We start from the raw sequence: 72,089 nt of genomic DNA on the forward strand, positions 1-72,089 counted from the left end.
ATATTTACATATGAATGTTTAATGTGAATGTAAAGCGACTCGTTCCACATTATTACAATTAATCATGGAGACAATCTGTAGAATATGAAACTAATTACTCATGGAATATGTAAGTATGATATTGTAATTATGAGGACAGGACAAGTGGCTGGTCATGGCCTTGTCAAAGGAACCATGCTGACATTTGCCTGGGATGATTAGGAAAACCTAAATCAGGATGGCCAGACAGAGCAAACTCCAACCTCCCAAATACGTCAGTGGCTTAACAGCTAAACTGCCTCATTTGATTGGTCCCTATTATACAATGTTCTTTTTGCTGTGCACAATTTACAGCAATTAACTCCCTCCAAACAGGACATGAAGGCCAAACGGTACTGACTGGCTGCCGTGTCATCCTCGGCTCATAGGCATCACTGGATGCAGATGTGGAGAGGCTTGTGGGCAGCACACCGCTCTCCCAACCATATACCAGTTTCTGATATCGGAGCCGCTACTTCTCAATCAAGTAGCTCCTAAGTTTGCTTCACAGGGGCTGAGTGCACCCCACTTGCCTACAGCGCTTGGCAGATCGGACGGTCACCCATCCAAGTGCTAGCCCAGCCCGACAGCGCTTAAATTCGGTGATCTGACAGGAACCGGTGGTATCGCTGTGGCAAGGCCATTGGCACAGAAAATATAATATAACACAGAATTTGCCACTGCACAACTATGGGGCCCACTGGTGACTTTTGGACCATGAACATTGTACCTCACCATATCATACTCACAATGTATATGTAAAAACAAAGATGAGGTGACTTACCGAACGAAAGCGCTGGCAGGTCGATAGACACACAAACAAACACAAACATACACACAAAATTCAAGCTTTCGCAACAAACTGTTGCCTCATCAGGAAAGAGGGAAGGAGAGGGGAAGACGAAAGGAAGTGGGTTTTAAGGGAGAGGGTAAGGAGTCATTCCAATCCCGGGAGCCGAAAGACTTACCTTAGGGGGAAAAAAGGACAGGTATACACTCGCACACATACACATATCCATCCACACATACAGACACAAGCAGACATCTGCTTGTGTGCGAGTGTATACCTGTCCTTTTTCCCCCCTAAGGTAAGTCTTTCCGCTCCCGGGATTGGAATGACTCCTTACCCTCTCCCTTAAAACCCACTTCCTTTCGTCTTCCCCTCTCCTTCCCTCTTTCCTGATGAGGCAACAGTTTGTTGCAAAAGCTTGAATTTTGTGTGTATGTTTGTGTTTGTTTGTGTGTCTATCGACCTGCCAGCGCTTTCATTCGGTAAGTCACCTCATCTTTGTTTTTATATATAATTTTTCCCACGTGGAATGTTTCCTTCTATTATATTGATATCACAATGTATATGTATGTACAAGGGCATGCTGAAGAGTAATGCTTCCAATTTTTTTTTATGTGAAAACTTTTACAGCTTCTTAAGTAAAACAAGCATTATTAACACTCTACTTCGTTATTCTTCCTGTCTACATATTTGTAGGGTTGTGCCACTGGAGGGCCCTCAATTGTAGCAAATAAAATATCAGACTATAATGTAACTATGTGAGAAACAGTGTGCTATAATCAAGTTTCAAGTTTGTACACACATGGAGCACCTCTTCTTCAGCCTGACAATGCCAAACCACACATAAGCACTGCAACAATTTGACACCTTGAGTTCACTATCATCAATCATCCTCGATGCAGTCTGACTTGGTCCATGTGATTTCCAACTGTTTTCAAAACTTCAAGACCATCTTTGAGGACTTCACTTTGATAGTGATGAAGCAGTGTAAGCAGAGGTAAGGCTGTGACTCTGTCAACAAAGTAAAACATTCTATAGTGGCAATAGCAACAAACTGGTTACTGAAGAAATGAAGGGCCCATGAAATGAAATAGTGAAGTTCACTTTTTCATTTTTTGAGTTTTCACCAGTACACGAATGTCTTTTCTACTAGGCTAAATGGGAAGCAGTTAGCTTAGTCATAGTGTAAATAACTTTCGAAACGAAACTATACAGGGAAAGAGCTCAGTCCATATGAAACAGGGAAACGAAAGGCTTAGCCCACTAAGTACTGAACTTAATGTAATCTGTAAATCTGCGGAGTGCTTGTTTATGTGGTCTCATTTCTGTACTTCCAACGCAGCAAAGAAGGCCTAGAAAAGATGAATTTGGGTCAAGGTTTAACAATGCATTCTAAAAGTACTGAGTTCAAGAAGTTGTAGTTTGTCATAAGGCATTTATGGCAGTGCACAGCATATCAAAATGTAAGATTCAATACTTAGTGCTAATCTTCAAACTACTGAGAGTGTCCCTAATGATAACAGAAGGAAACATGCTCTGGAAAACAACTGCTGAAATGCTTAATATCATTAGCGGCATATTGCCTCCTTTCTGGATACACATACTTATTATAGGTTGAAAGATACAACTACAGTATAATCTCTGAAGAACTAGATATAAGTAAAATGTTCATTTATTCAAAGAGGCTTACCCAACAATTAAGGCATCTTATGAAATGTAGTGACATATTTCATACAAACTTCAGTATTTTGTTTGGGTATCCTCACTCATATATGTGCAGTACCTATGAGGAATATACAGCGAAAGTGAAATGCCTGGAAATGGTGCACTGAACTAGTGGAAATAAGAGATATTCAGTCTCAATTAAAGAATTTGAGAACTTTAAATACTTTCTGCAAATAGCAAGCCATCACATTTTATAAGAGGAAGGAAAAAGTTAAAAAGGAAAGTTGAAAGAGCATGTGAAAGGAAGCCATATGTATGGATTTATGGATTTTAACAAGAATTTTTTTTCTGGCTAACATTATAACTAACACTATATATTATAAATGGCAGTTACCTATGTAAACTTTCAACAGGCACTGTTTATATAATGCAGAATGTACATTTTTCCTTTATCCTGAATGTGTTGTCAAAAAAGGTAGTGATGCTGTCTGTTCGATGATTCATACTCCTGTTATAGTTACTTGACATGGACATGAAAATCTTGACATATTTTGTGACTCATGTACAGCCAAAATGACAACTACACTCTTATATGATTTTTGCACAGTTTGGTTACAGTAGAGGAAAGATTTGACACTGTAAAAGTACAAGTTCCAATAAGAGGACATTCTTATTAGGAATGTGATAAAAACACGAGTCTTATAAACCGGAAAGATACACAGAAATCCCAGAAGATTGGATAGTGTTCACATCAGCATGGTCAAATGTTGCTGAAGCTCTACCTGAAACTTCTTGCCAATGAAGAGCATTTGTGAAGCCCTTCTACAAGCACAAGTGTCCCTGTTCTACACATTCAGTTAAAGAACTCAAGACAGACAGAACTCACCCAAGGGTTGTCAAATTGAGCGTGACTTATAATGGAGCATGACAGAGTCCTGCTTTGAAGTTGGCTCTTTCAGCTGTAGAATCCAATGAACTACAGTTTGATTTGGCTGAGTTATACTAGTAAGACTGTATGATAATCTCCAACTATGGTACAGTTTCAAATTGTAAATTGTTCTGCCTCATATTTTCAAACTTACTACCCATCTCTCATTAGAAATACCAGGATCTTCATATTTTGAAAATAAATTGTGGGTCAGAAGCCCAAGAATATAAACAGTGTTTTCCTATTGCTTGACGTTTTCAGAACAGGCAATCTTTTACTGCTTTTTAAATATGTTTTGATTCTTATAAAAGTAATAAAGGAAATGCTATGTTCATGTTACTTTGAATTCATGGCCTCAGCCCTTCTTTTATTGAATATGTTACTCTTACTCAACTCTTTAACATATAGTATCAAAAGTTTGAATAACTGTGCAATTATATATTGTCATGTGTTCACAGTATATTATGTAAGGTTTGTAATTTTTCAAAATAAGTTTAAATGTTGCACAATTCTAAGATCTAGAAAAGAACAAAAAATGGTTAAAATGGCTCTGAGCACTATGGGACTCAACTTCTGAGGTCATCAGTCCCCTAGAACTTAGAACTACTTAAACCTAACTAACCTAAGGACATCACACACATCCATGCCTAAGGCAGGATTCGAATCTGCGACTGGAGCAGTCGCGCGGTTCCAGACTGTAGCACCTAGAACTGCTCAGCCACTCCGGCCGGCATTTCAATGAACATATTAATGTTTTGTACACTATATAAAACTGGACTTAGATCATTCTCTTTCTTGGCCCTTCAATGTTTTCATTGCCAGGGTGACTATGTTGAGAAATAAATATCTAGACATGAATAATAAATATGTTGTTGTGGTCTTCAGTCCTGAGACTGGTTTGATGCAGCTCTCCATGCTACTCTATCCTGTGCAAGCTTCTTCATCTCCCAGTACCTATTGCAACCTACATCCTTCTGAATCTGCTTGGTGTATTCATCTCTTGGTCTCCCTCTACGATTTTTACCCTCCACGCTGCCCTCCAATACTAAATTGGTGATCCCTTGATGCCTCAGAACATGTCCTACCAACCGATCCCTTCTTCTAGTCAAGTTGCACCACAAACTTCTCTTCTCTCCAATTCTATTCAATACCTCCTCATTAGTTAAGTGATCTATCCATCTAATCTTCAGCATTCTTCTGTAGCACCACATTTCGAAAGCTTCTATTCTCTTCTTGTCTAAACTATTTATCGTCCATGTTTCGCTTCCATACATGGCTACACTCCATACAAATACTTTCAGAAACGACTTCCTGACACTTAAATCTATACTCGATGTTAACAAATTTCTCTTCTTCAGAAACGCTTTCCTTGCCATTGCCAGTCTACATTTTACATCCTCTCTACTTCGACCATCATCAGTTAGTTTGCTCCCCAAATAGCAAAACTCCTTTACTACTTTAAGTGTCTCATTTCCTAATCTAATACCCTCAGCATCACCTGACTTAATTCGACTACATTCCATTATCCTCGTTTTGCTTTTGTTGATGTTCATATTATATCCTCCTTTCAAGACACTATCCATTCTGTTCAACTGCTCTTCCAAGTCCTTTGCTGTCTCTGACAGAATTACAATGTCATCGGCGAACCTCAAAGTTTTTATTTCTTCTCCATGAATTTTAATACCTACTCCAAATTTTTCTTTTGTTTCCTTCACTGCTTGCTCAATATACATATTGAATAACATCGGGGAGAGGCTACAACCCTGTCTCACTCCCTTCCCAACCACTGCTTCCCTTTCATGCCTCTCAACTCTTATAACTGCCATTTGGTTTCTATATAAATTGTAAATAGCCTTTCGCTCCCTATATTTTACCTAAATATCTAGACATGAATAATAAATATGTAGAACGTTAATAGCATTTGTTTTATTTAAAAAGCTTTGAGAGTTTTAACAATGTAGGAAAAACATAGGTTGCTACTTACTATAAAGAAGACATGTTAAGATGTAGACCAGCATGATTAAAGGACACTTACATAAAGCCCGGAACTGAGCTGCTGAAGTTGGCGGTCATGTGTGGATGAGGTGGGCTTGCTTGTTTGTATGAATGGTGTGTGTTTCTCTTTTGCTTATGAAGGCTGTGGCCGAAAGCTTTATGTAGTGTCTTTTAATTGTGCCTGTCCACAAATTAAAGTGTCTTCCTTACAGTAACTAGCAATCTATTCTTAACTGCTGATGTTCCTAACTGGAGTTTTCATTGTTTGCTTTAAGTGTTTTCACACAAAAACTAAGATATATTACTTTTCAGCAAGCCTTCACATTTTTACAAGTCAGATGTAGACGCACAAAATGAGAAGGGTCAGCTGAACCTAGCAGTACTGCCATTTGGGCTTCATCCTATGATGTGGTCTGTGATGCAGCATATAGAATACTGACGATGTTTTTTTTTTCCTTATATATTACTATTTGGAATGTAGGTTGTGATGACAGACTGACCTCTAGCATAGTCCATGGTGTAGATTAAGTTCAAAAGGTGACAATTTGGTTGTGTTTTTAGTGAAATCAGTGAATGTGAATAAAACATCTTAATTGTGATGGCATACTGATCTGTAGTGTTCCACAAGGCCTGGGTTAGGTTGAAGGGTGGGAGTTTGGCTGTGTTTTGGTGAAGCAGTATGATAGGCTTCAGTTAATCAGCACCCATGCAACAACAACCTTACCAATATGTTTCAATAAGCTGCACATAAGAACAGGATTCTTTCTTGACTCATACCTCTGGTTCTATTGTTGATGGAAAAGTAGGGTCAAGTGTTTTGGACAGCCCTTAGGCTAGAGACTATTTGTATACCCAACAGAAGGATAGTTTTCACATTTGGTGTGTTATTGGGTGGCCTCAGGGGTTTTGTGAAGACACCGTCACGTCATGTGCAGTTCCTTAAAATATCTGGAAAAAGTGTTTTTTACCACAAGTGAGCCGCTGATTATAAGACAGCTATGCACAGCGAATGGGTGGATTTTTTAAAATATATTCCTTAAGACCCTGATCTTAAACAACCTTAAAATTCTTTTTTGATATCTTATCCACTTTGGAGATACATAAGTTCAAAGTTACCCTACCTCTATACATTAAATATGGACGTACAATCCAGCGTGAGGTGAAATCTTAATAATAAATAACAACAACAAGTTGTCCAAATTTTAATGATACATTCTAAAGGTATTTATCTAAACGTGCCATCTTCCTGTTTTGAAAAATCTTTATCTGTTATTGAGAAACACCCAAAAAAGAACTTGGTTCTTGGGTACCAAAACTGAGCCGCCGATTCCAAGGTGACTTTAGTACAAATCACTACAACATGATAGAGATATACCAGTAATGAGACAGGAACAACAACGTAGAAACACAGTACATTAACACGCACAATAATGTAAGCAAGTCCATTCACAGACACAGATCTGTATGCACTGTAGCCTTTGGTCCAAGCACAGATATTGCAGTCCTCACTTGCTAGTGGTGGGCATAGGTATTGACATCACCACATAGTCCTCCCCTTCTTGTATTGCAGAGCACTGAAGGGAGGACATTTGTGGAGATGGTGACTAATGAGATGGTTGGTGTGGTGGTTGGCAGAGAACAGGGTTTGGTGGCGCAGGTGCGCACGACTGACCATTCTGTGGCTGTCATGAGTGTGAGGCACAGTCGGACCGTTTTTTGGTGGTAATTGGCTTAATTGCAAGGGACTGACTGTGCCATGGTTGGAGCTGATGCAGAGCACTGTTGGACCATTTCTCCATAGTAGATGTTGTGGAGTTTGGCACAGTGCTTTTAGCACACAGCTGATATGGTTGTGGATAGTGAGGGGTTCTCGGATGGGCCCATATCTAGGTGCTGGCAGGTGTGCAAGAGGCAAAGGATGTGCTGGGGGTGCACTCTTCACTGCTGATGCATCTGATGGGTCGTGTGGTGTGGACAAAATGGTTCTTTGTGGACTAATAGTCCTTGGGCACATAACAGTGAGTACACTGTCCTTGGACACTTCAGATGAGATGGCAGTAAAACTGATGTCATCTCGAAGGGAATAAGTGTGTTCCAGTCATTGGATATGTGTAGTGTCATTTGGAGACAGGTCATTATTAAGTGCATTTATAGTTAAACCATTGTCTATGGGTTTGGTGAAAACATCGTTAGGGTTGAAGGCAGCGACATCGAGCTGGATGGTGTTGCTTGTCTAGAGTGTTGTCCTCTTGAGGTACTCACACTGGTGGTAACAGCAGTGACTTTACCATTGATAGCGATATCTAAAGTGTACGTATTTCATTCAATGACTTTGTGTGGACCTGGATAAGATGGTTGGAATGCAGGTCACACTGTATCATCACACAGCACAACATGCGTGCAGTCTGAAAGGGCTTTGTGAACAAATATCAAGGTGTGATGTGAGATTTGGTTGGTGGTACAGCAGAGCGTTGGATATATTCTTTGACATGTGGTGCAAATGCTGGTGACATCTGATAATTCTCCACTGGTAGGACCAGAGATTCACAGTAAAAAAAAAAAAAAAAAAAAAAAATCAGCCAATATGCTCTTCTTTGTGTGCTGTACACACTCCAAGAATGACCCGGGGCAGAGCCTCCATCCAAGATCTGCCATGGTACATGACAGCAACCTTAAGTGTCCTCTGCTACATCTTGTGCAGGCCGTTGCTCTCTGGATGGTAGGCAGTGGTTGGGGTTCGTTTAGTACTGCTCAGATTGCAAAGTACTGCAAAAAGTGCCAATTCAAATTGGCGGCCCTTGTCTGTGGTGATGGTTTCTGATGTGCTGAAGTGTGATATCCAAATGTCAACAGAAGCACATGCTGTCATGTCTTTAATATGTTATTGCTGCGATTCCCTGTTTATGATGGAGGGGAGAAACTTGTAACCTGACTCGGGAAGGGAGCCCATGAGATCAATGTGGAGGTTGTGGAAGCAAGTTTTGGGTATATCAAATTGGCTGATCTGTGGCTTGGTGTGTTATTTCTGCCTTGCTACATTGACAAGATACATACGTCTGTGTCTGGCTGCAGCAGTCTCTTTTAATGCTGGGCCACACAAAGCGTTCAGTGATTAGGCAGACTGTCGGGCAATTAGTGGAATGTGAATGACCGTGTAGATGGTCGAATATTTCATGTCGTATTGATAGTGGTACAAGCGGTCAAATTTTATTGAGAGAGATGATGCACGAGATTGATCTTTCACGAGATTGATCTTTCACTGACTGGAATGGTGCATCTTACAGTTTTTAGGCGTGTCATTGCTATGTAGTTCGACACTGACAGTGTCAGTTTGTTGGGTGGCAGTTAGTTGTTTGCACTCTAATCTGAGGGGGATAGTATGAACCCTTGATAGATACACGAACTGGAACAGTGATCTCTCATCAAAACAACTACTGTATTCTTTCTTGCCCATTTCGTATTACATTATTCAAATGCATCTGTAATAATTAATACATAAATTTGCTATTAAGTAATCATAGAAAATTAAATATCAGTATAAATTACTCACACAGAAGCTAACAGCTTTATGTATTTGTGGATAACTCCATTTTAGGTACACAGATTCATATCTTATATTACATACCCCCACTTCACGAAAACATTACCTCAGTAATGGCTGCATGAATTAGCACAAAGACTTCAGCACCAATATTACTACTATATATAAATAGTAAACAAATATGAATTCAAATAAAATTGTGCCAAAATGTGAATAGCAATTTGGCACTGAAATAAGAGATATGTAAATAATTATATATCTAAGCTGTAAGTGATGTCTACATTCAAAACATATTTATAAATTTCAATAATAATTGGTCTCTTGTGGGCATCAATCAAATCAATTTAAATGGAATTGATTCCCTATCTCTAATACTCCATCTCATTGCATATCACTTCACTTTCACTGGTTATGCCCTTACTGCAGTCTTCCAGTTGCTTTCATGGCATGGATCTCCTTCTTGAGTCCTAGCTTCCCTGTGCATCAGCAGACCACCTCTTTCGCATGAAAGTATAGCCACCAATGCATTGTACTCCTCATCAGCCACTCCATGTCCTGACAAATGTCATAGAAATGACCCAAATCAATACTTGCGTGTAACTTGTGACTCATGGCTTCCCAGTGATCAGGGTGATGACACCCTCCCTGGTTTATCATGTTGTAACGCCGGAAATGCATATCCTCCTATTTCCATCTATTGTACTATTATTTTTTTTTCCCTTGTTTTGTTACCTCAAGATATGACATTTCTGTCTATTTATATATTGTAATTGCTTTACTGTTTGGATATATATATATTTATGCACTTATGTCGATGTATAATTGGTTTGTTTCGTAAATAGTATTTGTATTTTTACGCTGGGTCTTGCCTAGGGAAAACTGCTATCGAACGATTACATCGATAGGTCGTGTGAAGACTCAAAGTGTGTAGGATCTTTGGTAGTGTTAACTCTGCCGCGTGGAGCGCGGGCAGAGCAGAAGGAGTGTGGCGGGAGTAGCGAGTGGAGGAGGTGTGTTGTGTGACGCTCCCGCGAGTTGCCGCGCTTTCGGGGTTTGGCAGCATGTAATTGCGCTCGACTCGCGATGATAGTTTCTGACATGGTGTCGCGGACGGGAAGCATTAGCTGGCGCACATCAAGAGCCCGTTTCGCCTGGTGACCGTGTCGAGAAGAAGGCGCGCCAACATCCAGCTTCTGCAGCAGCGACGGCCGACAATGAGTGACTGTCGCCACCTCCTCGATCGACGGCTTCAAACCTTCAATCAACCAACAAGGAAGACTAAAAGCACGTAAAGTTTCAGAACTGTATGGCAGACCTCAGCTTTTCAAATTGTTCCATTTGCCTCGCAAAATTACAGCAACTTAGCATGAACCTTTGTTGCTCATTGTCCCAATTGCATTGCCAAGCAGGGTCCCTTCCTTTTCCGAAATGAACCCGAGTGTCGTTGAAATTCAAACGCCAGCATTAAAATAATATGATTAGATTTCACTGCTTTAATTTCAAAGATCAGTAGCTGGCTACAATATTTAGGTTACACGAGCACAAATTTAGAGTGCGAGTTTTGTTAGCATAATTTAGCTTACCTGTGACTGCAGCTCAGCTTGGTACGTACTAAATTTTACTATTGTTAACAGTTCAGAATCATTTAATTCAAGTTCAAAGTTAATTCCCTTATTTCTAAATTGCGTAGATTCAAGTAGCTTTTGAAATGATTGTTGAGGTAGTCCAAGACTAACCTTATTTTACTTAATGTCGATGTGCTTCAGAAAGAAAGCTCACTATTAACTTCAGTCACTAAATTAACTTTCGATTTTCCGGTTTTATTAATTCTTTTGCTAAATTAAGTCAGAGTGTGGCGAAATTTATTACTTCTGACAAACTTTCAGTTTTCACACTACACGTGTCAACCTTCAGTTGCCACGCTTCTAGTGTTAATTATATGTGTAATAACCTTTCTTTTTCAGTTACTATAGTAATTGTCCTTAGGACTGGCGACCGTGATTTCCCCCAAATCTCAAATATCTAATTACTGCTAGTTAATTGTTAACGTAACGGCCGCACATTTACTTTCTTTATTAACTTTACCCCTTTTCAAAATTAATTTCCACCAGTTTCATTTGCATTTTTCCTTTCATTTAGATGTAACCCTTTCCTCCCTCTTTACCGACAGGTTAACTTCGGTGACGATTGCTTTTCCAAAACTCCCATTAGGTACACGCGGTTTCATTTTTCACTGTCATTAAGGTCGGTAAGTGAGGGGGAGGTTACAATGTGTCCACTGTATCAGCTCCGAAGTGAAATATATTAAAGTCAGAATAAGTGTACGAACAAACTTCAAACAAATGGAAAGCCCTGATGAATCAATTTCACAATCGAATTACATGCACAGACTTCATAATCCATTAACATTTTACTTAAATAGACAAAATATATGCTATTTCCACAGCATATATTTTCTTATTTCAGTCATCACTATTAAAAAAAAAAAATTACACACATATCCCCTTTCTAAAACAACCCCCAAAATAATTACATTTACCCAACATACACCATAATCTCACCAAAATTTCTTATAATTGCATACACAAACAATAAATAATACATATTTCAACATACGATTAAACAGCCAATCGGTTGCACATAAATGGTAGGTACATTGACCTGGCTTTCGACTGCTACTAGGGGTGTCATTACTGATATGGCTATTAATTTTAATAAGCATTGTGAAGAAAACAAACTTTTGCCAAGTTACATGAAATCCTATTTTAACATGACAGTGCACAAAGGATCCAAAAGCTTTCCAGTGCCTAGTTAAAAAAAAATATTTCCAGAAAAATCAGTGCTTTAATGTGTATTTGGTCATACCTCATTTCCTATATATTATTTTATAGGATTTTGCAACATTTATTCTGATCAAGACACAACCCGCCACGGTAGCTGAGAGCGTTAATGCGCTGCTTCCTGGACTCGGGTAGGTGTGCCGCCACCGGATCGAATCTGCCTGGCAGATTAACGATGAGGGCTGGTCTGATGGCCAACCTGGAAGTGGTTTTTAGGCAGTTTTCCACATCCCACCGCGTGAATACTGGGCTGGTGCCTGCATTCCATCTCAGTTACATGAGTCGTAGACATCTGAAAATGCTTGCACTATTTCATGGCTTACACTAGACGCAGGCAGCTGGGGTACACTACTTACATCCGGGGGGGTTCGGGGTGATGGCAGGAAGGGCATCTGGCCACCCTCTGCAACTAACATTGCCAAATCCGTAATAAGACGGCCAATCCAGCATTGAAGCGGGACAAAGGTCCAATGAAAGAAAGAAATTCTGATCAAGACACCCCTAGCAGGTGTCAAAACCTATGTCAATGCACAAGGGTGGTTTGAAAAGTTCTCGCAATCACCACGAGAGGTCAGCACTAGCACAGCAAGTTGTTCATGTGATACTCATTGGACTTTTGCCTGTAAACAAGTGCCACATCAGCGCTCTAGGAAGAGAGCTGGGGTGGTGACGTGGCTCTGTTGTTGTTCCCACGTAGTGATTTGCGAAGATGGAAAAAAATCAAGATTGGAGCAGTGATTAAGTACTTCGTACAGAAAGGTGTGAAAGCAAAGGACATTCATACCAATTTCCACAATACACTGGGGGACTCTGCTCCTTTATATTCAACTGTTGCGAAGTGCACAAATGAATTTTAATTTGGTCAGGAGAGCTTAGATGATGATCCACACAGTGGTCGGCCAAGATGTGTCACTACTCCAGAAATCATTGCAAAAGTGCACAAAAATTGAAAGTGCATGAAATTGCTCATGCCTGCCAGATGTCATCTGAAGGGGAATATCATATTTTACCTGAAGAATTAGAGATGAAAAAATTATCTGCAAGACGGGTGCCACGACTCTTGGTGCTGGATCAAAAACGCATGAGAATGGACATACTGGATCAATGTTTGGCCCATTTTAGGAGAAACAAAAAAGATTTTTTTGTGTCTGATTGTGAGCACAGATGATACTTGGGTGCATTACTATACCCCAGAGACAAAACAACAGTCAAAGCAGTGGAAACAAGCCAATTCTCCACCACCAATGAAAGCAAAGACAATTCCTTCGACAGGAAAGGCCATGGCATCAGTGTTCTGGGATGCAAAGGAGATTCTGTTTGTAGGTTATCTCCCCAGTTGACAAACAATTACTGGAGAATACTATGCTAACCTCCTGGACATATAGGAACAAAAGATACGTGAAAAAAGGGCAGGTTTAGCAAGGAAGGAAGTTATCTTCCATCAAGACAATGTGCGCCCGCACACATGACATTGCCATGGCAAAATTACATGAACTAAGGTATGAATTGTTGCCACACCCACCGTATTCACCTGATATGGTTCCGTCAGATTTCCATCTCCTCCGTAAACTGAAAATTTTTTTTTGGTGGACGAAGATTCACCTCAAACAAAGAATTGTTAGCCAGAGTTGACAACTATTTTGCAAGCCTGGAGGAAAGTCATTTTCGAGATGGGATCAAGGAACTGGAACATCGTTGGACCAAGTGCATTACTGTACAAGGAGACTACACTGCAAAATAAAAAAAAATGTTTCAGTGATGTAAGTACTTTTTTTCTACTCCATTCTGACAATTTTTCAAACCACCCTCCTACCTATGACACGTACCAATGACATTTGATGATTGCGACAGATTTCCACAATCACCAGTGGATCATATTGATCTAGCTGCTGCATAGACCGGTCTTGTCTCATAATGTTCAGTTGCCTTGGTGGCTGACAGTGTCAGACATTGGCTTCTATCTGCAGTGTATTGTCTCCCAGAACCCATTATACAATCTCCAATGTTTTGTATTATAGTGTACGGGATGTAACAGATAGAGAATGACAGCGTTGAAATTATGGGGACAGCAGCCATTGCCGTCTACTCCAATGGAATGTGCAGCAACTGGCTGCATTACACGAACAATGGCTGGTGTTCAGAGATATTAGCATCTTTATTGAATTTAAAGTTCAGGAACCATGAATGCCAGCAAACAGGAAGGAACCGTACATGTAGACACCGTGGCAGGCATCAGACAAAACAGAATCCATAATTACTTTTACCATTTATTCCACTGGTACAAGAAATTAAATAAATTGTACAAATAAATAATATGTAAAACACACATTAAAAACTAAATGTCCCATTGTGATCGACACTGCTTTCTTCATTTGTTTAAATTAGTTTATCAGGCTACGCAAACACAATTACAGTAGGTGATCAAATGCCTGTCTCCAGCATCGCAGCATGCCTGGTATCTGAATATCGCAGACTGCTGCACTCACTCAAAGATCCAGGAGTGGTGCAAACAACCTCATATGCTGCTTGTAGCCTCACCACCTGGTCTTCCACTGCTTTCGCCAGGGCTTCGCACACCACATTCTTCAGAGGGGCCCACAGGGCAAAGTCCAGTAGGTTGAGGTTGAGGTCAAGGTCAGAGGACTACGACAGCCACATTACAGGGCCACCTCGACCAGTTCAGTGATCTCTTAAACAATCTGCATTCTGGCAGCTTGACTGAAGTACATGGATGCCCCATCGTGCTAGAATCAAATGTCAACAGACTGGAAGTGGCATCTCTTCCAGTAATTCCAATAGCACTTCATAGATGAGTGTTATGCAACTGTCGCCTTTGAGGAGACAGGGAAGCATCTAGGGGGCCAATCAACTAACCGTTGACCATGTCAACCCTTACATTTCCTGATGACCTCGTTTGTGTGTGGCATGAGTGTTCGCCTTCACCCACACATGGCAACTGTGAGTGTTGAACACAAGCTCATGGGTGAAGGATACCTCATTTGGGAACAACAACACACATGCAGCATAATATGACCACCTACACAACGCCGCAGGAACCACTGTCTGAACTCTATATGTGGAGCAAAACTGCGGGCCAACAGCGCTTTGTTTACTGAAGGCATGGATGCCTAACCACCTCATGCAGCACCCACCAAACCTATGAGTGGGATCTTTTCTTTGTGCGCGCCAGAGCAGGAGTGCTTGTGGATGGCTCAGCACGAACCTCTCTAGTACATCCTTTTCCAATCGTGGTATGCATATGACCTCTGTCATGTTAATACCCTGTGAAGTCACCCGTTTCACCCAAATACCAACAGATGGCTGCAAATCACACTTGGTGGGCAGTATGCAATTCCTCATCCTAATTCAAGACAAAGGGATATACAGCAAAACCTAGTTCCGTTAATAGGTATAACAGAAATGCGATTTAAAACATGAGGTTCTGGCAATGCCGTATCTGTGCGCTGTATGGCGAAGAACAGGTAGCATGAACTCTGTGCTGCACCAAAACTGCCCCATTAGCTTGGTGAGATGAGGTAATGCTCTAGGGATCAGATATTCACACTAATCTTTATTTGAGCCACGGTCACACCAAACATTCATTAGTATTATCATTTTTTACTGTGGATAGGCCATTGACAATCACATTCCAGTATCAATTCTTCATTCTTTGATCTTTCCTTTTCTTCTTTCATCTGTTTAAGTTTTTTCTTTCTGTCTTCACGCCATCCTGAAATTGTCTTTTCAGGTGCTCTGCCTGGGAAATTTTCCATTTTCAATACTCTTTCCCAAAAGGCTTCTCTGTTGTTTATACCTTCTGCTTTTAATCGTTTCTTTCTAAATTCTTTTTTACTTTGTTAATCCAGCTTGTAGTGGATTCCTTAGCCCACAAATATTTGAAAATCTTTTATTTAATCTACAGTCTTGCATTAAAAATAAATGTCCGAAAAAACATTGGTCGTCTTTTTCTCGTTATGTTTAAAATATTTTCTATATTTTTCCGTATTTCAGCATTACTTCATGATTTCCAACCTTTCATTGCGCTTTGTAGTCCTAATATTTTCCTTATAATTCGTCTTTCTAATACTGATAATTTATCCAAATTATAATTTCATGCCAGGCATTTGCTTGCACAAAGGCATTCCGGTTTCATCAATGTGCTGTAATTCCTTATTTATGCATTGTTGGACATGCACATTTTCTGTAGAGATTTCTCCCTATTTTATGCAACTTTTCCTCTATTGTAAGATTTTTGGATAGCATTTTCTTGGATTATCTCTCCTAGATATTTCAATTAAAACCCCCTCTATCTGGCCAATATATTTTCAGGAATTTTGGAGCATCCTTAATGTTCGTTAAAAATTTTGTTTTTTCTAGAGAAATTCTTAAGCCAGTTCTGCTGGCTATTTCTTTCAGGAGATTATTTGTGTTATAGCAGATGCTACATTTTTCGAAAGTATAGCAAAATCATTTGAAAATGCAAGACAGTCGATTTCGGTCATTTTGCTTCCTCTTTCCAACCTTACTGTCGAAACACTGAGTTCAGTATGTTTTTTATTCTAAAGTCTCACTGTTTTCTCTAACACACTATTAAAAAGAATTGGGGATAGGCTGTCACCTTGTTGTACACCTGTTTTTATTTTGAAAGGCTGTGAAATTTCTCCCATAAATTTTACTTTACACACTGTACCTCTAAGTGTTTCACATATTAGGTGTGCCAGTTTAGACTTTATGCCAAATTCTTTAATTATTTTATCTATAGTTTCTCTGCTAACAGAATCGAAAAGCCTTTTTGAAATCCACAACAAAAACTACACTGTCCTTTCAATTAAGTAATCTGTGGCAAATTACTGACTTGAGATTAAATATTTGTTCTGAGCACGACCTTCCTTCCTAAAACCACCTTGATATTCACCTAAATAACTGTCTTGTGTTGTTTCTATTCTGCTTAATAAAATCCTGGAAAATATTTTATACACTACTGGCAGTAAAGACATTCCTCTGTAGCTGTTCACATCCTGTTTATTATCTTTTCTGTGGAATGAATGTATCAAGGCAACTTTCCATTCCTCTGGGATTTTTTCTGTTTTCCAGATTTCTTCCAAGAGTAAATTTAGCTCATTTGCTATATTTGGCAAGGGCTATGTAATAGAATCTTCTTGATTAGCTTTGTTGTTTTTGAGGGTTTTAATTACTTCTTCAATTTCTTTTATAGCGAGTGGTAAATCTTCTTACAAGTTTTCAGCAATATCTGAGAATTCCAATTTATGACTTGGTTCAGGACAGTTCAGAAGCTGATGAAAATATCTTGCTAGTATTTCACAATTTTCAGTATTGCTTAATCCGATTTTGATTTTTTCCGTTTTTGAAATGTCACGGGTATTATGTTTCACAAAGTTTTTGTTTATTTCTAAAAGTCTCTCCTTTTCAAAGGCTCATTTGGTATTTATGATTAACCTGGCTGTTTCCTTTCTTTGTTGTATAAATTGATCATACTCTTCAGTTTTTTTGAGCATTTCGATTTTAGTCCTCTTTGCTATGGCTTCTTTTCATATTTCATTCCCCCATATGTTCCTTTTATTTTTTTATTGACCCAAATGTTTTCGGTGGATATTTCTTGCCAGTTGCCATGTTTAGCCACTTTAATTGTGGCTTGATAGTTTTTAATTGATTCTTTCGTTATAGCAAATTAGTCTGTACCATATTTTATTAACCTTTGTGGTTTTCTTTGTTGTTTATTAGGTAGGAGTCTGACTTTAGTTTTAGAGAGGTGACTAGAACCAAATTCACCATTCCTTACTACTTTCATATTCATATCTTCCATTGCATTTTTTTTGCAAAATAGCCACATGTCCCAACTGAGATTCTCCTAACATTGGGTTGGAAGGTATCCATGTTTTAGCTTTTCTTGGAGGTTTCCTAAAGAAGATTGACATTAGTTTCAGGTGAGAGCTTCGACACAAATTGATTAGTCTCATACCATTTGTGATGGTTCTTCTACTACATTTGTAAATTTCTTTTCTCTGCCTATTTGTGCATTGGAGTTGCCTATGGTGTTCACCTTTGGATCTTTCAGTTTCCAAAACATGCCAAAATTCCTCTGTTTTTTGTGGATTTTTCCTGTTGTCTTCATTTATTGGTGCACGGCAATTAACAAGTATGTATATATTGTTTTTGCATTTAATTGATAGGAAAGATATTCTCTCCGAAGTGAATTTAAATTCTGTTGCATTTCCTATTATACTTTTACGAGCACAGAAAGCTGTATCCAATAATGGAATCCGATTCATAATTTTGATTGCTGGTTTGCCTTTGAAGATTCTGTAATTACAAGTATCTACTACAATTTCATCTAGGAACCCTTCTTCTTGAACTGCTTAAATCTGTATTTTATTTGCTCTAAAAGTATTTCTAGTTCTTTTTGTTTACCAGTCTTGAGTAGAGAATTTACATTTAAAGTGCCTAGAAAGAATTTCTTTTTGAATTGTATTTGAGAAAGATTCCAAGGTTGTTCCAATTCAACCTTTTGATTGCAATTGTAGAGACTCCCCAGAACCTTTGGTCCGAATGCACTGCGTGTCACAATCGTGGATTTCTCTCTCGAGTTACCATCTCGGGTAGTGCACTCACTTTGCGGACTTTCCACAATGCAACTGAAACTGTAGTGCATACAAAATAAGGCATTAGATTCCAAGATAAGACTGGATTCCTAGTCCGAAATTTGGTTTTTTGTTTGAGGTTTACTCCACTTATTGTTATTATTTTAGTTAAAACATTACTACTACTACTTTCTCAGTTAAAACATCAAATTGTATCCAATTTACACACCCACAAAGTGATACCTTGTGTAATTCTTTCTGTTACTGTTATCTTTATTTAAACACTAAGACAAAATATAATCTTCCCACACATAAACAACCAGTTTGTTTTGTCCATGATGTTTAACATTTGGCGTATCTTTATAGAGCAGGTACGTACACATATGAGCAACGTTCACTTTAAAGGAGATGTTCAAAGCAACCACCTCGCATCTGCAAACACTTCACCGCTAGCTGGTTCAAACTTTGCTGGACTGTACACAACATATCTGCATCCAGCACTGCTGAAGCGACATGCACATTTGTGGGTTGAGTATTATTAACTTATTCCTTTATGTGTCCCCAAAAATGAAAATCTAGTGGATTAAGGTCTGGGGAACCAGGAGGCCAGAACACTGGACCTCCCTGACCAATCCATTTTCCCAGGAACACTTCATTTACATAGTTATGCATATTCATTCTGAATTGTGGAGGTGCACCATCATACTGAAACTGTAGGTGTCGCCATACATCAACTGAAACATTTTTTAATGGGCAAGCAAAGTGTACATGTCCGGCAATAGGTAAGGGCCCAAAAGCAAACCTCCCAAGATTCCAGCCCACAGATTTATGCCAAATCATGCCAGAAAGCCACATTCGTTGTTGATATGCGCCCTGTTCCAACCAACAATGGCTGTTGTAGAGGTTGGATATAGCTTCAGGAGTTAAGCTAGATTTGTCAGTCCATGTTGTTGTTGTGGTCTTCAGTCCTGAGACTAGTTTGATGCAGCTCTCCATGCTACTCTATCCTGTGCAAGCTTCTTCATCTCCCAGTACCTACTGCAGCCTACATCCTTCTGAATCTGCTTAGTGTATTCATCTCTTGGTCTCCCTCTATGATTTTTTACCCTCTATGCTGCCCTCCAGTACTAAATTGGTGATCCCTTGATGCCTCAGAACATGTCCTACCAACCGATCCCTTCTTCTAGTCAAGTTGTGCCACAAACTCCTCCTCTCCCCAATTCTATTCAATACCTTCTCATTAGTTATGTGATCTACCCATCTAATCTTCAGCACTCTTCTGTAGCACCACATTTCAAAAGCTTCTCTTCTCGTCTAAACTATTTATCGTCCATGTTTCACTTCCATACATGGCTACACTCCATACAAATACTTTCAGAAACGACTTCCTGACAAACGTCTCAAAAATGAGATCGACAGGAAGTGCAAAATGGCTACGCAGGGATGGCTAGAGGACAAATGTAAGGATGTAGAGGCTTATCTCATGAGGGGTAAGATAGACACTGCCTACAGGAAAATTAAAGAGACCTTTGGAGAAAAGAGAACCACTTGCATGAATATCAAGAGCTCAGATGGAAACCCAGTTCTAAGCAAAGAAGGGAAAGCAGAAAGGTGGAAGGAGTATATAGAGGGTCTATACAGGGGTGATGTTCTTGAGGACAATATTATGGAAATGGAAGAGGATGTAGATGAAGATGAAATGGGAGATATGATACTGCGTGAAGAGTCTGACAGAGCACTGAAAGACCTGAGTCGAAACAAGGCCTCGGGAGTAGACAACATTCCATTAGAACTACTGACAGCCTTGAGAGAGCCAGTCCTGACAAAACTATCTGGTGAGCAAAATGTATGAGACAGGCGAAATTCCCTCAGACTTCAAGAAGAATATTATAATTCCAATCCCAAAGAAAGCAGGTGTTGACAGATGTGAAAATTACCGAACTATCAGTTTAATAAGTCACAGCTGCAAAATACTAATGCGTATTCTTTACAGACGAATGGAAAAACTGGTAGAAGCTGACCTCGGGGAAGATCAGTTTGGATTCCGTAGAAACACTGGAACACGTGAGGCAATACTGACCCTACGACTTATCTTAGAGAATAGTTTAAGGAAAGGCAAACCTACATTTCTAGCATTTGTAGACTTAGAGAAAGCTTTTGACAATGTTGACTGGAATACTCTCTTTCAAATTCTGAAGGTGGCAGGGGTAAAATACAGGGAGCTACAGACTATTTACAATTTGTACGGAAACCAGATGGCAGTTATAAGAGTCGAGGGCCATGAAAGGGAAGCAGTTGTTGGGAAGGGAATGAGACAGGGTTGTAGCCTCTGCCTGATGCTATTCAATCTGTATATTGAGCAAGCAGTAAAGGAAACAAAAGAAAAATTCGGAGTAGGTATTAAAATCCATGGAGAAGAAATAAAAACTTTGAGGTTCGCCGATGACATTGTAATTCTGTCAGAGACAGCAAAGGACTTGGAAGAGCAGCTGAACGGAATGGACAGTGTCTTGAAAGGAGGGTATAAGATGAACATCAACAAAATCAAAACGAGGATAATGGAATGTAGTTGAATTAAGTTGGGTGATGCTGAGGGAATTAGATTAGGAAATTACACACTTAAAGTAGTAAAGGAGTGTTGCTATTTGGGGAACAAAATAACTGATGATGGTCGAAGTAGAGAGGATATAAATTGTAGACTGGCAATGGCAAGGAAAGCGTTTCTGAAGAGAAATTTGTTAACATCGAGTATAGATTTAAGAGTCAGTCCATAACACATTATTTCTAAAAGGTCTGCTATCCTCCACTTGGTGCACAACTCATTCACAAAACTGTACTTGTAGGATGCAATCTTCTGGCCGCTGGTGCTGAGTTACCGTAATGTGTAATGATATGGACCCAGTTCTTCATCATGCAACACTATAACAACCCGTCTTTGAGACATCTGGAACTACCTTGCAATATCGTGGATACTTTACTGAGGTGATTGGTTTCAAGAATCACGTCCTGTTTTTGTGCGGTATGTCTACTCCTTGAGCAATCTCTGTCCATTACTTGTGGCCGAAGATTACTGGTTTCCCAAAGGCATTGCTCTAGGCAATGAAAAACATTCTCATTGGGATGGTGCTTTTGAGGGTACCACACAGCACACAACTGAGCAACAGCACCAGCTTGGTTATCTGGTGCACCCAGCATCTGATTTTGCTTGATAAACTTTTGTCTTGATCTGGATGAGGGATTGCATGCCAACATCCCAGTGTGGAATTTTTTCTTCACCCCATATACAGTTGATTTTTCTTGGGCCTTTCTTGTGTACTTCTTCAGTTTAAAGTAACCACTCATGAAGTATCATAAATCTCTATTTTGCAACCCCAATATTATTAATATATTTAGTAATTCTTTCAAGGTTTCTTATTTCTACATATCATTCATTCTCCCCAAATGATTATTTTGAAATATAATAGTTGTGAGGTTCTGCACAGCTATACCCTGAAATACATTAGTCTGAGGAGGATTGGGGAGGGGGGGGGGGGAGGGGGGAGGGGAGATGTAAAATTTGCAAATTCTGGCTTTGTCTAAACCATAGTTTAACATTCACATTAAGTATTAGATTTGACAATTTGCCTATAAGGAATGTTGCTGATTTAATACTTCATCTGACACGAAGCATATTAATCTCATTGAGTATGTAACTTGTCTTTTACACTTAGTAGAAATTATTATCCTTATGAAATGTATATTTATTACCATATTGAGTGTTTATGTTTATGCCATGTAAAAGGAATTTATAATTTTGCTATGAGTTTGCATTTAAGATGTAAGGAAATCTGTAATTCATACCCATTTCACACATTCTTTACACTCCACAACACTTATCATTTTTACTAGTCAGATGCCAGTTTTCTGAAGTAATACAGCAATAAAAATATTTTCACAATTTGTATCTCAGGTAACAGAACAGCTTATACTAATGGAAGACACCAGATTAAGACAATTTGAACTGTTGTTTGAATGTTGAAGGCAAAAAGGGAACTAAAAGGGCTAAGACATCGGCTATGGTGAACAGATGTGGACCAAGTAGGTTGTTATCGCGGACCAACTATTTTTATTTGTAAAAATATTTGTGGATCATTTAAAATATGATCTTTCATTTACATGAAAATGGACAATGAATCAAATGAAGTTGAGGGGGGGAAAATTCTTTTATGCAATTATTCATCTCGTTTGTACCTTCTTATGTAAATTTGTGTGTGCACCATATGCATGGACATTGAAACAAATGCGAAAACATAACGATAATTTTTAAAATGTTTGCATCTTTTTCTTTCTTACAGACATTCTTAACTGGGTTTGGTTTTTACACAGGATTCTGTTAAATTACAAAGTACAACTAAATCTGCCAAAATTTTTACGTTGCTAGATGTACCTAATTATGTTACTTTCAGAATATTGTGTGTGTGTGTGTGTGTGTGTGTGTGTGTGTGTGTGTGTGTGTGTGTGGGGGGGGGGGGGGGGGGGGGAGGGGGGGAGGGGGGGGGGGGAGTGCACAGCATTACACTGTTGCATAACATCTGCACCAGTATAAATTATACTAAAATTTTGTTTTACTATACTTATAATGAGTCACAAGAAAATTTCAATACCAAACAAAAGGTTACGTACAATTCTGAATATTTAGGACAAAAAATCAAAATTAAATTATATGGGAAAATTAATGTTATTATAAATACTTATATTCCATAGAGACACAGAATCTCATTCATCATAAATGCATTGTGTGTGTGTGTGTGTGTGTGTGTGTGTGTGTGTCGGGGGGGGGGGGGGGGGGATGCGGGTGTGTGGGGGGGGGGGGGGCATGTGCGTGCGCTCACGTGCACTTAAGGGGAAAGGGATTGGGGGTATTATAACAAAGCTGTTCTACAGGGACTTCTGTTCAATAGTAGACTAAAATACATATTCTGATTAATGAAATGTATGATTCATTCCATTTTTCTACTGTGTGTTTTGGAAAATTGCATTTTAGGTTCAAAAAAGGAGCCTTTGGGATCGATATAATGTGTGACAACATTTATTTGAAATTTGACCCTTTTTTTGACATTTTCTGTAATTTTTTAGAGTTCTATATTTTATTTTTTACCTTTTTGTGTCATGAGATTTCTATTCCAAAATTAAGTCCAAAAATCTGTATCTTTAAGTTTTGTTTATATCCTGAATATTTTCTTGGTGTTAACTCAGACTTATAGTGAAAATGTATCGTTGATGCACAGCACCAGAGGGAGGTATCTTTATTTAGTTTAGAAGTAGCAGCAGCAGCAGCAGGAGTAGTAGTAGTTAAGCGGGAGTAATGGAGAGAGGACAGTCATAAAAAAGAGAACTGTTACGAGTAATTTTCATGTAAGATGGAGTGAAGTTTTATTCTGTAGATTTTAACTGTGACAATCTTAACCAAGAAGAATGTCAATTTTTATAATTCAGCATCACTTTAAAGGAATACAGTATAATGAATTACAAAACCAGTGATAATCTGAAACGGATTCTCTGTAACACAACTCTAAGTAATTGTTGGATACATTAAAGTTGGAGATAAACCACATTGATTTATTATCAGCAAACTACTATCTTCTGTAAAACATCAAAAATCTGGGCCTCTTGAACAATCATACCACAAAATATACTGGACAACAAACTTAGCCATGATTTTCATTGAATAATCTGGATGAGTGTCTCTATTATCTTGTAGTTTATAAAGCAATAAAAGTAAAACTTTTATCTACAGTGTAGTTTCCCAATATTTACTGATACTTATTTACACACCTGGAAGTTTGGATGAAGAAATGTTACTGTTAACAATTGAACCATTTTATTAATTTTCTGTTGATGGGACAATGGGGCTGCAACTGTTAGAACTGGATGGATAGTTAGTTCTTGGAATGTTTTCTGCGATACACAGAGACATGCGCAAAATCTAACAGCACTCTCATCAAAGAAAAAGCACACAGTCACAAGTGGCAACCAACTGTAAATCTCTCCAACACTTCATTTAAAGAACATAAGTAACTTAACAACTGTAACACTAATTTCTTAAGCCCAACACTTATTTCTTCATTCCATTACACTTCTGTACAATAAGGAATGTTTTCTGCATTACTACACTTCTACCTATCAACTTTTCCTACCACTCAACACTGATTTTGTGCTTTTAGACAGAAGAGTGAAGGATACCACAGAACCTTACATACACAAAACTGAGCACTGAAATACATAATTTATGGACAAATATGTTGAATCAATTTGTATACCCTTAATTCAAACATCCACAGCAGCTTTCCTGTTTCTCAAACCGATAGTTTTATTAATATGCTCAAGAGTACTTGGGAATAATGATCGAGCATGTTATGACATAACACAACAGCCTAATAGCTTGGAAACCATAGATTCACATGATTTACTGTCCATTTTTAAAGAATTTATTGGTGCCTATGCAATATATGTTAAAGAACTCAAACATAAAATTCACACAGTGATGATCTGTAAGAAAAACGAATAATTTTTTCAACAAAGAAATCCCAAATTGGTGAAAATAGTGAATGTATACATATTTGAAGAACCAGTTGATTTGTAAAGTAATATACAACACCAATATATTAATTTTAGGTGTTACTTTCAATGTATTTCAGCTTATGGCATCTGAAAAATTCCTCGTTATTATGGTAATTACAATTACGCAAGTACTAGGATTACTAGCAGACATTTACCCAGCAAATTCAGCTAGAATTTAATATGTTCAAATTTATGGTGGTCTGAAACACTAGACCACACAAGAAGTTTTTAACATTAAGCCACTTAATAAATTGATTTCTGACACTGATACAGTTGACGTCATCTTCAAGGATTTTTCAAACGAATCATCACATGTCTATGATTTCTGCCTCTGAAGTCTGTTGTTACAAACAGCAGTCTGTCCATTCACTTTCTTCAGGGAACTCTTCTGAACACTAGATGAAACAGTTTGGTACATGACAAATTTGGTAGCACTTTGGCGCTACAGGAGGTAAGTGTTGTTCATATTTTTGTGAGATACATGCACAGGTCCATGCTTCTTCTCAATCTATCCTTAAATTGATTTTGAACTTTATTCCTGTTTACATTTCAGCTACTAATATTTCAAGGTCACATGTCAGTCTTGCTCACATCTTCCAACATTATGCCAGTTAAATGCATTAAAAAATCATCTGCTGAGAAACTGGCCCTTCTAGACGCAAAGTTTCTACTCAGTTTTTTAATATTTGCTTTCCTCTTCTTTTCTTTGGCTTTAGATATCCCCGTAAATATTATTTTTCTTGGTTTCTTAGGCCCAAGAATGCAACATGAACCATTTTTTCTAATTACTGGCTCCTCATATATAGTTTCCAGGTGTCTCGCAAGTGGTTTCTGAAATTTCTTATTCAAATAATAACTCTCAATATCTGCCACATCCATTTTGGCTGGTTTCAAACTGCATCGTCTGTTCTGTGTAGCAAAATCAGTTGGCTTTGAACAGCTTCTGGTGATCCTTCTTTGAGAGTCCATATTTTCCACGATTACAGCATCTGGTACTTCACTTCCAACATCACGTAACTTCAAATTAGCCATAATTAATGGAAGTTCAACATCACTGTCTCCTAGAACATAAATGTTACTCTAATAGTAAAAAGACAACATGATACTGTGAACGCAACACAGCATTAACCTGCAGTGAAAACTGAAGCAGAATCAAATTTTATGTAGTATTCCTGAGGACATCACAAATATGAATACACCACATAATATGAATTACCTATGGCGCTGTTAACAGAACTGCTGCTGTTGAGAATAGTTCCATAAAGAGGATCAGTAGAACATGCAATGTTATTTCTCTTATTATCTTTGGCTGATGTCACAGGGTTTGCAGAAACTGAATGAGACTGTTGGTTTGTTACAGAACACATCAGATGCAAACCAGGTACAGCACGTGCTACCTGGTGGGATACCTTTGATGGCCTCCTAGAGTAAACAAACAGAAAACTTTGTTGGCATTACAGCATTTTTTGTTCAACCGAAAAGAGAGAACTTGATTTTTACCTTCAAGACAGGATATATGCAGTGCAAGACAGGAACAAATATTAATGGCAAATAAATAAACCTTCACTCTTTGATTTAAATGGAAACCAATCTGCAAAAAATGGGTTGTAATATGTGTATGATTTGTTGCTGATTTATGATGCAATAAATCTTCAGGAAAAATGCAGAAAAAGATAAACTCTTTATTAATACATAGCATACATTTTAATGGCGTGTTTAGCTGACCATCTACCACTAATGCCTGCAAATACAAAACAATTCACTCACCATTAAGTACTCTTTATTCTATTTCTCTTTCAACTTGAGTCATTACTCGTTTTAGTCTTTCTTCAGTTTTTAAAATATCACGGCGCATTGCATAAATTTGTATTCACAACCGATTTTTACTTCTATTTCAATGTGAACCTTTACCCAAAATGGCCAGGGGATTAAATGAGTACTACACAAAACAGTATGCAACTAGTTATTGTTTATTTCGGACTCTTTCATACCAGAAAGTGGATTAAAATGATACTTGTCAAAATTCATACTACAATAACTATGAATGAAAGCAGTTGTAGGATAAAGGTACTCAAAATAGAAGACAAACTGTTATTTATTAAATTACATTAGAAAGTATACTGTGCAGGTGAGGAAGAAAAAGGGGGAAAAATTGATTTAAGAATCTAAGAACTAGTTTTAATCAGACACTGTTTGACACATCAAATAATATAATTTTACACTGAAGCAGGAAGTTGACACCTGGTCCTAGCCTTTATAAAAGATTTGCCAAAGAAAAATACTACAGCTAATTGTAAAACAGGGACAAGCAAATGCCATAGACCGGAATACAAGAGATACAGTCATGAAACAACAAAATTGAAGAACTCAAAGCTTTTTGTTCACTGGTATATCTTCAGACTTTTTCAGGCTTTCCAGGAGGCTTGTCTCTCATAACAAGTTTCTGAAAGACGAGCTTACCGAAGTTTTTTTTCCACTAATGTTTTCTTCTAATTGGACAGGAAAGCATTACTATTAAAAATAGTTTCAGTTGCACAGATGGAGATATAGAATGGCAACTTTAGCTGGTTAATTTGAAAGCATTCTTTCTTTCAACACAATGGGATCTTTCATTTGTGAAATGGGAGTGTTGTGTCTGAAGTGTATCTGCAGGGTGTAGGTGGTGGTGGTGGTGGTGGTGGTTGTTGTTGGGATGTTTAAGGGGGACTAAACAGCTAAGGTCATCAGTCCCCCATTCCAAAAACAGGCGAGACATAAATGCACGAAGCAGGTAAAACCCCCAAGGGGAAGGAGACTCCCCCCAGGCCCTAAAAGAACACAAATGCAGTAACAAACTCTACAGACACGAAGAGTACAGATGAACACCAGACAAAAGGAAACAGAAGATGGCCGGAGACTGGTTGACTGACCAAGACAACAAAAAAGGGAAAGAGTCAACCAACCGACTACACACTAAAATCTGCAACCAAATATGAGAGACTCGAGGACAAGAGACACACAAAGGGAAAGGAGCAGGACCTCCCTAAATGGAACCATAAAAAGGACTACCACGGATAAAATTTAAAACGTCATCAGCCATGAAGGCATTGTCGCTTAAAACCAAAGGCAAAGTGCCCGGGAGATTAAAAGACTGCCGGAGGGTGCGCAGTCGGGGACACTCCAATAAAATGAAGGCGACCGTCAGCCGGGACCCACACCGACACAGGGGGGGATCCTCCTGACGCAAAAGATGGCCGTGCGTCGGGTATGTATGGCCAATGCGGAGCCGACACAGGATAACAGAGTCCCTGCGAGAAGTCGGCAGGGAGGAGCGCCACACATCGGTCGTCTCCTTAACAGCCCGCAGTTTATTCGGGGATGGCAGGCCACGCCACTCATCAGCCCACATCCCAAGCACCTTACGGCGCAACACCAGCTGCTGATCGCGAGCCGTGAGGCTGATCTCCAAAGCTGGGGCGTCGATCGCCCCTTTGGCCAGCCTGTCAACACGTTCGTTCCCCGGGATGCCAATGTGACCTGGAGTCCAAACAAAGGCCACCGAACGACCAGAACGGGTAATGGCGGAAACAGACTCCTGAATAGAGGATACCACAGGAGAAGAGGGAAAGCAGCGGTCGATGGCCTGGAGGCTGCTCAGGGAGTCACTGCAGATGACGATGGACATACCTGAGCAGGAACGCATATGTTCAAGAGCGCGCAATATAGCCACCAGCTCTGCAGTAAAAATACTGCAGCCAGCCGGCAAGGAGCGCTGTTCAACATGGTCAACGTGAGCAAAAGCGTAGGCAGTGCGACCATCAACCAGAGAACCATCAGTGTAGACAGCCTCACAGCCCGAAAATGAGGCGAGGAGCGCGAGAAAACGGCGACGAAGGGCTACAGGCGGAACTGAGTCCTTGGGTCCCTGTGCCAAGTCCAGACGGACGGACAGACGGGGCAAACACCAGGGAGGCGTAGGTGCACGGACCCGGAAGGGAGGCAGAAGAGGGAAGGACCCCAGTTCCGACAGCAGGGACTGGACGCGGACAGCTATGGAAAGCCCAGATCTAGGTCGCCTTTCGGGCAGATGGAGGACCATGGCAGGGAAAAGCAGGCGACGATTAGGATGGCCCAGCGAACAATGCATGTGGACAGCATAGTCAGCGAGCAGTCGATGGCGGCGAATCCGCAGCGGGGGAACCCCGGCCTCCACCAGTAGACTATCCACGGGGCTCGTACGAAAAGCGCCAGTTGCAAGCCGAACCCCACAGTGGTGTATGGGGTCTAACAACTTCAACACTGAGGGTGATGCAGACCCATAGGCCAAGCTCCCATAATCAAGCCTGGACTGCACAAGGGCCCTGTATAATCGCAACAGCGTGCAGTGATCCGCACCCCAAGATGTATGGCTCAGGCAGCGGAGGGCGTTGAGGTGCCGCCAGCACTTTTGCTTCAGCTGAGTAATATGAGGAACCCATGTGAGCCGGGCATCAAAGACGAGTCCTAAGAAGCGGCAAGTGTCCACCACTTCAAGCAGGTGGCCGTCGAGGTAAAGTTCAGGATGAGGGTGGACCGTCCGACGCCTGCAGAAGTGCATAACTCGAGTCTTGGCTGCAGAGAACTGAAAACCATGAGTCAGAGCCCATGATGCGGCCTTGCGAACGGCTACTTGCAGCCTGCGTTCGGCGACTCCCGTAGTTGTGGAGCTAAAGGAGATGCAGAAGTCGTCGGCATACAAAGAAGGAGACACCGACGACCCCACGGCTGCAGCCAGACCATTAATGGCCACTAGAAATAAGGAGACGCTCAACACCGAGCCCTGCGGGACCCCATTTTCCTGTGTATAAGATGAACTAGAGGCGGCACCGACTTGCACCCGGAAAGAGCGGCGCAATAGAAAGGTTTGAAGAAAAGCTGGGAGCCGACCACAAAGACCCCACTCATGCAATGTAGCAAGGATGTGATGCCTCCATGTGGTGTCATACGCCTTCCGCAGATCAAAAAATACAGCAACGAGATGCTGACGTCTGGCAAAGGCCATACGGATAGCAGATTCCAGCCGCACCAAATTGTCCGCTGCAGACCGGCCCAGACGGAAGCCACCCTGGGATGGAGCGAGAAGACCGCGTGACTCAAGGACCCAACACAAACGCCTCCCCACCATACGTTCGAGCAATTTGCACAAAACGTTGGTGAGGGTAATGGGACGATAGCTGTCCACCGCCATTGGGTCCGCACCGGGCTTCAAGATGGGGACAATAAGACCCTCTCGCCATTGCGACGGGAACACGCCCTCGCTCCAAATGTGGTTAAAGATGGTGAGAATGTGTTCCTGGCGGTCCCTGGAGAGATGCTTCAGCATCTGTGCGTGGATGCAGTCTGGTCCTGGTGCTGTATCAGGGCAATCGGCGAGGGCAGCGAGGAATTCCCTCTCGCTGAAAGGAACATTGTATTTTTCAGAACGACGCGTGTGGAATGATAACGGCGTCTGCTCGGCTCGCTCCTTTAGATGGCGAAAGGGGGGGGGGGGGGGGGCGGATAAGTTGCAGTCGCAGAGCTCTCAGCAAAGTGCGCAGCAAGGTGTTCAGCAATGGCGGCAGCGTCCGTGCAGACAGCGCCGTCCAAGGAGATCCCAGGGACACCCATAGGGGCCTGGTATCTGTAAATCCGCCGGATCCGGGACCACACGAGCGAGGGGGAGACACGGGAGCCCAAGGAGGAGACATACCTCTCCCAGCACTCCTGCTTACGCCGTGCAATAAGACGACGGGCCCCGGCACGGAGCCTCTTAAAGGCGATGAGGGTCTCGAGAGACGGGTGCCGCCTATGAAGCTGGAGAGCCCGCCGACGGTCGCGAATAGCCTCAGCAATCTCCGGAGACCACCAGGGGACAGCCTTCCTCCGAGGGAGTCCAGAAGAGCGGGGGATGGCAGCCTCGGCTGCCGAAAAGATGAACGTGGTTAAGACACGGACCACCTCGTCAATGTCACCCTGTGGGGGAGACTCAATGGTGGCAGCGGAAGTAAAAGCCGGCCAGTCAGCCCTGTGGAGAGCCCAGCGGGGCAGATGCCCAGAAGAACGACACTGGGGCAGTGACAAATAGATGGGAAAATGGTCACTACCACACAGGTCGTCATGCACTCGCCATTGGACAGACGGTAAGAGGCTAGGGCTGCAGATGGAAAGGTCAATGGCGGAGTATGTGCCATGCGCCACGCTAAAGTGTGTGGAGGAACCATCATTTAAAAGCGAAAGATCGAGCTGTGCTAATAAATGCTCAATGGTGGCGCCTCGACCTGTCGCCACTGACCCGCCCCACAGAGGGTTATGGAAGTTGAAGTCGCCCAATAACAAGAAAGGTGGCGGCAATTGGGCTATCAGAGCAGCCAGGACATGCTGCGCGACAGCACCATCCGCTGGAAGGTAAAGACTGCAGACAGTAACAGCCTGTGGCGTCCACACCCGAACAGCGACAGCCTCTAAAGCTGTTTGGAGAGGGACAAACTCGCTGTGAAGAGAGTTAAGGACATATATGCAGACGCCACTAGACACCCTTGCATAAGCTGCTCGGTTCTTATAATAACCCCGATACCCACGGAGGGCGGGGGTTCTTATTGCTGGAAACCAAGTTTCCTGCAGAGCAATGCAGAGGAAAGGATGAAGGCTGATAAGTTGGCGGAGCTCAGCTAGATGGTGGAAGAAACCACTGCAGTTCCACTGGAGGATGGTGTTGTCCATGGCTGAGAAGGCGTGAAGGGACTAGGAAGACAATTTATGCCGCTTTTTCACTCGCTGCCTCCGATTCAGAACCCGCACGAGTGACATCCATGGCGTCTGAGGGACTGGCGAGATCCAGGTCTTCAGCAGACGCCAGAATCTCGGCCTCGTCCTCAGACGCTGAGCTTGTCGGTAGCGGTGGGATGGGTGCCACCGCAACGTCGTTAGCCTTGGGAACTTTCTTCTTCTTCTGTTTCTCTCGCTGTGCCTTCAGTGGGTCACGCTGGGAGGGCCTCACTGGGTCAGTGTCAGGGACAGACGACGACCGGGAGGCCCTACGACCAGGGACCGGTGGTTGTTTGAGCCACTTGCGGCTGTCTGCTTTCGGACCGGTTGGAACTTGCGAAGGGAGATCCCCAAGGGATCCCTTCCTGGCGAGAGGAGCCGAAGAAGACTTACGCTTCTCCGGCTGGGAAGGGGGAACTGATGTCCCCGATGGTTGGGGGGTGTTGCTCCTGAAGTAGATGGAGCAGGAGCAACAGGGAGTTTAGTGCCCCCCACCATCAAGGGGGCAGGTGTGGGCCTTCGCCTCTGAGAGCTGACTGGAGCGGATGGAACTGTAGCAGGAGTGACAGTTGCGGCATAAGAAGATGTCATGCGCACTGGATGAAGCCGATCATATTTCCGCTTTGCCTCAGTGTACGTCAGGCGGTCGAGAGTCTTGATTTCCATGATCTTCCGCTCCTTCTGCAGAATCGGACAGTCCGGCGAGCAAGGCAGATGGTGCGCACCACAGTTCACACAGATTGGAGGCGGGGCACAGGGATGATCAGGATGGGATGGTCGACCGCAATCGCGACAGACGAGGTCGGAAGCACAGCATGAAGACATATGGCCGAACTTCCAACACTTGAAGCACCGCATCGGGGGAGGGATATAAGGCTTGACATCACAACGGTACACCATCACCTTGACCTTCTCAGGTAACGTGTCACGCTCGAAGGCCAAGATGAAGGCACTGGTGGCAACCTGACGATCCCTCGGACCCCGGTGGACGCGCCGGACGAAATGGACACCTCGTCGCTCCAAGTTGGCGCGCAGCTCGTCATCGGACTGTAAAAGGAGATCCCTGTGGAAGATAATGCCCTGGACCATATTCAGACTTTTATGGGGCGTGATAGTTACGGAGACATCCCCCAGCTTAGTACAAGCGAGCAAGGCCCGTGACTGGGCGGAGGATGCCGTTTTTATCAACACCGATCCGGACCGCATCTTGGACAAGCCCTCCACCTCCCCAAACTTGTCCTCTAAATGCTCTACAAAGAACTGAGGCTTCACGGATAGAAAAGATTCCCCATCAGCTCTGGTACAGACAAGATATCTGGGCGAATACGTCTCACTGTCATTCAATGCCTTTCGTTCCTCCCATGGTGTGGCGAGGGAGGGGAACGATTTGGGGTAATAAACGTTACCTTTAAAATGGGCCCTCGAATGCTTAGAGACTGCTGGTGGCTGGCCGCCAGCAAGAGAAGATGTGCCACGCTTCATTGCGTGTCATCCACCCTGATGCCACCTACTCCGACCAAGGGCCCTCTCCACGGGCGCCACCCAGCCACAGCAAAGGCCACCTGGCAGGATGGCCATTGCCGGGAGTCCCGATGCCCCAGGGAGATGGGCATCTACTCCTTGGCATACGTGGGGAGTTAACGGCGCAGGCATCAGTAGAGCGATCCATGTGTTGTCAGGGGGCTACAACCAACAGGGTACATGGCGGCCCCACCACAACGGACTGGCTACCGTGCTGGATGTTAGGTGACATGTGGTCCATGGTCGCCGTCAGTGCAGAAAGTAGCCCAGCACATTGCGGGGCAGAAAGTGCACACAGGAGCGTATCCATGCCCAAGAGATGTAGAGCGGGCAGGACTGCAACGCAACGACGAAGAAGCTGACGAAAGTTCTCAACGCAAGATGGACACAATGCACCAAGTAAGGTGCCCTTCCCCAATCGGCTCGCTCTTCGGAAAAATTTTGAGATATGGAGGTCAAACCCGACAGGGGACCATCACATAAGGCCGAAATGTTTGAGACTCCTTTTAGTCGCCTCTTACGACAGGCAGGCAGGGTGTAGGTGGTTGTTACGAGTATGTATAGAGTTCGGTGTTACATTAGCTCACAAGATAAAAGGTGGAGGCTGAAATCCAGAGTAGACGCACAAAGTTCATTCAAGCAGCAGCTTCCAACAGTCTCAGGTACACCTAGGGTGGAAAATTTTGCTCAAGCAGAGGACTCCCCAGCTCCAAACTGTTTGGGACTGGCCAGAAGCTGTTCGATCAGTGATCACAGACAGCTGGAAAAATTAACAACAAATCAGGATTTTTTTCTCATACAGATTTGCTAAAAACTAATATAAATTTGTGTGTTATAACATCTTTTCTGAAAATATTTGTCTGGAGTGTAACCTTGCACAGACGTAAAATGTGCCCAATAAACAGTTAACACAAGAACAGAACATAAGTTTTTAAAATGTGACGCAACAGAAGAATGCTGAAGATTGGATGTGTAGATAATATAACTAATGAAGAGGTTAAATCAAACTGAGGAGAAAATAAATTTATTGCACAACTTGACTAAAAGAAGGGACTAGTTGAAAGGACAAATCCTGAAGCATCAAAAAATAGTCAGTCTGGCAGAGGGTGGGGGGTGGGGGGGTGGGGGTGGGGGGAGGAAGTGAAATTTGTAGAGGGAGATTGAGACCAAGTAGTGTCAAGATGTGGGTTCAGGTATTAACCACGAGATGAAGAGGATTGCACATGATGGATTAGCATGGAGAGCTGCATCAAACTGGATCAAAGACCACAGCAATTATCACAATCCCAAACCAAAAATCAACACATAAGTAAAACAGTATGTATACAATCATGCAGCTCTCCTGCTAAATGAAATCAAAACGGGCTTTTGTGACTGAAAGCTGCCAAGTGCTTTCAAATACATTTCTTAACATAGCTTTTTATTTCCGAGTTATTAGCACAGCAACCAATGTTTTGCAGAATGTTGAAGATTTCAGTTTGAAAATTAAATTTGGCTTTTATATACTTGATATTTTTTTCGTGTTTGCATCCCCTAATGGAGAACCACAATGAGGTCCCTTCTTGAGTGTGCCAGGTGCTGATAAAGCTGCCTTACATGGGTACGCATCATCTTCATGTCCTTCACAGTACTAGTCAGTATCTGATGCTGTCCACACAGCTTATGTAATTTACCAGGTCTAGCAAAACAACACTAAACACGAACAACACTAATGCACTCTGGTGGCTGTTCACCTGTCAGAGAGAATTGCAATTACAATCATTAGTTTACTTGTATCTGGATGAACAGACTTTAATGACAATTGTCGCCTGTCCAAAATTAATCCGAAATAAATTTGCTGACTGCAAATATCTTGGCATCAGCGGTGACATTTTCCTATACTATTAATAGGTTGAAAATCTACACCTAACACAGCTGATGCCAAGCTATTCGCAACCAACAAATTTATTTCGAACGTAATTATTTACATACACATCCGTGAGTACATAGTTACATCAACATCCAGCTGTATGTTCAGGGTGCTTCACTTTATTAGTCAGACAGTATAGTATGGTGCCTTGTACTTGTCACTCTAACTTACACACTGTTGTTTAGAAAAAAGTCATGAGAGCAATGAATGGTACAAAACAACATGCACATATAGAAGACCTCTTATCCAACATTAATCGATTTCACATCTTGGCATACTAAGGACATCTAAGTTTTCTGGATGCAAAATATGTTCTAAATATGTTAAACGAATCTCCATGTTCATACAACAGAAAACATTGGATTTTATAATCTTTTTTATCAGCATACCATCACCAAAACCACCTACTGGCAAAATTGTTTGCATTATGCCATGGTGAACTACTTGTGTCAGTCTGGGCAGTGACAGTGTCAAGAAATGGAGTAGGAGGTGGCATTGCACCCATTGATTTTGATAGGTTTGTCTCTCAGCTTCAATGAGTTGCCACAATACATGTCTTTTAATATCTTGTCTTACATTGTACATTTATAACACAGATCTGATGAAACAAGAAAGGAAGGACATGAACAGAGTGAGAAAACATGTTTATTATGCTTATTGCAGCAGAAAGCAAGAAATAAGAATAAAAACTGACAACAATCAACACCAAAGGTTTTCAAAATTCAATGAGTTGCCACAATACATGTCTTTTAATATCTTGTCTTACATTGTACATTTATAACACAGATCTGATGAAACAAGAAAGGAAGGACATGAACAGAGTGAGAAAACATGTTTATTATGCTTATTGCAGCAGAAAGCAAGAAATAAGAATAAAAACTGACAACAATCAACACCAAAGGTTTTCAAAATTACAGCCCTGGACCGTGAAGCAGGTCTCACAGGCCTGGTGTATTGGTCAGCGAGATCGCCAGACCTCACTTGTCTAGACTACTTCCTCTGAGTATATGTCAAGACATTTGTGTATAAAATCCCTCTTAACAGTGCTGAGGAACTTTGTGTACACATTGTGGCAGCTGCCGGGGAAGTCCCAGGGCATGTCCGGTGTTTTCCACGACATCATATCTTCCATTTGCCAGAGATGTGTGGCCTGCATTGTAGGGTGGGCCGTAACTTGGAACACCTTCTTTAATGACAAGTGGTGGCTGTTTTAGTTCTTATTTTTTGGTTTCTGCTGTACTGAGGATAATAAACATGTGTTATCACCCTGTTTGTGTCCTTTTTTCCTTGTGATTTTTGCTGTCAGTACAGCACCTAGAAAATGCTTTGACCATGCACATGTGATTTTGCATCATCTAGGTTTTACTCTATCTCACCTCAAAGTTTGTAATCATGCTGAAACACCCTGTATGGCAATCAAGACAAGTGTATTACCACTTCAATACACTGTTGTACTGAGTGGTGCAGATGACTGGATGGATGAAAATACATATCCTTGTGTTTCAGTTTGCTGTGAATAGCCTGACATAATAGGTCATCAAGATTTATTTGTACCCAAATGTTGAGTAATGGGAGACAATTATCTTCCTTTATTTCAACTATGGATTTTCACATTCTCAGTGTCCACAACATTTGTTACCAGGGCCTGCTTGCCATGCAGCCTTAAGATGGAAGTGTTCAAACCCACATGCAAGAGATAGATGGGTTTGAAACACATGTTTTCAATGGTAACTTTCTCAAACTCTTCAAGATATAGATTGTCTGCTTTAAGTTTCAGGATGGATTCCACAGTTACACTGTGCATTCGCTTATACTTTTGAAAATAAGTTGTGGGAAGAGTGAGTTGAAAAAGTCTCACCATGCATGGTCAGAGGCATTTGGTTGAATAACAACAACACTGAATTTCACCAGTTGGTGGTCTTTGCCAAGTCAGACATTCTTCAGCAAGTCTCACAAATTCACACATGTTTTTCCACATGATGTCAACAGTTTCTCACAAAAGGCTCAAGTACTACTTTCTGATATCTGGCCATTTCATAGGTCAAACAGCTGATGACAGTGACAATCAGCCGTAGACGGCATTCTCTCCTTGCAAACTTTTGAAAGCTCCTATAAACTATTGAGACATTTTTGCCTTAAGAGGCCATCACACACTCAATATACTGAGTACTGCGTAATGATGTTGACTGTGTGGGGGGGGGGGGGGGGGGGTATTGACAGTGTGCACCCAGATTTGGGTTCCTGCTACTCCCTAAATTTTGAATCAAAATCATCTGCAATGTTGCCAAAGTCTTCGAGCATAGGAAATCACCCTCAGTCAGCCAATGGCCTTGTCATAGAGGGCGGAGGAGTGGGCAGAGGTTCAAAGCACACTTTTGCCTTTAGGAGTGGGAAATTGCCCCTAAAGGTGAAGAATCAGCAATGATCGATGGCATGAGGGTGCAGAAGGCAATGGAAACATGGAAAACACCGCATTAAAGACACAATGTGTATCCATAGGACATGTGACCTATAACTGATGAAGTATCATGATGATCTCTCCATTGGCTTAAGATTCTGGAGAAGTTCACCATTCAGGTCTCTGTGAGGAGGCTGTCAAGAGGCAGATGACCATAAGAAAATGATTGAATAACCAATGAAAGGATAATGTTCAATAAGTCGGGACTTGGAATGTCAGAAGCTTGAACTTGGTAGGGAAGTTAGAACATCTGAAAAGGGAAATACTGAGGCTCAATCTAGATACAGTGGCAGTCAGTGAAGTGAAATGGAAGGAAGATAAGGATTTCTGGTCAGATGAGTATAGCATAATATCAACAGCAACAGAAAATGGTATAATAGGAGTAGGATTTGTTATGGAATGTAAGGTAGGGCACATAGTGAGTTACTGTGAACAGTTCAGTTCAATGATATGTTTGTTCTCACTAGAATCTACAGCAAACCAACACTGACACTGGTATACCTGCAATGTTGCAAGCCGATGATGAAGAGACAGAGAGAGAAAGTATATGAGGAAACTGAAAGGGTAATTCAGTATGTACAGGGAGATGACAATCTAATAGTCATGAGGGACTGGAACACAGTTGTAGGCAAAGGAGTAGAAGAAAGGGTTATGGGACAATACGGGCTTGGTAGTAGACACAAGAGGAGAAAGACTGAGGAGAAAGACTAATCGAGTTCTGCAATAAATATCAGTCAGTAATAGCAATCACAAATACTCTGTTCAAGAATCACAAGAGGAAGAGGTATACTTGGAAACAGCTAGGAGATACAGGAAGATTTCCAGTTAGATTTCATCATGGTCAGCCACAGATTCCGAAATGAAATACTGGATTGTAACGCTTACCCAGGAGCAGATATACTCACTTAACAATTTAGTAATGATGAAGAGCAGGTTAAATTTTAAGAAACTAGTCAGGAAGAATCATTGTACAAAGACATGGGACTTAAAGTAGTAAAAAATGAAAAGATGCATTTAAAGTTCTCTGAGGCTATAGATGCTGTGATAATGAATAGCTCAGTAGGCAATACAGTTGATTAGGGCTGGACATCTCTAAAGAGAGCAGTTATAGAAGTTGGAAAGAAAACCTTAGGCACAAGGAAGACAACTGCCAAGAAACCATGGATAACAGATTAAATACGTCAGCTGATCGATGAAAGAAGGAAGTCAAAAATATTCAGGAAAATTTAAGGATACAGAAATACAAGTCACTCAGGAATGAAATAAATAGGATGAGCAGGGAAGCTAAAGCAAAATGGCTGCATGAAAAAAAGAAAGCTTATAGGAAGAACAAATTCAGCATATCATAAAGTCAAGACAATCTTCTGTGATATTAAAAGCAATGGCAATAACATTAAGAGTTCAATGCGAATTCCAGTCTTAAATGCAGAGGAGATAGCAGATAGATGGAAAGGGTGCACTGAAGGCCTCCACAACAGTGGATGATGTGATAGAAAAAGAAACAGGAGTCAACAGGGAAGAGACACGAGATCCAGTATTGGAATCAGAATTTAAAAAAGCTTTGGAAGACTTAGCATCAAATAGGGCAGAAGGGATAGATAATATTCCATGTCCAGAATGAGATTTCCACTCTGCAGTGGAGTGTGCGCTGATATGAAACTTCCTGGCAGATTAAAACAGTGTGCTGGACCGAGACTCGAACTCGGGACCTTTGCCTTTCACGGGCAAGCACAGCTTGGGTAGCTCAGTTGGTAGAGCACTTGCCCGCGAAAGGCAAAGATCCCGAGTTCGAGTCTCGGTCTGGCACACAGTTTTAATCTGCCAGGAAATTTAATATTACATCTGTTCTAAAATCATTGGGGGAAGTGACAACAAAACGACTATTCATGATGGTATGTAGAATGTATGAGATTGGTGATATAATGTCACGCTTTCGGTTAATCTTCATCCACACAATTCTGAAGAGCCAACAATTATAAGAATTATGGTACAATTACCTTAACAGCTCATCCACCCAGGATAATATACAGAAGAATGGAAGAGAAATTCAGGATCTGTTAGATGACTATCAGCTTGGTTTTAGGAACGGTAAAGGCACCAGAGACCCAGTTCTGACATTGTGTCTCATATAATGGAAGGAAAACTGAAGAAAAATCAAGGCCAGCCATTGGATTTGTCAAATGTGAAAAAGTGTTCGACGATTTAAAAGGGTGCGAGATGTTCAAAATTATGAGAAAAATAGGGGTAAGCTATAGGGAAAGACAGGTAATACACAACACATACAAAAACCAAGAGGAAACAATAAGACTGGAAGGCCACGAATGAAGTGCTGTAGTCTTTCACCCCTATTTTTCAAGCTATACGTTGAAGAAGAAATGAGAGATATAAAAGAAAAGTTCGAGAGTGGGATTAAAATTCAGGGTGAAAGAATATCAATAATAAGATTCGCTGATGACATTGCTATCCTTGGTGAAAGTGAAGAAGAATTGCAGGACGTGTTGAATAGAATGAACAGTCTAATGTGTACAGAATATGGATTGGAAGTAAATTAAAAAAAGATGGAAGTAATGACAAGCAGCAGAAATGAGAAAAGCAAGAAACTTAACATTACAATTGGTGATTATGAAGCAGACAAAGTTATGCAATTCTGCAACTTAGGCAGCAAGATAACTTACGACTGATGGAGCAAGGAGGGTGTAAAAAACTGACTAGCTCCAGCGGAAAAATATTTCTGGCCATGAGAAGTCTGCTAGTGTTGAACATAGGTCTTAACTTGAGGTAGAACTTCTGAGAATGTACGTTTGGAGCACAACATTGTATGATAGTGAGACACAGACTGTGGGAAAACCGGAACAGAAAAGAATCATAGTGTTTGAGATGTGGTGCTACAGAAAAATGTTGAAAATTAGGTGGACGGACAAATTAAGAAATGAGAGGGTTCTCCACAGAGTCGGCAAGGAAAGGAACATACGGAAAACACTGACAAGAAGAAGGGGCAGAATGATAGGACATCTGTTATGGAATCATGGGATAACTTCCATGGTACTAGGAGTTGTAAAGGGTAAAAGCAGTTGAGGAAGAAGATACTGGAATATACCCAGCAAATAATTGAGGCTGTAGGGTGCAATTGATACCCTGAGATGAAACGATTGGCACAGGAGATAAAACTTGGATGGGCTGCATCAAATCAGTCAGAAGGCCAACAAAAAATAAATAAATAAATAAAAATTCAATTAGGTCCAAACAAATTTCCACAAGCAACTGAAAAAGTAGCCAATGAAAAAAGATCAGGTAAAATGCTGGAAGATGTATATCAAGCAATATTCCTTACTTTGAGAAATGGGGTCCTGACTGTTTAGGAAATGCAAACTACCCCATTGTCCACAATGGAAAAGGAAACTGCAGATGATGGTGTCACAAAAGTAAACAGAAATGTTTATTTTATCTGCAGTAGTTTTCAGAGTTGGCAAAATAAGATCAGGTCAGTTGTCCAGTAAGCATACTTTTTTCCCCATTGCAACAGTTGTCACACCACTGATATAAGCTCATATAAGCTTTCAATCAATAATCACTACATAACCTTTCACAAGTCCTTTGCATGCTGGGTCTCCGGAGCAATGGGCTTATTTTTTTGTTGATATTCAGAGACACTCAACAAGATCATTGTAGTGCCTCCATCCACTAGCAGCTCTACAGTGTCTTTATTGACACCCAATGTATGAAGCACTTTGCTTTCTGCCTGCATTAACATTTGTTTTTGGGACTTTCAACATGCTGGTGATTTTGCATGTTTAATGTCTACTTTTGAATGCATCCACATACAAATTGTTAATGATCAGTTCCATTTCACTAATGATCACTAGTTTAGGCAATGACATTAAGCTATTATGAAATTATGACCTTTCGCAGCACTGCTTTTGTTCCTTCTCTACAAGATTTATTACCACCCTATGAGCAGGGAGTTCTATGTTCTGTGTCCGCACACATGTCATTCTGCCATGCTTGTTTTGCTGTCTCTAACAATCCTGTTGCTTATGCAAATGTTATTTCAATGCCATCTACCCAGTTCCACATATCAACTGAAAATTCTTTGGTGAAATGCAAATGACACAGAAACAGTATATGTGCAACCAAGTCAGGGTCCCTAAGAGTTTAATGTATGAGCTCTCTCACAATGGCCATCCATGCCTTGAACAGAACTGTTTTTCTTAAATAAAATTTCCTGGATGCCATAGTTATGTTAACCAAGGGGGCGGGGGGGATCTCACAGTCTTGGCACAGTTAGATAGCTACGCAGCTTAGTCTTTCTGCGCCACAGATCGACACTGCAGGGCTGTCTCCTCCAAAATGCTCTCACTACTACTTAACCACTTACTTTCAATGTGGCTAACAATATTATGAGAAAATGGATGATGTGGCGATGGGGTCTTCCCCGATATATAGAGAACACTGAATCTATACATAGAGGAAATTGTTGATAAAACTGCACAACTTAAATCCGTGCATTTCAGCAAGTACATCTGAACGCTTAGTGGCTGATGGTCAGTGAAATGCACGATGAATTTATTTACATGCATTCAACTGCTACCATCCAGCCCAATTATGGGTGAATAAATACAGTAATTTTCACACCTCTTGTCATAAGTTAACCACTTCTTTACCAATTGAAATATTTTTACATCTCACAACACTATTCGGAATTTTACATTAAAAAAAAAAAAAAAAAAAAACATTCCCTGTATGCTATACTTACACCATGTTCATGACCTGTCAACTGACAATATGAGGAGTCATGAAATGAACCTTCATAAATAATTTGAGCTGGTACAATTCCTATGATGTTCCCATATGGGCACAATATGTAGTACCACTGACATATGCTGTCTGGTCCATATTTCTTGACTTTTGTAACCAGCGCAGATTTTCAGTCAGTATCTGCAGTCACTGTAAACAAGACAACCACAACACTAGACCTCAACGGCTTTAAAAATGATATTTAGTCTATTTAACGAAAGAAAGTTGGGTGAAAAAATTCATGTCATCCAGGTAGTGTGTGTGGACAAAGAAAAAAAAATCCTGTATTTTTCCCAGACTCCCGGTTAAAAATACACTTTTTCCCCTGTTAAGTGACAGTATACTTTCCCTTGGAACCGTAAAACTTATCAATCCTTTCAATGGGTAAGGTTTTATAAGCTGGTTTAACTTCCCGGCAGTTTAGAAAACTAACCACGACCCCCCCCCCCCCCCCCCCAAGTGTGTTTTGGAAAGATCTTTTGTGTGCAGCAACAAGTAAGCTGTATATTTTTCGTATTATGAAAGTATATATTTGAATTCCACCAAAAACAGCACCTTAGTTTCCAAAACATTGGAATCGAGATTGTGATGCACTTTAAAAGACCAATCATAGCTCATGACACGTAATCTTGCCAGCCGACAATGGCAGATATTCCGAGCATAGGACACGTGATGTACTCAGCCAATAGCAACATCACCACCAGTAGCGTGAACACGCAAATGGTTTAAATTAATAAACATAGTGTAGCTACAAGTAAAGCTAAGCTTTCATGTATAATATCGGTCTTTTTTGTGTGCATTACACTTTAATATACATCACACAAATGTGTCAGTAAAATTTTAAATAATGACATAAATGTCTGGTCTTCTGGGCTCAAGTTTCTTTTCAGTGGCTGGCTCTCTAAGTGTTTACGCTTTACGTGAGAATCAAACGCTCTGTGATTTAAGAAGTTAAAATGAAATTTACTTTGAAAGTAACGTTTTTTAACTACCATTCGCAATATTTTCCCGCAACCTGGAATTTGTTTCAGCAGTTATCATAGAGTGCCAGGAAACGGCGTTAATGCGAGTGCGCGCTCGATGACGTAGATTGCCCAAATGTTCGTACATATTTGCATTAAAAAGATCATACATTACATCATAAACAAAGCAGGACATCAGGGGATACTCCAAGAGCATCGGAATTTCGTAAACCACACTAAAATGGATAATTCGGCTGAAAATGCACATTCATATGTCCAGATTCACAAAATCGTAGGCCCCACCCTGATATTATGCTTTTCAGTACGGTTTTAGGGCTGCAAATTTTCTTGGAGTGCCAGTACTGTATTATTTCTAGTTTGTTTCTTTATTATGACATAATGCCATGCGAGCCAAAAGATAAAAATGGGCACTTTTAATTCAGCAAACAGCTGACACTAGCCAGTAGTGTGTAATGAAAAACTTCTTTTCAAACAAATTGACTGGTTCTGCGGTAAAGATTAATAAAAGCCAGATTTATTTTGCAAATTTAAAAAAAAATAATTTCATTGTTCTGCAAGGCAACTAATGCTTGACTGCCAAAAAACTAGAAATAAAAATAAAATAAAAAAATCATAAAATTGAAACTAACAACATATTTGTGTCTTCTATAATTGTGTGAATGTATTTTATTCATTGGTAGCTCACGGCCATAGAAATTCACTTTGTTGTCATTTGACGTGACAGCTGTAAAGGAAGAGGAAATAAATTACTAAACCTTAACACGGGTCACGTGGAGACCGCCCCCTCCCCACTATAACACAGACTAATCTGCGCATGCGCGAATCTGACAGGAACATTTCTGAAGTCTGGCTGCTTATTGCTACTGCTGATACAGCTAACAGATGCACTTAAAAGTAGCCACATGTGGAACAAGTAGTGCTCATATGTGACTCAACTGCGCATGAGCCCTCTAGCAACTGCTCAAACGAACCTAATGTAAACCGTTTTCACGTCACACTCCTTGGAAGTAATTTTTTTGTTATGAAGTATTGCACAGTCTTCGTCCTAAAGCTTTTGACACATTTTGCTGTTGGCAGATGCTTGAGTGTGCACTGTGTTTTGTTGATGTAATTGGCGCATTTCCCTTGCAATTTAAGTTTTATTTTGGTTTTTTCCCCTTGTTTGTGTTTTATTGGTTCAGTATTATTCTGCAGTAGTGGGCTAAAATAAAATTCTTTGTTAGAGCATTGGTTCTTACCAGTCAAAATCACAAAAATTCATGGAATTATATTGCACAGTCTTCGTCCTAAAGCTTTTGACACATTTTGCTGTTGGCAGATGCTTGAGTGTGCACTGTGTTTTGTTGATGTAATTGGCGCATTTCCCTTGCAATTTAAGTTTTATTTTGGTTTTTTCCCCTTGTTTGTGTTTTATTGGTTCAGTATTATTCTGCAGTAGTGGGCTAAAATAAAATTCTTTGTTAGAGCATTGGTTCTTACCAGTCAAAATCACAAAAATTCATGGAATTATAAAAAATTCCCGGGTTTTCCCGGTTTTGTGTCCCAGATGAAAAAATTCCCGGGTTTTCGCCAAATTTTCCGGGGCATATACACCCTGTTGTCACATATTTTTGTGCCGTGGTAGGAAGCAGTGCCAAGAGCAACAGAATACTACAAATGCTAACTGGTGGAATGTAAGCGTGGGGAACGTTTTTCTCGAATAACTAAAACTGAGGCTTCCAGTGAAAATTTTTTCTGTTACAAAATTAAACTACATTAAATTTCCTACAAAAAGGCCCTATTCACTTTTTATCTATGACGTTTCAGTTTTACAGGCAGACTATACCTTGCCAACATTTCCTTCGAGTTCTCTTATGTGCGTAGACAAAATAAATTCACTGAGCACATGTTTATGTGGTGGAGTTATTTTCAGTTTATTAAATGAATACTTACTTGCAGTTGTTAAATGGGTTTATACATTCATACAAACGGTGGTTGAGAAATGTTTAATTTGTAAGTGTGATGTTATCAGTGACCTATGTAGTGTTGGTGGGAAAGGGATTGGATTGTTAAATGTGGTATCTTGTGTCTTTCTATCATTGACAGTGTACTGTGAAGTTGTGTTGTTGTCACTTTGTGGTGAATTAATGATTGACAAGAAAGTTATTGCATTTCAAGACGGTGTTACTGGTAGACTCCATAAATCTCTTACATTTAGGAACTGCTTGCACTTGTGGAGTTGGCTGCACTGGGTGGGGCCACTTACCACAAATATACTGTACACCTTCTATGGTGGGTGTGAATATGTCTGATAGAATGGGACTGATTACATTCAAGTCTAGAATAGTAATCTGCTCTAATGCATCACTTGACTTAAATTGAAGCCTCTGGGCCTCTTTAGACATTGGGAAGAAAGCTGATGGTGGGGTAATAATGCATTTGGTACTCCTCACACTGTGGAAGTATACCAGCCAGTGGTAGCAGTGGCAATGAAACTGAATGTTGAACACACATTGCCAGCATGTTACACTTGGGGTATGTTTCTATAACATGGTAGATAGTTACCAGCTCCAACTGCTGAACTTTTTTACATAGCTCACTTAACAGCTGCAGACATGTGAAATAAATTCACTATACAAACATGAATTCGTGAAGACATTTTGTCTGCTCTCATAACAGAACTGAACAGGGATGGCTGGAAGGTACATTCTGTCTGTAAACTGAAAACCAAGCATTGCCCGTGGTGGGGGAAGTTGACCTTCCCGGAAGAATACTACGCCGCCATATAGGATGACTAAGAACCAATTCCCCCTCTAGCAGTATAAAACAAGGTGTAGAGATTTACACAGATTCTGTCCATATGTGAAATGCTGTGTGCATGTCTGCACGCATGCATGTTGTGCTTTGGGACTTTTCAGTGACAATGGTCATCAGATGATTGAAAACAATTTTGATCATAAATTGACTGTGGGCTAAAATAATGGTCATCCTAGTTTATAAAAAGCCCCAACAGGCCATTAAAAGATGTTGAAAAATACTTGCTTGAGTGGGTGTAACCATATGCCTGCCGTGAAAGGCATTAGCCTGAGAAAAAAAAAAAAGTTGCTATTTTAATTTGCTAATACTGATCATTTCTTCCAACCTGATGAAGGAACTACATAGTCCCAAAGCTAGGTAGTGTGTCTCTTTAATATGTGTCTACAACACTACCAGACATTTAACCTCCTGAGGATAACTATGATACAATTTTATCATATACAGAGGCATTTCATGTCAAGTGGTCAATGGTTAATTTTGGGAACATAACTAGATTCTGTTCATATCTAACCTATGCCTGCATATATTTATTAAAGGTAATTTCACGTATTCTTAGATCTCAATATTCGATACTTGTGCATTTTTAAGCCTCATAAGTCAATGCTATTGAAACCCCATGGTTAAGGATGTAAAAGTTTTTACTATTTTTCAGGTGACCAATTAATTTCAGATAGGGCAATAAAAATCATCATCATAATGAAAAAGGTTTGGGAGGTTGTTCTCCGTTAGGTTCTTTGTGAGACTTGGAAAAATTAGGTTTCCGGAGTGGATGGTTCGTGAGATAATTGGAGGCAATTAAAATGTTTCATTGACATTTAGGTAACTTTGAACTCATCTCAGAAAGGCCACCTCTAACGAAATTAATTCAGCATTAACTGGAAACCGCAAATTTTTATTCCCAACATACCTTAACTTCATTTTGTATGTTTTCTGATATCCCCACAACTATCCAAGATGTGGTCACACACAATATTTGTAACGAAGAAACACAATTGTTTATCATTTTCAGCACACTGCCTCATAATTGTAAAATGTATTCTGATAGCAACAGAAAGTGTACTTTATCGTGCAGTGAAAAATTTCTAAACACCATGGTAAAGTACACTTTCATACAACTTAACTCATTTTGAGTTAGCATGTAATTTTCACCAAGTCCATTATATGCAAGGATTTGTTACTGATCCTGGAGCTATCTTTCAGTGCTAACTTGCGTTGTCTGTGGTGGCTTAAGTGCTACAATTATGACAGAAATACTAGGTTAAAGCCAAGGGGATACACCTGACTACCATGCGAGAGAAGCCATGTGTGGGGCACTTTTCCAAAGTTTCTAAGACTATTAGTGGATTGTTTACAAGAGATTTCCAAGTCTCCAGTGGTCCACTTAGCCAGTTCTCAAACCACAGATGGGTTCCTAATGGATCCCATTCTGGAATTCTGTCACCAAAATTATTTATCAGTGTTACAACAGTTTAAATTCTGCATCGACTTTTTAATGAATTCCTCAGGAAATCACAATTTTTACCCAAAGAGAATGCTTCAGGAACTGAGTGGCAAGTGGAACGAATATGAAGAACTACAAAGACGTATGAAAGTAATCAAAACATAATATTCTTCAAACAAAATTCAGTAAATGTTACCAACCCACCAGCTGATGACATAACTGCAGACTTTGAATTCTGGCTGACACTACTGAGACTTAAATTTTGGCAACAAAAGGCACCAAGTCTCAAGACACTTATTTCACGTGGATCCCTTGAAAAATGAATTGGAACAAACAGCTGATCTCTCTCTTGCTCCAGCAATCATGTGTGCAAAAGACATTCATTCTTCTTGATTTATTCTAGATGATTCTATCTGAGGCTTTTCAACCAAAATTAAAGTAAGTTTTGTTGCATTTTTGGGACTAATCAAAATATATTCAAATTACCCATTTCGGTATTCCTCCAATGCCATCACACACAAACACTGCTGGTACTAAAGAAGTTCTATTCAGCTTTTATACCAAAATCTTGGTGATTGTGGTGCAAATTGATGTAGTCTTTAAAATTTTCGTATGGGGCACCAAATATATCACTAAAGTATAAAATTCTCTACAATTCCGTCACCATCTGCCACAAAAACATGAACAGCTACTTTCAAGGCTGATACTTTTAATGGGATCGTTCCATGCCAAGTGGTCCAATTCCAGAAATCACCCCCCCCCCCCCCACACACACACACACACTTCCCACCTCAAGAGTCTTTTCATATTAAATGCCAAGATGCCTGTATGCTCTGAATGTAATTTCATGAATTCTTCTGGTCCATCCCTACCCCACTCCCAACCCTAAGTCACAGGGATCACACTCCTGTGGAAGATCAAGGTGAGAGACCTACCTGATTCACCCACTCAGCACATCCTACTGCTGTCTTGTCATGGGCTTCTCCTACCCTGTCAGCGGCAGAGCCACCTGTGAAAGCAGTCATGTCATAAACTAGCTCTGCTGCAACTTTTCCGCAGCATTTTAGGGACTAGTGTAGCAGGGGATACAACCCGTCGGCTTTGGACAATGACGTCACAAGTGGCCAATCGAGAAGCGATTCTTCTTAGTGTTGTAGCTCCCTTCAGTGGCTGATATGTGTTTTTTGGCTTTTTAAAAAAAAAATCTCACGAGATAGAATAAACAGATCCACTTTATTAAGCAATCAGTAAAAAAACGAAACTGAAACATAACAGCAAAAGCGAAAATGGTAAACTGCTCTCTGGCGACTTGTGATGTCATTGTCCAAAGCCGACGGGTTGTATCCCCTGCTGCACTAGACCCGCATTTTATGTAGGCTTAACTGCAAACCAGCTCTCCCACAGAATGAATGGCAACTGCCAAACTGGGGCCAAGAACAGAGTTGACCACCCAGTGGCATGACATGCTGTTAGGCACAACATGCTCGAATCCAATTGCTGCTCCACAACCTATGCAAACTGGATCCTTCCCTCCAGCACCAGCTTTTCTGAACCACGTAGATGGGACTTTCGCTTGCAACACATCCCTCACACATGTAATCCTCCTGGCCTCAATCTCTGCTGACCCACTGTTCCAATACCCTTTGTTCAACAGTTTCCCTTTCTCAGTCCTCTTATCCCCTCTCAATCTTCATTTCCATGTCGTCTTCATCCTGTGCTACTTGGACTCACCAGGTCCCATATGTTCAAGAACCTTGCTGTTCATTTTTATGTTAATGGTGTTACAAACACCATTAAGATTAACCTCACCCTTTTCACAGATGTGATTAGAGTTGCATCAAACCAGTCTCAGGACTGAAGACGACAACAACAACATTTCACAGATGTGATTATCTACCAAATTAATGTCCAAAAAAAGTTGCGCAAATATTCAGTTGGATCTTAATAAGATTTCGAAGTGGTGCACGGATTGGTGACTAGCTTCATATGTTCAGAAATGTAAAATGTCACCCCCCCCCCTTTAAAAAAAGAAAGTAGTATTTAACTACAATAGCAACAAGCAACAAATGGAATCAGTAAATTCTATTATATCTGGGTTTAACGATGCGTAGGTATATGAAAATGGAATGCTCTCATAGGCTTAGTTGTAGGTAACGCAGGTCACATTTGCAAAATACTAGGAAAATGTAGTTAGTCTCCAAAAGAGATTACTCACAAAACTCTCATGTGACGCATTCTAGAATACTGCTCAGGTGTATTGGATCCACAATAAATGCAAATGCATCACAAATGGTCACAGGTTTATTTGAAGTTTGGGAGTGTCGCAGATATGCTGAAACAAATGAATTATCAAATGAAGAGGCAGACTATACAAAGGGAGCCTAACTGGAAAGCTTCAAGAACTAGATTTAAATTATAATCTCTGAATATAGTAAAACCCCAACCACATATCACTCACGTATGGAATGCCAGGACAAGGTCAGACTGCAGACAGGACAATGGAAGAATGTCCCAGACACTTCACACCAGTGCCAGTTTGAGCTCTAGAATTCATAAATGATGCCATGGTGATAGTCCCATATTGCTACCCCTAAAACTGATGGTTGCACATAGCCTACTGAAAGTATACCAAAATGGTGTAACACTGAGCGTAGTGACATTGCCAACCAAGCCACCAGCTGTCATGGGTGTTCTTTCAGTGGTTAGATTATAATTACAGTGCACACAGAGGCGTTTAGGTAATCATTCTTCCAGTGCTCAACACACAAATGGAACAGAAAGAACTGGGAGTATCCTCAGCCGTACACTTCACAGTGGTATCCAGAGATGGAATAAACAATGGTTTTGTGCACCTTGAGTTACAACATCGTATTTACAATCTCGTTAAAAGTATAATTTGAAATTTTTAGCATTTTTATTAGGACTTTAATATCTATTTTGAGAAAATGGTCTCAAAATGTTTTGAGTCATCTTTATTTCAGCCGCTTTAATTGTCATTATGAGACCAAGCACACTTTAAAAAAACTGCAAGATGATAACATTAGATTTCAAGCAGTTGCTATCTATATTTGTGTATGTCTAATCATTTTCACTGTGTATAAAACAAAAAATTTAGGAAGAAAGAACATTCAAGAATAAATCAGTTTGAAGCCTCCAAGTAAAGTACATGTAATCAGCATGAAGAATACTAAAGTACCAAATTTTGACTTTTCTTTCCTTATCTCAACGAGCATTCTCCATGGGATCCATGGAATACAGCCAATGATGATTACAATCACATCACACACTTTTTCCGAAATTGCATAATTCAGATTTATTCTGCATAAGGAATATTATCTTTCATTTGGTTTTGATAATGACACTATGAATCACCTCATATGGATCACAACCAGGATTTCAGAGGAAGGGAGGATGATGGCTATCAAACTCTGGCCCAAAAGATGTACATCATGTTCTGACTCTCGAATACTTTTCCATTTACAACAAATACAAATGGCATTCCTACTGCATGACTTAATATAAACAATGAATCTTCATGAATTGCACATTACTACCCAAAATTGTACTAATGAAGTGCTTAATTCTTAAGTTGTGAACACCATGACAGGTAAATATGTTAGGGTGCACTTTGGTTCTAATGAGTTTTCTGCATCAGAATTTTAAATTAAGGAAATAAACAAAATAAGCTGTTTCTTTTATTGAGCCAAGTATAGTAAAATGCATCAACAACAAAATCCTCTGCAGATTCTAGTCTCTGTCAGTATCAAACAGTTCTCATGAGAAATACAAAAAATAAAACGGGGTTTAAGGACGTTGACTTACAGTCTAAACATCACAGGATAGATTTAATATTTTGACAGCAGTCGAATCAATCGAAAAAAGAATTCATTGCTTGCAATAAAAGAAACAAATTACAGAAGCCATACTGCCCAAGGGGAAAACAAGTGATCGTCTTGTAACGAAGTTATTCCAATGTATTTAATTACTGTATCTAATTATGTAACCCAATGCTGAAAAATACAATAAGAGAATTTCGTAGCAATTTCCATTTTCACGAGTGATAGCTTCCCATCTACATACACTCGAGTGGCCCTTACCTGTAGCTTTCAAACGTATTCCACTATAAGCTCAATAGCAAAACAAATGTATTCTTGCAAAAAATCTACTACATTTATGTCTTAAGATAGTTTTAATAATCGGAGAAGTATCTGTTTCGTTCATACAAAACTTGTTAATGATACAAACACATCAACGACGCTAATCCACTTCGTTTAAATACACTTTCGCACAGTGTAAACTGTAAACGAAGGTTCACAATGTTGTCACGTTGTGGGTCCCACGGACAGACACCAACAACAAACTGCTCAGAATTAACTGAGAGCATTGTTTATTTAACTTACACGGCGCTAGTACATACAAAATCACCAGACAGTCACAAGTGATCAATATGTACGAATAGTGAAAATTAATAGGGACGAAACTGCACAATTTGGCAACGTAGGGCCAACATGTCAACATGTTTGAAACATGGAGGTAGGTTTGAAATCTAGACCATCATCTATGATGTGGGTGAAAATATCGTAAAGTCTTGATCCAAGTTTATATTTGCCTCTGTTGCTATGAAATATTTTTAGCTCTTTCAACCTTTTTAAATATGATTTTACGTATTGAGGTATCTTTTAAATTGGAAAAGAAACCAACATGCTTATTTAAACTACAATATCAAAAATTAGTAACTCTATTCCTTGTAGAACTGAAGATAATTGAGGGGAGCATGGTCTTTAAGCATAATAACTAAAATGTGATGACAAGAAAGTTACTTCGTGATAAATTTTAAATAAGTGTGATAGTTCCAATCACAGTCTAGTTAGACTATGGTTGTTACCGAGACAGTACGTGATATCTTTCTGTTGAAGTTCGCTGGATGGCGTCTGCTATAGATATACAAATAGTTCAAGGGGCGTGCGAGTTTTCCGTCGTAGCAAGAGGTGATGAAGAGACGAAACTTCTTGTGGATTATTTACGATCTGACGGATGTTATAAATTTTTGAGTGTGTTTTAAAAATACTGCTCTTGTGATGCCTTCTGCCAGGGACCCAGAAACACTTTTCGCACTCAGTCAAAAAGTAATTGTTGATTTCTTGACATTACCTTGGCGAAGTAGAAACCAGTTCACATTCGAAATTTCGAACCGAATCAATTCTATTTTATCATGTATACCGGCATCTTTAATAGATTCCGTCGTATCTGGTGTGATAGAAGAATTCTCGCGACTTAAAACTGTAACAGAAGGAGGCGCTGCCGAACTTTTACTGAAAGCTGTGGCCGTACCACAGTTGCAAGTGTTGGACTGCCGGACGCTTGTCAAGCTTGGATACGTTTCAGATGAAGTACGACATGGTTTTCAGTATACTATAGCAGGTTTGATTCCGTCATTGCGCAATTTAGTGCAGTTGTCTTTTTCAACTCACAAGAATGAATTCACACTTCCAGTTTGTGATGATGAAGTGCTATGGAACATAGGCTGTAATTGTCCTCATCTGAAGTCTTTAAACTTTAGATGTTGTAATCACGTTACAGATGAGGGATTAAAGTGTTTAATACCTGGGTTCTCTGATAGTACAGGCTGTAAACATCTCGAAGAATTATACGTCTTCGAAAGCTCTGTTACTGAAAAAGGTGTTACTCTCGCACTGGAACATCTAAAAAAGTTACGAATAGTCGATTTCAGAGAACTGTGCACTTCGCTGATACTTTTGTACAATAAGTGTATGACGAATGGTTCACGCTTGTTGGAGGATGGACTAAAAATAACCCATATAAATAATTTGGGTGTCTGCCGACCAGCACAAAAACTACAGTTCGACCAGAAGATTGTTAGAATTTGTCAGATTTTATGCCCCAACTTGAGAAATCTCAAAGTCAGGGTAACTGATTTTGATGTTGCACATTTAAAAAAACTTCCGTCATTGACAGCTGTAGAATTCGTCTATAATATTGGTAGGCCGCTGTCTCCTGGTGAAGGGACAGTAAACTTCCTGACACAGTATGGCCATCAATTGAGTGCTCTAACAATAATATGCAATTTATTTGCAGTAGAACTGTTTGTCACTATAGGTGACAACTGCCCAAACTTAAAAGAGTTATGGATCAAATGTAATGAACTATTATGCAACCCTGAGTGGGTTGCTCCTGTTTCACAAAGAATAGTGTACACCCATCTAGAGTCTTTGTATGTGAGAATTGGGGAAACTGAGGATTCAGAGTGCTTTTTACCAGCAGAGGTGTTGGTATATATTTTGAGATGTAGTTGGGGCTTGAAATCTCTGCAGCTGATTTTTAGAAGTGTGTCAGTGGCAGATACTTGGTTTGATTCCATACTGATGGAGATAAACACTGGATCATTGGAAAAAATATTTATAGCGATTCCTGGTAGTAACTGCAATTATTCTGCTGTTATGTTGTCGATGGAAACTGTTGAGAGTATTATGATACACTGTCCAAAACTGAAAGTGTTGGGAAATTTGTTGGTATGGAATGTTACTCGTACACAGGTTAAGGAATTGAGAGACTGGATTACTGCCAGAAATTTAGATGTGATAATTGTATACAGATTCATGAAAATTAAGTAATTTCATTGCCTGTAGCCTTCTAATTGAACATTTTTTTTTAAATGTAGGTTATTGATGTGGACAAATGAAAGTTAAGCAGTAACTGAAGATTGGAATTTGAGAATTTCATTATTGTTTTTATGAAGGACTAAGTAATTGCCATTTGCACAGTGGCAACTGACTCATTCCAGTGCCTTACCCTGCTTTGTTTCTAAGATTTTTTAGGGTGTAAGAAACTGAGGTTTTGTAGTGTTTTAGACCTGTTGCAAATAGAATTTCACAAATGTGTATTGAAATTTTTGCATTTATTGTTGATTTTTTAAAAAAATCATGTACTTTGGTAAATGGTTACACACAACTGGTTGCATTTGACAGAGCATATTGTGTAACAAATGCTTATAAGTACTTATCTATATTTTCATGTTTGTTGTGTAATTTGCATTTCCTTTTGTGCTGATAGTCATCTAACAATTTTAATGGCACTAACAATGAAATCATTAAAACATTAGTTTATTGCTCGTCTCGAAGAGATAAGATCTTCTATGAATCACCATTTCTTTAATTCTGCAGATAGTGCATTGATTTCAGTTACCATTTTTTATTTAACTGCTTTCATTTTTTGTTCACAGGTAATTTTGGAATAGTTTTTTTGCAGTCTGTGTTCCAGTAACACACTGTGTTTCATGATAATGATATCATATAACTGTGTAAACTTGTTTTGTTTTCCTATGTTCTTCATTAACTATATTCAGTTCGGTTAGACATTGATCTCGTTAGTCTTTAAGTAGACGATGTAAGGATGTCAATCGCTTTACTCTTAAATTTGTGAAACACTGGTTCTGTCTGAATAGAAGCTTAATGGTGCTGCTTTGCCATCAAGTTTCCATTGTTAGTACAGCCAATAAGTAAAAGCTCGTTTACTTTGCTCTTTTTAATTTTAAAATCACTCATGGAAAAGTACTTTTAGGTAAATTTTATTACAAAAATTGTGTTATATAAATAAATCTAGAATTTTTTAACTGCAAAATGCCTGTATTGATGTCATCCTAGGTAAATTGGGTTTATGATTGTGCAAATCACTAACTCACAAGGACTCAGTTTTGCCTGGACCAAATTAAATACACTATAATCATCTCATGGATTTCAGTGTGCTGATAACAGAAGCAGAGAAGTAGTGTGTTAAGCCAGAAGGCGACATGAGTTGTTAAAGCCAATGAATGCAGTGTCATGGCAAATAACTAAAACTCTTTGTTCTGCAGGTTACAATTATTAGATTTTGGTGGGTGGCATATGGCTGCTATTTTTAGTCGCATCATTAGTCAAAACAGGTGGTGCAATCAGATAAATTATTTCTGGCAGTATCAATTAAGGCTGGAATGTGGTAGTAAATTCCACAATCTAAAGCCAGACAACAGCTTAGTGTGGCTTTTACAGTGTTCTGAGGTTTCCTCTTGGAATATTTATTTAGTTTTGTAAAAAAATAATAAGACTAACTTTAACTAGCATTTTAATTAATACAGTGTGAATAAATGTTTATAGTTGAGATTTCCTTAAGTATTTATAAGGAAGCTGTGCATCACAAATGTACCTGTACGAAATTTTGCTCAGTGTAAAGTACCTTCAAATGTGTACCTATTTAATCATAGAAATTCATTTTAAAAATTTTGATATGTTGTAAAGCATATCAGTGTGAAGAAGTCAGTGGACCAATAAATAATTGCAAGGTAGTAAGCTCTGCATCAAATAGTGTGTTTGCTATCAGTGTATAAATTTATCAGCTCTGCTGAAAGTAAGAGTTGCTTGGCATCTTTATACTAAAGTACATACTGTTCATTTTCTTTATGTTCGATGTTAATTTATTACATACTGCCCAATTGTAAATGGCATTGAGGATTTCATTTACTTAATCTAACAGAAGTTCTGATGGATCACTGACTACTATATTGCTGTCGTTGACAGAGAGAACTCTTTCTCCATGGCGTACACTATCTGGAAGAACAGCATTGGACCCTATACAGTATACAGAGGATCTCCTATTTTGTATGTTTCTAGTCTAGCAATTGTTTCACAAAAAATTCATCATCAGCCGATATGTGAACAACCTTCTCCCTTTCCACCCTGTTTACCAAGTAAGGCTGACACCATTTATTTGCTGTTCCTTTACAGCCTGCACTTCTATTTTGCACAATAGTATTTTATGGTCAAGTGTCAAAAGCTTTAAAGAAGTCTGTAACACAATCATCCCTATCCAGTGCTTCAAGTACCTCTTCTGTGAACTTTGCAATGGCCGACATTGTTCTTCTCCAACTTCTGAAAACAAACTGTGCTTCGTAAAAGAGGTGTTGTGTAGTATACCCTGTAACAGTACCAATCATTTCCTTTCCTGTTTATAAAGGAGGGAGAAACGACTGTCTATGTGCCTCCGTATGAGACCTAATTTCTTACACCTTATCTTTGTGGTCCTCACATGCATTGTATGTCGGAGGCAACAGAATCATTCTGCAGTCAGCTTCAAATGCTAATTCTCTAAATTTTTCTCAATAGTGTTCCTCAAAAAGAACATCGCCTTCAGTCCAGGGATTCCCATTTGAGTTCCTGAAGCATCTCCTTCAATGTTGTCCTTTAATCCAATCTTGTATGGATCCCAAACACTTGAGCAGTACTCAAGAACATGTCGCCTTAGCATCCTATGTACAGTCATCTTTTTACAGATGAACCACACTTTCCTAGAAGTCTCCCAAAAACTGGGTCGACTATTCACCTTTCCTACCACAAATCTCACATGCTTGTTCAGTTTTGTATTGCTTTCCAATGTTATGTTCAGATATTTAAACGATGTGACTGTGTGACGGAGGACACCACAAATACTGTATCTGAACATTACGGGTTTGTTTTGCCTGTTCATCTGCATTAACTAGCTGCCATTCATCTCAACAACTAGAAATTTGGTTCAAGCCGTCCTGTATCGTCCTACAGCCACTCATCTTGGACACCTTATTGTACATCACAGCATCATCAGCAACCAACCACAGATTGCTGCCCATCCTGTCTGTCAAATCATTTATGTATATAGAGAATAATAGCAGTCCTGTCATTCATGATTGCTTGAACTATTTTTGAGAATGAAGACTGCAGTGCAGCTGGCTTGTAGTTTGCAGTGATTTCTGTATTACCTTTCTTTAGTAAGGCCACCACTCGTTCATGCTTTACTCTAGGAAAACACCTAAACCATAGGACTATTTTTTTTAAATGGGGCTCATACACTATCTATGCACATCTTCAGAACAGATGTGAACCTCATCTACTCCTGCAGACTTACTTACTTTTTTTAATATATACTTCAAGCTCTGTAATGGGAAACATCACCATTGTGCTTGCTGTGTAAATCATTGCGGGTGCTACATGTGTTTTAGGAAGATTTTGCTGTAGCTTCTCTGAAATACTAGAGAAATAATTGTTTACATAATTTGCTAATTTCTGGGGATTTTCTATTATTTTATCCTCATCTTTGATGTGAATGTTATACCTATACCTGCTTTTCTAGGTTCTTGTTTTACAATATCCCACACAGCCATGCTTTTGTTTGCTGCATTATACATTATTTTGTCATTGGAAATTTTTTTTTTCTCAGCAATCAGTACCCTCGTGTACAGTTTTATCTTGCTGTTTCCTTTACTTTTTACTTAACTTCATTGATGTCGCACATAAAATAAGTCTGGCTACGAATAAGAATAGGAACTTGTTTACATTGAATATTCCTATGTGTCAGATAATGTGACTCTTCACTCTAAACAACCTAAACATTTCTAATTAGTTATTAACATGCTGACTGCTGCATGCTTATTTCATTACCAGCCCTTATCAGGAAGGAGGCTCTGCTGTAGCTGCTGGTGGACCCATGGTGTCTGGCGTAAGGTTCTGCTGTGGCCACTGGCAGTATCATGGCAGTCAATTTATTAAGTCAGCAAATTTAATACAGGGTAAACAAATACTTCGTATTATATGAGCGCAGTAGATTCTGATAAGGACATGAACTATATGTTGAAAATTTTTTCTCATGCTTTGGACAGCTACAAACTAACTATAATAAAGACAAAAATAATGGTGATGGATAATGAAATGAAGTGAGGCAGTTTGGATCTGCAGAGGAAGCCAGTGACCATTGTATTGGAGCAGATTGTGTGTCAGTTTATTTATCATATGCTACTTCATTAAAGTTGGATTCTAATTTTGGCGTGGCAGCCATCAGTGTATCACCGACTCCTTGCCTGTATGTCACTGCTGTAATCATTAGATCTGATGATGGCTGCAGTTTTAATAAAGTAGCCAAGACATAGGCATTCTATACGCTAAGGTGGTGGATAAATTGAACAGACAAGCAAGGGCAAACTTTAAGATAGGAAAGAAAGAAATTTGTTTTACTGCTTGAGAAACATTTGAGAAGCATAATCACACATGACAATAGAAGTATAATGGAATTGCAGTAACTAAAAAGGCTTTCTGAAAGAAGAGTAATTTATTAACAACCAACCATCTCAATATAGAAAAAGACACATATTCACTAAGGCACTTTGAAGCATTTTAAGTTATGGCTATGACGAGTGGAAAAAGCAGTAGAGATTTGGATATAGAGAAGAGCCATGAAAACATGGACTGAAAGAAAATATAATCAACAAATCCTAAAAGAAATTAAGAGAAAAGATGTTGGTGTGATACAAAGAAGGAAAACTAAATGAAATAGGTACCAGAGTCTACATAATGGCTTCACAAAAACACATCAGAAAGGAAAACCCTGGGGGGTTAAAAAAGTAATTCAGGCCAAGAACATTCGTCTTAGGAAGTGTTTTCAATTGAACGGTCTGCAGAAATTACATTAAAGTGGTAAAGATGGTGAGATTAGGAGAAAGATGGCTGCACCAACAAGGCAAGCCTTTTGTGTCCTGATAAAATTTTTAAAAATTTTCTTTGGAATGTACAGGTATTTTCAGTTTCTCGTTTTGTCAGATGTGACCTCTTTGAAGACTTATTGGAGTTCACTGTAGTAAATGCACAGTGAATACCAAATTACATCAATAGTACATCTGATGATTTAAATAAATTGAAGTAAGTGCATACATAGTATGTGTGGTAGCTGATAAATTGCAACAAGTGTTAATGGGCACAAATTAATTTTTTTAAATTTTTTTTTTTTTTTTTGGGGGGGGGGGGGGGGGGGGGAGAAGATGGTATAAAATGTACAGGTATACTAATCTGTTAAAGTGTGGTGCTTCAACATAATTTAGTACATGGAGGCTTCCAAAAGGTAAATATTAAGCTTCATACAAACATGGCACTATCACTTGATAGACTGTGGTTTGCTACATAATTTATGTATGAAAATAAATACTTTGTTGTATGTGCAGGCACAATCCCTTAAGTCCTTGTTTATTGTGCGGGTTGCATTTTCTGTTGTGGGAATAGTGGTGATATTAGTGGGACATTGGTGCTTAAATTTCCTTAGTCTGTTTCCCGATGCAGTATCCCTCTCAGTGTAATAAATTGTGGTATAATGTATTGACTATCACACAAATAGTGATGGATGTTTCATTGCCAGGCCAGTGGACACACAGTCAGGTGTGAGCGAGGCTGTGCTGCAGCCTCTAATAACCTCATAACAATCGGTGTGTTTAACCACTTTGTGATGTTACATCACATGGAAACAATTGTGGAGTATCTGTTGCCTGTCCTGTGTATGTGACTGAGGAACTATCCTTATAATTTAAATATTTTGTACTATAGATCCATTTTCCAAACCACTGTCTTCTGGGTGTTCAGGTTGTGCATTATAGTAATGGTTGCCTCTGTGCTATAATATTGATCTATGCTCATCTTTCCACATGTTGTACACCCTCCATTTTTTTTAGGGATAAGTAAATGCGTGTGCATTCTGCCCTTTGTAAGGCTGTCCATTTGGGCACCTGTTCTGCTCAGGACTCTGGTGTGACGGAAAATGAAGAACGTTTACCAAAGCTTCGTACTGCTTCAGCTCAATTACCTTCTGCACTATGCTTAAAAGATGAACACACTCTGCATTCCTGTGGCATCGAGAGCTTACAGTGTGCTTGTAGCTTGAATAAAACTACAGTGACTTATTCAGTCCAGTGGTTTGGTAGACAGGAGAGCCTGCTTGATGGCTGCTGCCTCTATGGTTAAGACTGTTGTGTTATGAGTGAGGAGTGTGACCATTCTGTTTGGATATCTGGACAAAGGAAGGTATTGTATGTATAGGATTAATCAGCACAGGGTCATGGAACCACACTTCGAATTTTAGGCAATGAGTTTCCTATGTTGTTACTGTCTATATAAAATATAAACTGAAAGTGATTTTTAGAATTGAGAGCAAATGCTGTAAGGCATAAATATATCACACATGATAGTAAGAACTTAAAGATCTTGGGAAAAGCTTCTGTAAGCTTTCCCAGTTTTCCTGGATAATGGCTCAAAAGCCAAAATCGTGACAGTGGAAATAGTAAAAACACCATACAGTTGAATGGCTGCAATCTTATCATTTAAACACTCCTGCAAGACATTTAGTTACCCACTTTATAAATATTATTCACTATTGCTGAATAAATACTTTAATTACATTGATTTAGAAGATAATTCCACCAAACAGGAAGGAGACATGTGCAAAATAAAACAGCAACCTGGTCAACGATGTGAGGGCTACTCCAAAGAGCAAGCCATTCCAAACTTATCTTCTTGATTGTTTCTGTCTTGTTTTCATTTCAGTTTGTTATCCATTTATGCCTGACCTCCAAGGAACTTTACACACTTTCTTTTAGAGTATGAGTATCAATGCCTGCTGCTGGTACTAGGAGATTATATTTATTTGCCAAAAATTGCATTTCTGAAATCAAAACTCATGATTGTGATGTCAAGCAATTATAGAGATGTTAATTAAAAAAATAATAATATGCATCTGTGCTTTGTCTTGTAAGGTTAAATTTGGACCCTTAATTAGTAGCCTTGTGTGATCTACAGATACTAGGCTGTAAATTGGAAACTTGTTTATATAGAGTAGGAGTAGGAGTGCAATGCTGTACCTTGTGAGACTGTTTGGTGTTCATTCTGAGTTTAGGTTTGTTTCCGTGGTGCTATTTGTTGTTGTTAGCCTATTCTTCCTTTAACACTGTATTCATTCCCCAAGTGCCATAATATTTAGTGTCCCATGCCTAACTTTAAAGTCCACACAAGAAAAGGTGTTGAAAGAGCCACAAAATATGCCAACAGACTTGTTTTTGTTGTTCAGTCAGGCAGGACTTCATTTGTGAATCACATACTTCTGTCTCTTTAGAGCATCCTCTGCAAAAGCCAGATCAACAAGAAGAAAGGGCTTACACGCAACCATCTGATTTGACTCATGTTTGGCAGGTTGCTTATGACCACTTAAAATGAAGGACCTGAGGTATTTTTGGCTCACTGTTCCCCGTTCTTGAGAAAATCACTGTTAAAGTTCATGATGTGTAGTTGACTCAAAATTGTTGGGATCAATAGATACTTGAAAACTGAGCATTTTTCACTATCATGAATGATGTACGCTAATGCCCTTTTTTTTCCCCCCTGAGAAATCAAGAAAAGAAGATTTTACAACTGCCACCGCTGTACCCATAATGTTATCATCTGTCAATCATCAAGGAAAGCACTGCTGGCAGAACTAGCAAGGCTGGGGAGTGAAGGGCTTATATTTGATTTGATTTGATTCCTACATGCATTCTACAGGTCCCCCCCCCCCCCCCCCCCTTGCCCCCACATATATTGTCCATGTATCAGAATTTGGGGGAATAGAAGAGAAAGTAACAAGATATGTAAATAAATTTCTCAAAGAGCTTGAATGAGTAAAGAATTGAAATTTTAATCTTGTCATTTTACAGTCTCTCTGCTACTCACTCTGTTAAGTATCCTCACATCCTTTCAGTTAGCAAGATGGGTAGTACTTATCACATAAATGATCAAAGCAAATTTATTTGTGCCACTGATCTAATAATGCAATCTTTGAGCAACTGCATTGTTCCTTCCCAAGATTTGGTGGAAACAAGCTTGGTTTACATCTTACTCTATTTCTTTTTTGGGAATTAATTTTGTGGCATATTGTGCATAACATAACATTGCTTGAAAAATTGATGCTGAAAGCTGAATGAAGCTTTGGATAGTTATTGCATCTGCTCAATTGTGCACAAACCCCCTCCCCCCCCCCCCCCCTCCCCTTCCCCCCTGAACGTGTCATTTTCCAGAAGAGATTTGCTATCATAAAGCATCAACATAAAGTTATTTGCGATCCTTTGTTACAAATTTGGAGCAGTCCTCCTTGAAGTTGAAGTTGTTTTCATACAATGATTAAAATTTTAATTCTTAACTCACCAAAGTGCTTTGAATTTTTTTTTACCTATTTTGTTAGTATTCCTTATTGATTTGTTTCTTATTAACTATCCTGTTACCACCATTTCCAATATGGAGGAAATACATGTTAAAAATATTTTTTTTAAAAAACTACAGAATCCATGTAGAAATTGTCACTTGCTTTCTTTTACCCAGCCGGCTACCCTGGTTACTTGGCCAGCACTGTTTTTGTTGATGGATGTTAACCTTATGGGTACATAAGAAGCAGTTTTAAAAGTTACTTTCCTCAATTTCCCAGAAAATAAATGTTTGTTGACCCATATATAATGGTGAAAACTTCTCAGTTCTTCAATTATCTGGTGATCCCATCAATTTTGAGTCAACTACACATCATACTCTTTAGGGGCAGTTTTCTCAAAAATGGGAGTATAGTGAGTCAAAGTATTTAAAGAGTCCTTTATTTTAGGTGGTAAAAAAGTGACTTACCAATCATATGCTGAATGGATTGGCTGTCTCTGAGACCTTCCCCTTGTAAAAGGCAATTAGCAAGTCATTCTGTATCAAATGTGCGTGTGTTTTAATGTTGCCTACTTTCTCAAGAAAGGTCTAGGAGTGTGCTAGGTCTATATTTACATGTTTTGCTTGTCAAGAGTGGAAACCTTATTACCATCAGTAAAGTACAATTCCTCAGTCATTGGACATAAAAGTATGCACTGTGTCAAAGATGTTGAATGATAAAGAATAAATGATCAGTAGAATTATTGGAAGTTTCGAAAATAGCACACACAATAATTTGATGACAGATTCCTAAGAGTGGAAGCAAAGGTAGATGCTGGTTAGAATTGCTTTCGTGTCAAAGTATTACTGATATAAACTAAATTTCCACACCCACTCGCCACTACAATTTGAGCTGTCTTAGTAACTAGTCAGTAATCAACTCTAGCAAAATGTGTAATAGTAACGCCCAACTATAAAAAATGGGAAAACCAATTATAATTACAGATAAAATCACTCATATTTTTATCAAAAATTTTTAGCAGTACAAAAAACCCTTTTTATGATTTTTGACCTTACAAAGGTATTAGATTACTTGGCATATAAAATTTAATTTGGAAAAAAAAAAGAAAATTGCCATTAATGACATCCACCCTGCCTGTGTAGATTGTGATTTTCATAAGTGAATGTCTCAGCTTCTACAAACTGTACTATAGAATAACACTAACCTTCATATGTCAGCAAAAATAACAAATTTTTGAAAATATAATGTAATTGGACAGATAAAAAAATCTACTCACAAAGTGATGGCATAATATGCAAATGCTTTGATATCTTTGCCATATGGACTCATGGTGAGGCTCACCTTTTAAAATTCTTACTATCTCTAAATACATTCTCCCAATTAAATTTCACATGGTCCTATGACAAATCCTATGCCATTCTCCTTGATTTTGACCTCATCGTCAGTGAAAGTCAGCTATACACTTGCCTGACCTTTTACATCAGCATGACTACCACCAAGTCATCAGTTAGGATGAATGGACGTAAGCAGAGTGTGTATACTGGCAGCACATAATATGTTGTTGCAGAGCATGCTCGACAACATGACAGTCATGGCTACGGTGCCTGTTCCACCACACTAACCACCTGGATTCTGCAGGTGGGGAACTGGTGTTGCAATATGTCCTTGGTTCTCACCACCCACCTGGCCCTAATTTGTGTAAATTTCTTTGGTCTCAGCATTTCTTCACTCCCTTGTAGTTTTCTATATCTTTCATTTTCTGACCTGTCTATTCCCCCTTGTACACAGTGACGATAAAAGGCTTAAAACAAAATCCTTGTGGACTTTGCTTTCTTATGAAGGTTTCATAATATAGTTCTGTATTTTGGTGCAAGATGAGAAGGTACCACTGAAACATTTGTCTAAGAGATCTGAAGAGAGTTCCAAACATAAATATAAATGCCCATTTAGGGGATTCAGAACCTTTTACCAAGTGAGATGGCACATTGGTAAGACACTGGACTCATAATCTAGAGGATGCTGGGATTGTTTCTTCAGCTGACTTCCTTCCTAAAATTCCCTCATAAGAGGGATGTTATACCTTAATATTCCTTCCCATCCTTACTCAGTGCTTTGTCTGTAGACGTAAAGCAGGAGGTTAGGAATCCCTGAATACTCAAAATATGTTATATTAATGAAACCTACAAATTACCTACATTTGACGGTTAAAGTTCATGATAACAGCATGATATGTAATAATTCACACTGTAAGTTGGCCTCTATTCTTGTGTGTAGGTAACTGTTAAAGAATAACAGTTGCCAGTGTACTAGTGCAAACATTAATAGATGAACAGCAGCTGCACAATATAACTAAAAATCAGCATACTTTTCCTAGCTAGTGGCTTTCCTGCTAGTTGTATTATGATGATTTGTGACCTTCATGAAAAAACGCAGAAATTCTGAATTTTTTGACATCAGCTTAGTTGACATGATGTTTGAGTTTCAGAAGAATTCTTTTGAAGTTTCAGGTAGTTTCTTGGTTGTAAATTGTGCAGTGTTTCCATAAATCGTGTAAGCAATTATTCTGTGAAGTTTGGAAGGTATGAGTAAGACTGGTGGGAGTAAAGCTGTGAGATTGTGTCTGAGTCGTGCTCAGGTAACTTAGTCAGTAGGGCACTTGCACAGGAAAGGCAATGGTCCTGGGTTCAAGTCACAGTCTGGCTCACAGTTTTAGTCTTCCAGAATGTTTCAGTCACGGTAAGTTGTTGTACTGGTGACCATTTTTCACTAAATGAACTTTCCAATTTTTTGTACTCAAGTGAATCCTTACCTGACTGGAGACGTGGTCTTCACTCATCTTACCCTGAACTGCATATGAAAACTATACTTTGTGGTCAAAGGTATAGTTGTGTATCATACCTTTGACGATGTGGTAGTAGAAACTGATAGTTAGATACAAGTTATTTAATTAACATTTTTATTCAGAAATTTATACAAGTGGCAGGTATATCTGATTCAAAGGAGATTAATAAAACATGAAATAAATTCCAATTTCTCAATAGTCTTGCGTGTTTACATTATACGGTGAAAAATCAGCTCCAAAAGATAAGCATTCTTTTAATAGATTTGTGCCAACAGCTATGGTTGGATTTGGTAGCCCGGCCACAATATCTTGTAATTTTATATCACAGAGCTGGTTATCTTCTTGGATAAATTTTGCCATCTTTGGTAGTTTTTCAAATATTTAACTTCTTTCCCCCAATGAAAATTCAATATCAGACTGAGAATCATAGGCAAATAATCGATTTTTTTCCCCTTTCTTTGGATAAGATTTGATTTTAATTTCTATTTCTTTTACATTATGCTTGCTTCCTTCTATTTCCTTTTTTGCAGCCTCGGTATTCAGTTTTTTGGGAGTGTCGCTGAGAATTTGAGACTTTCAAGTTGGCCTTCCCTTGCTTCTTTTTTCCCCCTCCTTTGTGCTTTGGGAAACAGTCTTACAGCTTCTGGAGTCACTAGAATAGCAGATGTTGATGCAACATTTCTGTCTCTGAATTTGATGTCATGGCTGTGCAACAGTTTCACTTGTGCAATATCCTATCAGTCACTGAGAATGGGAGGAACTCATCTTCCATGAAAGTATTCTCATTATATGTACAAAACCTGTCACTTTAAATTCTTTCAAAATATTATTTTGCTTTCACTTATGCAACACCAGCTAGTTGAGCAATGTCATAAATTGTTGAGAGTTTCACAGCATTTCCTGGAGTCAGCATCCAGTTATTAGCCACCTGATTATAGACCATATTGAATGACCCAAAAACACCTCTGTCAAGCATTTGCATTTTATGGCTGATGTGTGGGTGGAATATCGTCAGTGTCACACCATTTTCCTTTGCTAACTCAATAATGAGAACAATTATGTTGACTTCATGATTGTCTAAATTTAACAGAATAGGCCTAGCAACACTTGGTTTAACAAAGGATATAAAGTGTTTCATGAATGGTAAGAAAGTTGTTTCATTGAACCAACCTGATGGATTGGCAGTCCCAGTAGAGCCTGGAGGTGCACCAATAAGCATAAAGGGCATGAAATTTACATGGGAAAACACAAATGAGGATATAATACTATTCCTGCTTGCACTTGTGCAAATCACAATCAATGTGGTTCCTCTTTCAGCAGGTGTTATTGCTTTGATTTGTTTGTTACATTTTCAAGCAAGCACTTCTGGGATTTCATGAAAGCGTTGATTCCTGTCTTGTCACTGTTCCATATGTCACAGGCTTCAAACTTGTGATGTTTCAAAACACATTTATAATTTTTAGATACATTATGTTTATTGAAAGCTGTTGCACAAGCCATGCTTGTGGGCTTGGCGTTTCCAAAGTTTTATGCCTTGGTCTTTCAAGGTGTCAATGACAGAACATAAAGTCAGTGCAGCAGTTACAAGAAATGAACACTTGTAATGGTAACACAAAAAATAAACAGTACACAATTCCAATATGGAGGTTGCATAAGTAAAGCTACTTCGGTAGAGAGAAAGATTTCTCACGATAGTTCAAATAGGTGTCTTGATCGGTGTTGGGTCCATGTCTGATTTGTGTGCTGGTTGGTGATATGGACGGTGCCCTGGTCAGTGATGTTGCCAGTGTCCTGGCAGGTGTCCAACTCGATTGGATGTCGGCTGGTTGTTGTGTTGGTCAGAGTCTCTGGGCCTTGTTGGGATGACTTCTGGTTGAAGGTTGCTACTGATTGGTGGTCTGTAGGCAGCAGCCGGCATTGTGCTCGGAGTGAGAGTGCAGATAGCTGTGATCATGCTGTGCCTTATGTAATCCAGCAGATGGATTTCCATGCTGGCCATGTGACATGAGGACCAAATTTAGTGCCCCAACTTGCAACACTGCGGTCAGCTGTGTGCCCTGCTGGTAGGGGTGATGGCCCCTCTCACATAGCCCACTGGAGTCTCACCTGTACACAGAGGACAGTTTATGTTGCTGTTGTCCTTCAAGTGCACAGCAGGAAATGTTCTAGAATTGTTTCTTTCAGGAGTGCTAGTTCTGCAAGGTTTGCAGGAGAGCTTCTGTAAAGTTTGGAAGGTAGGAGACAAGGTACTGGCAGAAGTAAAACTCGGTCCAGCACACAGTTTTAATCTTCCAAGAAGTTTCAAGTTTCAAGAAATGTCTGTTGTGGTCTGGTATGTACTCAGCACAGTGTGTACAGCCAAACTCCACATATTCCTTGCTTCAGTAGGGGTGCCTAAGAGTGTGGCAACCCATCAGCTGCAGATGTGTTCCATGGTGTCATGTGCCCAGGTGAGTGGGCACATACTACATGAAGAGACAACATATCATTGTGCTTTTTTCAGAAATTCCATTATCATTGCTTTTCAGCACTTTTATCTGCCAGCCAAGAGGTGTCCATAGTTTTATTATTTGGTATTGCAAAGTCATAAGCCAACTTCATTATCTGAGTTTTTGATAATCTGTAATGCATTTTTGCTACCAAAGTTAAATTATCAATTAGTAAGAACTCCTTTTCATCAGTAAAGATCATCTTTGGCATTTTTGATGGATTTTTATAGGCTAAGGTACCAGGTTCCTTGAACTTTTTAAGAAGGAAAATTAAAGTTGATTTCTTCACCAATAGTCAGTTTTTTTTCCCCTGGAACTAACTTAATAGCAGCTTCCAGATCATCTTTGTTTATTGTCAAATGTTTAATAGCCGTTTTGCTTCTGGTCATCTTTACTCAGTTTTCAGTAGTACGTAGCAGAAAATGAACCCAAAAATTTTTAAATGTCCATCTTACATAATGCTAGAATTTGTAAGGAAGTATGTGCACATTAAATGCACCAGCCACCAACAGTACATGCCTTTTGACAGCTGTCATCTCTTCCACACCAAAAAATCCCTCACACACAGTCTAGTCACTGGGGCATAGCATATCTGTAGTGACAAGAATTCATTTGCCCAGTATGCTGAAGGTCTTCCCAAGGCCTTCACAGACAGGTCCACCCCCCCCCCCCCCCCTCCAGACCTAATCTGCAAACAGATTTCCAGTGCCATTTCCACACAGACAACCCTATCCTCCCACCACCCACAAAAACCAACTACAAAGAAGTGTCCCCTTTGTCACACAATACCACCCCAAACTGCAACAACTAAAGCAGAGCATTCTCAGGGTTTCAGTGATCTATCATCGTTTCCTGAAAAAAGGGACATACTTCCAATGGTCCTTTCCACCCCACCTAAAGTGGTGTTCATATCCCTGTAGAAGACCCAGGTGCAAGACACACCCTATCCACCTACCCAGAACTTCCTATTCCACCCCTGCCACAGGCGTATCCTATTCCATCAGAGGCCAGGCCACCTGTGAAAGCAGCTGTCTCATGTAGCAGCTGTGCTGCAGTCATTGCACAGTGTCTCGTATTAGTATGACTACCAACCAGTTGTCCATCAGGATGTGAATTGCCACTGCCAAACGGTGGCCAAGGGCAAAGCTTCATCCTATCGTGGCAGTCTTGTCCTGCCTCCATCTAGGCCGTGTATGCGTAGCCAGCTATCTTCTCTGCTGCCCCTTCCCCTTCCTTGCTCTCTCCAGATTTCTGCTTTCATTCAACGTGACAGTTGCATTCTGGTCCGAGCTGCCAGGGATGGCGGTCATGTGTGCATGAGGTGTGCTTGCTTGTGTGAATGAGTGTTCGTGTGTGTTTTATTTTTTGAAGAAGGCTTTGGCCAAAAGTGTAATGTGCAAGCGTCTTTTTGTTGTAACTGTCTGCAACTCATTGTGTCATCTGTATGATGAGTTGCAATGTATTCTTTTTGTTATACTGTTGTAAGTAAAAATATTTACATATTAATAAATGATAATTTGCCTTCAACGTGATCAGAGCAACAGCACCCTGTTGTGGTCAAAGGTACAGCACATTACATTTCACACCTCACTACAGTTCTGGGGTAATCCAATCATCTTAAAAGTCCTAACCACCAATCTATAGGCATACATTTATTACTCATTCTTGTTAAAATAACAATCAAAAGAAAACAACCAATGTTATTAAAGAAAGTTCACTTGCAAAATACCTACTTTTTGGTGATGGAATTGTAAAAATATTTTTTACTTCTTGCAAGTCAAAGATCTAACTGCTGCTAGGGGTGAAAACTGCCTCTAGTGGAAGTGTATACATTAAACACAAAAGTTTTTAAAGTATACTGATAAATCACAGCACTAGCAATGGTAATCAAAAATACAAGCAGTCAGAGGTACAACACCCTCTGCTACTATGGTGTGTAAGTGTGGAGTTGTTCCAGATACTGTTTTACTCCTTGTCTAATTGATTTTGGTACTTTCTCTGCTCTTTGTTCACAACTTTTGGACACCTTTCTACAATCATTTATCATATTCTGTAGATCCCACTATGGAGGAGGCCTCCAGGAATGAAGAAGAAGTCAAGGTAACTTATGTGTTGACAGACAAAGAAACTCCTATTGCAAATGAATTCTTCACACTTTATTAATAATTACCTATAATTCATATGCTACATACTATTTGTACTTACACAGAGTCCAGAAAAAAAAGGCATTAATTTGAAAAAGGGGCTACTTTCTTAGTTACATGAAGTGTAAAGTAGCTGCTAACTTAAGATTTGTGTTTCATTTTTCAAAGAATAGCCATTATCTGTATGCATTAAGAAAAGAGGTATGTTTTCAGCTAACATTGTTAACTGTTATGCAGCTGACAGAATTGTAAGAGAGCAGTAGTTTTGAGAGAGAGAGAGAGAGAGAGAGAGAGAGAGAGAGAGAGAGAGAGAGAGAGAGAGAGCGTGCGCGAGCTGACAAAGTTCGCGTATGCCTGTTGACATCTCAACAATTCAATTGGTCTGTGTAACCCCGCTCCACTCTTAATCCTAGATAACATTTGATATTGTCTCATGCTGTAAAATATAAAAAAATAAGAAATATATTCCCAAGTATGTAAATGTTAGAAGTATGTAAAAATATTTGTGATGAACAGAACCATCTAAATAATTTTTGGCTACAAAAGTTCATTGGAAACGAGGAAGAGTGACTGGATGGTTCATGTTTTAATGAATAAAAGTCAATCACAGTAGTAAGTGAAGTATTTAAAGTTTTGTATCCGGCAGGGCTAAAAAATCTGAATACATAATAATGAAATGTTATTTATCTAATTAAATAAAGACTGGGAAGAACGTTCATGTAAATAATGAAGAGAGGATAAACATGAAGCATTATTTTTTATAATTATTGCACTATAAAAGATACAGCAAATGATATTCTTTCATTAATATGTCATTATTACAAACATCATTTTAAAATGAAAAATAGCCTAAACTGAGAGGAATTATTCAACACTGTTGAAGAAATGCCACCATTACTATCAGCAGCATCTTTGAGGAGCATTCATTGAGTAATGTAACCCCTTTTTTCCTTGACCAATTTCAGTTGAAAAATTATGGAATTTGTTGTGGGGCATCATGGAACATTACTGCTTCAGCCCCTACAGTTTCATGAAGATTCAATGCATGCTGTAAGCAGCTTTCAAAATGGTGTCTGTAACGGAGATGAGCATTCCAAGCAGTGTGCTGACATTGAGTTTGTTTTTGATGGAAAACCAGAGCATCACAAGTATTCACAGGTGCTTGCTGAATGTCCGTGGAGACCTGGCAGTGAACAAAAGTATGGTGAGTTATTGGATGAGGCATCTGTCATCAGTACAACAAGGTCATGCAAACCTGCCCGATCTCTCACGTGCTGGCTGCCCGCACACAGCTGTGACTCCTGGAGTGTTGTAATGTGTGGACACTGTCATTTGAGGTGATAAATGGATGACAATCAGACACCTCACTGCTCAAATGGATGTCTCTGTTGGTAGTGTTGACACATTCATCCGCCAGTTGGGGCCGACCAATAGAGTGGTACCATATAGGTATACAGGACCCCCCCCCCCCCTGGCCATTGCATTGAATGGAAGTTATGTTGAAAAATAGGGTTTTGTAGCCAAAAGAGTGGGGGAATAATGTGGTGTATTGGAATCTTGAGTAAAACCAGTCCGCTCTCAGAAAAAAATTTGTTACCTTATTTACTGAGCACCCCTCGTACTTTATGTAGACCCAGATTTGCTTGTAGATAATAAAGTGAAATTTTCAAGGTAGATATGTGGTATAAATTTCAAGAAATTTCATATATTCCCCTCCACCTTCTGGATGATATTCAACCTCATGTCCACCATAAAACTGGAAAGTGCTTTAAGCATCCCATCATTTTCGTTAACAAATTGGTTTGATTGATTGGCATATGTACTGAAGTATTGACTTACTGCAATTTTTTTAATAACAGATCCCGCTGCTTGAATCCTCCCCTCAGTGTGCTGTTGGCGCTGCCACCACTGCTTGCTACTAACTGAACAGCTGCCGATGAGAATGGCACTGAGGCATGAGGGTTG

At 39.7% G+C, this 72,089-nt stretch overlaps 2 protein-coding genes and 1 pseudogene across 7 annotated transcripts; 1 reads left to right on the forward strand and 2 right to left on the reverse strand.

Annotated features, from left to right (window-relative positions):
• Positions 1-548: 548 nt before the first annotated feature.
• Positions 549-666, reverse strand: LOC124799935 (annotated as a pseudogene).
• Positions 667-24,219: 23,553 nt separating this feature from the next.
• LOC124797954 lies at positions 24,220-52,059 on the reverse strand. 6 transcript variants are annotated; one of them, XM_047261108.1, is made up of 5 exons: positions 51,738-51,963; positions 49,856-49,972; positions 42,380-42,570; positions 26,193-26,398; positions 24,220-26,037 (listed from the first exon to the last, which is right to left on the reverse strand). In XM_047261108.1, exons 3-5 carry the CDS (start codon positions 42,388-42,390, stop codon positions 25,547-25,549), a joined length of 708 nt encoding a protein of 235 aa, XP_047117064.1. In that variant the 5' UTR covers positions 42,391-42,570; positions 49,856-49,972; positions 51,738-51,963; the 3' UTR covers positions 24,220-25,546. The 6 variants fall into 6 exon arrangements, with proteins under 6 accessions (XP_047117064.1, XP_047117062.1, XP_047117061.1 ...); XM_047261106.1 differs by lacking the exons at positions 42,380-42,570; positions 51,738-51,963 and adding an exon at positions 52,041-52,059; XM_047261105.1 differs by lacking the exon at positions 42,380-42,570 and having other exon boundaries at positions 51,738-51,964.
• A 516-nt stretch (positions 52,060-52,575) lies between these two features.
• Positions 52,576-55,968, forward strand: LOC124798374. Its single transcript, XM_047261745.1, has one exon. It carries the CDS (start codon positions 52,719-52,721, stop codon positions 54,270-54,272), a length of 1,554 nt encoding a protein of 517 aa, XP_047117701.1. The 5' UTR covers positions 52,576-52,718; the 3' UTR covers positions 54,273-55,968.
• Positions 55,969-72,089: the final 16,121 nt, after the last annotated feature.

This window comes from Schistocerca piceifrons, chromosome 5 (genome assembly GCF_021461385.2).
Source record: "Schistocerca piceifrons isolate TAMUIC-IGC-003096 chromosome 5, iqSchPice1.1, whole genome shotgun sequence".
NCBI lineage: Eukaryota > Metazoa > Arthropoda > Insecta > Orthoptera > Acrididae > Schistocerca > Schistocerca piceifrons.

Excerpts from the sequence above, each read along its gene's own strand:
- LOC124798374 (XM_047261745.1), top strand. The coding sequence starts at position 52,719 with ATGCCTTCTGCCAGGGACCCAGAAACACTTTTCGCACTCAGTCAAAAA.
- LOC124797954 (XM_047261106.1), bottom strand. The coding sequence starts at position 49,875 with ATGCGTCACATGAGAGTTTT. Across the intron at positions 26,399-49,855 it reads ATGCGTCACATGAGAGTTTT|GAGGCCATCAAAGGTATCCC; the intron begins GTGAGTAATCTC and ends TGTTTACTCTAG. Across the intron at positions 26,038-26,192 it reads TTCTGTTAACAGCGCCATAG|GAGACAGTGATGTTGAACTT; the intron begins GTAATTCATATT and ends TTTATGTTCTAG.